General features: G+C 52.6%; 1 protein-coding gene and 1 long non-coding RNA gene across 8 annotated transcripts; one reads left to right on the forward strand and one right to left on the reverse strand.

The window, feature by feature from the left end:
• Positions 1-29,406: 29,406 nt before the first annotated feature.
• FADS2 (fatty acid desaturase 2) lies at positions 29,407-60,365 on the forward strand. Of its 3 annotated transcripts, XM_059144196.1 has the most exons (13): positions 29,407-29,770; positions 37,147-37,257; positions 38,888-39,085; positions 39,198-39,299; positions 44,147-44,272; positions 51,624-51,684; positions 52,053-52,129; positions 56,923-57,020; positions 57,228-57,324; positions 57,590-57,669; positions 58,148-58,273; positions 58,630-58,721; positions 60,108-60,365. In XM_059144196.1, exons 1-12 carry the CDS (start codon positions 29,564-29,566, stop codon positions 58,679-58,681), a joined length of 1,335 nt encoding a protein of 444 aa, XP_059000179.1. In that variant the 5' UTR covers positions 29,407-29,563; the 3' UTR covers positions 58,682-58,721; positions 60,108-60,365. The 3 variants fall into 3 exon arrangements, with proteins under 3 accessions (XP_059000179.1, XP_059000168.1, XP_059000186.1); XM_059144185.1 differs by having other exon boundaries at positions 58,630-60,365; XM_059144203.1 differs by lacking the exon at positions 29,407-29,770 and adding an exon at positions 30,136-30,195 and having other exon boundaries at positions 58,630-60,365.
• LOC131813776 (uncharacterized) lies at positions 36,640-38,380 on the reverse strand. Of its 5 annotated transcripts, none has more exons than XR_009346968.1 (4): positions 38,193-38,380; positions 37,374-37,556; positions 37,125-37,315; positions 36,640-36,792 (listed from the first exon to the last, which is right to left on the reverse strand). It is a non-coding gene; the product is annotated as an uncharacterized LOC131813776 (long non-coding RNA). The 5 variants fall into 5 exon arrangements; XR_009346970.1 differs by lacking the exon at positions 38,193-38,380 and adding an exon at positions 37,769-38,182; XR_009346971.1 differs by lacking the exon at positions 38,193-38,380 and adding an exon at positions 37,632-37,760 and having other exon boundaries at positions 37,374-37,551.
• Positions 60,366-60,948: the final 583 nt, after the last annotated feature.

Consider the following 60,948-nt stretch of genomic DNA (forward strand, 5'->3'; position numbering starts at 1 on the left):
TTTATTTGACAGACAGAGATCACAAGTAGGCAGAGAGGCAGGCAGAGAGAGAGGAGGAAGCAGGCTCCCCGCGGAGCAGAAAGCCCGATGCGGGACTTGATCCCAGGACCTTGGGACCATGACCTGAGCTGAAGGCAGAGGCTTTAACCCACTGAGCCACCCAGGCGCCCCTGTCTGAATGTTTATATATCCATTCATCTGCTGAAAGATACCCTATTGTTTCCAAGCTTGGACAATTATGAGATAAATTGCTTTAATATCTGTCTACCTGGTTTGTGTGTGTGTGGCATGTAGACATAAGTTTTTAACTGGGACGTTGATTCTTCGTAGGATTTATTTTCCATCCTTGGACACAAATATATCTTGTCAAGACTCTAATATACTTTTCACTTTTGTTCATTGATACAGTGGATCAATGAGGTATTCTGCAGAATATACAGATTTTCCAAATCCTGTTTTCATGACAGAGGAAAGAGCATTAACACAGCCCTGGGACAAGACCATAATGGATGCTGTTGCTCATCCCTTGTGAATGTGAACGGCTTTCTGTATTCCTTCCAGATAGGACTGAAAAGAACTTATTTGCCGTATCAATGACTATATACCATGTACCTGAATGGGAAAGACTCCCCAAAGTTGACTTAAATTGAAGCAAGAGGACTGAGACTTTGTCTTGCTACCAACCACCTGATTGGGTGAGTCAGCTCCCTTCAGGTGAGGACAGTTCTTAGGGAAGGATTCAGCTATGAACAGACAAGACTCCCTACAGCTCAGGGATGGGGGTTTTGGACCTGGAGAGGAAAATTCCAGAAAGCATCCCACATCATCCACTTTAGGTATTAGTTAAACAAGTGGGGGTGTTGAGTAGGCAGGGGAGTTGGGAGAGATAGCTAGGGTTGGAGATAGAAAGGTGGGAATCCTTGTCACACAGATGTCACCTGTAATCAGCTGTGAAATTAGATGAGCTCACCAAGAGCGTGGAAGTAGATTAAAACAAGAGAAGGGGAACCAAGGACTAAGCCCTGGGGCCCACCAACATTAAAAAAGGAGGGCAGGAATCTTTGTCCTTTTGTTCATTTATGTATCCTTAGAACACAGTAAGTGCCCAATAAATATTTGTTGATTATGCTAAATAAAGTTCAGGAAAAAAAATGTTAGAGATGGAAGAGAGATTCAAAATCATGTCATGTATCTGGGAGGAATTATTATGTGTGATAAACTTAATGTTTGTGTCCCCCCCCCCACCCAATTCATATGTTGAAAACTTAATCACAATGTAACAGTATTTATAATGAGATCTTTGGGAGATAATCAAGTCATGAGGGTGGGGACCTGGTCTGTTGGGATTAGTGCCCCCCCCTTTAAAGATTTTATTTATTTATTTGTCAGAGAGAGAGCGTAAGCAGGGGAGGCAGCAGACAGAGGGAGAAGCAGGCTCCCCACTGAACAAGGAGCCCTATGTGGGACTCAATCCCAGGACCCTGAGATCATGACCTGAGCTGAAGCCAGATGCTTAACTGACGAAGCCACCCAGCAGCCTGGGCTTAGTGCCCTTATAAGAAGAAATGCCAGAGAGTTTGAACTGCCTCCCCCTGCCCCCCATTCCGACACCCAGGAATTATCATGGAAGACACAGCAAGAAGGCGACCCTATCTGCAAACCAGGAAGAACGTCCTCTCCAGAATCCCACCACACTGGCACCCTGATCTCAGACTTCCAGTCTTCAGAACTTGAGAAAACAAATTTCTGCAGTCTGTGGTGTTCTGTTATGGTGCCCTGAGCTGTATTATGTATCCGGAAAGAAAATCTCAGTAGGGAGAACAAACAAAATTATCAACAACCAAGAACAATCAAGTTTAATTCTAGGCCAGGTCCCATAGTAAACAAGTTCCAAAGAGCAAGACACTGGTGATCAGAGGGCCTGACGACCAGCCCTGGTCTGCCACAGGTTTGTCATGTCATCTTGGGCAAAACACTGCCACATCTGCCCTGACCTTCACTCGTGCTCAAACCAAAATGGTTGAACTGCATGAGTTTTGTGAATGCATACTGTGAGAATTTTAAAATACAGAAGTAGTTCATGTTCATTTTAAAAACCTTAACCATCACAGAGAGACGTGGGGTAGAAGGTGAACATTCCCTGTGTCGTTCTGTCTGCAGAGTTAACCACAGTTCCCCGGGTAGCATACAGCCTCCCAGACTTTTTTTTTCTCCCGCCATGGCCCTGCTCAAAGTTTCACCCCTTCATGCAGGTCCCGTATTATCCTGCTAGTTTCCCCCTTGGCGCTCTGTGTGGGCAGACAGAGGCTAAGAGAAGCAGTTGCTTCTGTGGACCGGTCATGGAGGCAGCCATTCTGAGCATCACACGCTTCCAAGCAGGAAACCCCTGAACAGCCATTTCCAGAACTGCTCAACCCAGGACCTAGCTGACAAAGAGAGTAAGTGCAGGTGGGATCCTTCCATGGGTTGGGAAAGAGCCAGAACGAACACCTTCAAGGACAATTCTGAATGCATTTTGTCATTTAATTGTTTTAATTGAGGTACACCATACAGACAGTAAAACACACATATCTTAAGCATACAGTTTGAAGATTATTACACACACACACACACCTATGCAAGTACCACCCAGATAAGGAACATTTCTAATACCCTGGAATTTCCCTAGGTCCCTTAGTGGGCCGTCCCCGAGCCCCGGGTGATCACTCTTCTGACTTGTATCCCTGTCCTCATGCTGGCTGTTCTTGGATTCCATCTAAGCAGACTCTCACAGCACGTAGTATTTTATGCCTACCTGCTTTTGATCATCGTTGTGTCGGTGAAATTCCTCCAAGTGGCTATTCCTCTTACTGTTGAATAGTATCCCATTGGAGGACTATATCACAATCTGTTTATGCTTTCTACAACTGACCAACATTTGTTGTATTTCCCATTTGGGGCTATTACGAGTACAGCTACCCTGCCTGTACTTGTATGTGTTTGTTTTTTCAGATTCTATCTGTGTGTGTGTGTGTGTGTGTGTGTGTGTGTGTGTGCACTTAACGCATGAGGACGAGAGAGAACCAGAGAGAGAGAGGCATGCAAGCAAGTGGAGGGGGAGGTGCAGAGGGAGAAGCAGATGCCCCACTGAGTAGGGAGCCCGATGCAGGTCTCGATCCCAGGACCCTGAGGTGAAAGCAGACACTTAACAAGACTGAGCCACCCAGGTGCCCCTTGCAGGTGTTTTTGATGGGCCACATGCTCGTTTCTCTGGTGGATCTCCCTACCAGTGGAAGTGCTCCCCCGTGGTAGTTCCTTAAGGAAATGTTCAAGGGATCTGCGGGGCTCTGCGCTGGCCGTGGATGCTGAGGCCTCCGAAGGAGCTCTGGAAGGGTGAGATCCGTGCTCGACACGGTCATCCCCCTCTCGAAGGGGCAGCAGCCAGAGGCTAACCTGAAGAGCTCCAGGACGGCACAGAGGTTATCTTGCTCCAACCCTGCCGCCAGGAGCGAGAGTGAGTGGCCCATTCCAAGGCCAGCGGTTCTCTGACTTCCCTGGCTGTTTATTTGTTATGCCCCATGACTCAACCCCACGGCTCAGTGAGTGATTTGGGGGAGTGAGTTCACATCCTAGAGCTGCCGACTGGCTCACTAGGCTCAGGCCAGGGTCCATTCCCGCCTAGGGAAGGACTTTGAGTTTTCAGGAATGAGCCCTGATCAGCAGGAAGCCTGGGGACAAATCAGCAGCCCCAGCCCCAGCGGACCAGAACTCCTGAGCCGTTCACCTCGTGGTACCACCACGGCCGGCGAATCAGAGTCTGCAAACAAGGGAGGCAACAATCTCCCCAGGAAGCAGATGGATAGCCTTCCACACCCCCCTGCACCTCCCAGCCTGCCAGGTTCAGTCTGGGACACCTGAGGCCTCTAGCTGCAGCCCTTGAGAGCACTTTGCACAAGCAGACACATCATGATGTCATTGAAGTTGGCCTGGAAACAGATTTCAGGGACCATTCTGCTTACTGTCCTCGGATTGAGAGCAACCTGTGCAGCCCCTGGGCCCGCAGCACAGTCCCTGGGGTTCATACAAAGGAGGCAGGAGGAAGTGGGAGACAGGAATCACCATCAGCCAGACCCTGGAGCCTATGTCCCTGCCTGACCAGCAACTGCCCTCGGGAACCACAGTTCATTCAGGGCTAATGGGCTGACAGTTCCCATTCCTGTGTATGCCCAGAGTTATTTTGAGACCTCCCTAATCATTGTTGTTCACTGGAAAGAGTAGATATGACTCTATAATATATAAAATATGATATCAGCAATTGTTTATGGTCAGAGTGAAGGAATGATCATTGACCTGGCGTCCACCCAGGGCCTCAATGTCACCACCTCCCCACCCCCGACCTCCCCAACCCACACCATGGCCCTCACCTTCCCAGGCTGAGAGCCTATGGCTGTGGCATCTGTTTCAGCCCATTGGAGGAGGGAACGGTCCTGAGAGCAGGTGTGCTCAGAGTTGTGGCGAGCCAGACAGGAAAGCATGTCCCCTTCAGGGCCTTGAGTCAGAAGGTTACTAAATCCGCAATTATTATTATCTTTGTTTGTAGATGAGGAAACCGATGGTTAGAGGTCAAGCAATAAAATCAGGATTGCACGGTCTTGAGCAGAATGGAAGCCAGGGTCCTCCTCCCAAGTTCCGCCTCTTTCCGCGGTCTCTCCTGAGCAGCATCCATCCCGATCCCGATCCCGATGTGGGCTGACCTGGGCAGAGGGTCACATGAGGCCCTGAGAGCAGGTCTGAGATTCCTGAGCTGATGTGCACTGGAAGAGCTTCTCAGCCGGGTTCCCTGGTCCGGGCTGGGCCACCTCCCCAGCCTTCTGCTGATCTGTACCAGTCCCCCAAGCCAGCCAGCCTTCTCCACCTTCTAGGTCCTTTCCAAAGGCTGCCGCTTCCAAGAATCCATCTCTGATTGCCCCGGCAATTTGAATCACCCCTTTTCTGATCTCTTGGGGTTTTTGTCGTGTGTTGTGTTTAAAGAAAGAACAAGGGAAAAAAAAAAGAAAAAAGAAAAGAAAGAAAGAACAAGAAGTTATTGAGCTCATTCACGAGGGTACCAGGAAGACACTCAAGATGGCTCCCAGGAGAATTTAAAGAACAAATTTCTATAGGCATTGTTAGAATAAGTTTGGTGGGGGTGTTGGTATTGTCTTCCAGGGCGAAAATCCTTAACCTTTGGAATGATCTTTTCTACCTGAAATCATTTGCACTCTGTTCGACCAGAGGCAACACATATACATGGCACTTTATAGACCTAGAGCCGTCTAGCCGTCCTCAACAGAAAGTCAGATACTGGTGTGGACTCTTAGATCAGGAGTCAGCAACCAAAAGCCTGTGGCCCAAATTTGCCCCTCCCCGTGTGTTTATAAGTCAGGTTGTAACGGAACCCAGCCACACTCCTCTGTGTGTGTGTTACCCACCAGGGCCTCTGCACCAAATTGGCAGAACTGAGCGCTCTCATGGTTGTGACAGAGATCAGATGACCTACAAAGCAGAGACCATTTACCACCTGGCCCTTTACAGGAAGAGTTCACTGACCCCTAATCTCTCAGTGGATTTCTTTTATTCCTTTTCAGATTTTTTTCGTGGTGGTAAAACACACATAACATTTAATGTCGTGACTTTTTTTTTTTTTTTTTTTAAACAGACTGAGAGAGAACATGAGAGGAAAGGTCAGAGGGAGAAGCAGACTCCCCATGGAGCTGGAAGCCTGATGCAGGACTTGATCCCAGCACTCTGGGATTATGACCTGAGCTGAACATGGTTGCTTAACCAACTGAGCCACCCAGGTGTCCCAATGTCATGACCATTTTTAATTGTACAGTTCCATGGTATTAAATATGTATTGTTGTGTGTGACCATCGCACCGTCAATCACCAGAACATTTTCATCTTTCCAAACTGAAGCTCTGTCCCCATGAAACAGGGCTACGGCCCCCCAGGCCCCTCCTCCCCAGCCCCTGGCAGCCACCTTCCTACTCTCTGTCTCTATGAACCCGACTAGTCTACTAGCCTCACGTAAGTGGAACTGCACAATATTTACCTTCTTGTGACTAGCGCTTTTTTAAAAAAGATGAGAGAGGGGGCGCCTGGGTGGCTCAATGGGTTAAGCCTCTGCCTTCGGCTGGGGTCATGATCTCAGGGTCCTGGGATTGAGCCCCACATCGGGCTCTCTGCTCAGTGGGGAGCCTGCTTCCCTTCCTCTCTCTCTGCCTGTCTCTCTGCCTACTTGTGATCTCTGTCTGTCAAATACATAAATAAAATCTTAAAAAAAAATGAGAGAGAATGGGTGGGGGCGGGGTAGAGGGAGAAGCAGAGCCCGATGTGGGACTCAATCCTAGGACCCTGAGATCATGACCTGAGCTGAAGGCAGACGCTTAACTGATTGAGCCACCCAGGCGCCCCTGTGATGAGCTTGTTTCACTTAGCATAATGTCTTCAAGGTTCATCTACAATGCAGTGTGGGTTAGGCTTTCCTCCCTTTGTCAGGCTGAATAATAGTCTATCGTGTGAACAGACTATGTCTTGCTTATCTGTTCCTCTGTCAGTGCACGCGTGGGTTCCTTCCGTGTCTTAGCCACCATAAATAAGGCTGCTGTGAACAGGGCTATACAGTGTATCTCTGAGGCCCCGCTTTTGGATACTAAGCCGAAAGTAGACCTGCTGGGTTCTATAGGGTATTCTATCTTTAGCTTTTTGAGAAACTGCTGTATTATCTTCCATAGTAATGACACCTTTTCCTGTTTCCACCAAAAAGTATTTTGATTTCTCCACATCCTTGACAACACTTGTGATTTTCTGTTTTTTGTTTTTTTGCTTTTTGATAGCAGCAGTCCTCTGAGTCTCCTCGGTGTCTGGGCCTACCCCCGGCTTCTCCGACCCCTGACACCCTGTCCTTTGAGTCACTCGTGTCCTCAGGGCGAGATGGTCACATCCTCTGGGCAAAGACAATCATTTTGTAATCCCTACAGTGACCAGCACACTTGTCATCTGGAATGATCCCTGGTGGCCGGGAGCTTTCACTCTACGAGAGGAACTAAATCCCTCCTCAGAAAGCCGACCCCAAGGCTGTCTCCTCTGACTCCCATCTCACCCTCCCCTGCGAGCTGGCCTCCCATTGTGCCTCCGAGGCTCTGGGGCACTCTCTCACTGGGCCAGCATCGACAGCATTTTATCTTCTCCACCAGAATGTGGGTCCCGAGGAGCACAGTTACCTCTTCCTCATCATTGCTGACACCCCTGTGCACCTGCCAGCAGATAGGAGGAGAGGAAATGGGGGGGGGCAGGGAATGAACACAAAGGAAATATTGTGTCCAAGGACCGTTCCAGATGTTCTGCTTCCCCTCTGGCTGCAGAGTGTCTCAGGACATAGCCTCACAGAGCCCAGCCCTAGTGCCCATAGCAATGCGATGACCTTGACTCCTCTCTCCTGTGTCCCCTCTTCTTGTTCTCTTGGATGACGCTGTGGCCCTCCAGATGCTCCTTCGCACCCCTAGAGGTTCTGGACGAGTGTGGTGGCCACCTCAGCTGCTCCTGCTATCACTCTGCCCTTGGAAAGGGGTCACTCAGCAGATCTGGGAGGTGAGGGGAAGAGACCTGCCAGTGGAATCCAAGGAGTGAGCTCATCCCGGGATGAATCCCCCCACTCAAGAGGCTTTTCGACCCAGCATGGCCTCCTCTTTCCCCTTGGGGGCAGGAGAGGCCAGGACCCACAGCCTGAATGACCGTGCTGTGCCACCGGACATGGAGGAAAAGAGACAAAATGAAGCAGTCTTTCCCAGAAGGGTCCCAGGCTTCAGGAACAGGGGCACAGAGGGGACTGGGGCCGTGGTTCTCCAATAAAGGCAGGTTGGAGGGACCAAGTAAGTGACAGTCATGGTTGAGCCATGAGAGGGAAGCTGAGGGAGAACAGCTGACTTCAGCAGTTTTCCAAAACTGCCTGGGCATCAGAACCGTCTGGAAGCCATGTTTCTTCCCCTACCATGGTGGTTCTGCCCTGGAAAAGGCAGAAGCAAGAATGCCCCGGCGTGGGCACACCATTCCTTCTGGGTGTGGGTTGCTGTCTTACTTCCCAGGTCTATGAGCCTGGCAGAGGCCCCAGTGCTGACTTTTCCTGAAACACTGAGCTGTGGGATTCTGAAGGTAAGGAGGATCTTAGGGACCTCATTGCTTAGCTAGCACATGGTGGTTCTCAGAAGGAAAGACTTTCTTAAGGTCGCATAGCAAATTAATGTCAGAGCTCGGTTGCAGGGAACCACCCCCACACCAAACTCAAGTCTGGCTGAGGAGCAGCACAAGTTAGGGCTTGAGGAGATATGAACATTCTTCCTTGGAGGGCCCACAGCAGGGGGTAGATGGGTCCAATATACCAAGGGTCTGTGCCCTCTCACCCAATGAAACCATGGCCTCTCATCTCTGATCCCTTTCACACCATAACGTAGATTTAGGGAACATTTAGATAGGCAAACAGTGGAGGCGGGTGGCACTCTTCCCAGACTGGCATTCTCTGGGCCATAAGGGCAGGGAGGAATGCCCAACTGTAGGTTTTGCTCTAAGGGATCTGGGCTAAGCCTGGGGTATTTCAGGTCAAAGACTGTGTTTGCTTTATGGGCACCACTTTGCTGCCCTCTGTACTGCCTTCTGGAACCCCAGGGACCTTGGGAAAACCTCTTTCTTGCAGTCTTGCCATAGGAGCTGCATAGAATGGTTCAGGTCTCTGCAACAGCCCCTGGGGTCTTTCAGCAGAATCAAGCCCACTGGCCTTGTCAAGACCCTTGGTGGACATGTTGGTGGCAGGAGCATGTCAGTTGGGGGCTGGAGGCAGGTCCAGCCACTGCCTGGCTGATGACTCTGAAAGAGTAATTCTGGAAGCATCTGTGCACCGGGGACTTTGACATTGTCTTTCCAAAGATAGCCTTGGTCATCTAGGCAACTCCCAGAGCTGAAGATGGTCACTCCTCCTGCCTGTCCACCCCCAACTTAGCATTAATGGAAAACACTCTTTGAAAGAGAAGGGGTCTTCCCTTTAGGGGGTCACCAGGAGGCATTGGAGAACAGGCAATAAGAGAAAGATCTTGGAGCCAGGGAGTCTGGAGACCTGGGACCCAACCCTTGCCAGATGACCTTGAAACAAGTCAGTCTCGGGCTCATGTTGTAGAATGAGGAGGAAGCCCACTGGCCTGGTTCACTACAGATGCTTGTGAAGTCGGTGGAAATGCGTTACAAGGAGAAGCACCTTCCACATGGCAGGGAACACCTCTGCCCTCATCTCTGGCTTGTTTCCAGTCATGGTCTACCCACCTCAGCCCCTTTATCCGACGTGAACCTTAACAGTGAAGGCCTGCTTAAACCTTCAGGATTTGGTTTGGGGAGGACAAGGGGGCCAATATCTGCAGCTGGTAGAGAAATGGCCAATACACCCTTCCCAGGGTACTGATCACCCCGGGGGTAAGAGCCCCGCTGTTCCGCAGACTTTGTTTCCCAGCAGGATACACCTTGCCTGGTCCTCCCCTGCCTTGGCCGTGCCATCTGGAGTGGGCTGTGCCCCCCCTGCGGACTGGCTCGTCCAGCTGGTGCCTTTCTCCAGAGCACCCTGTTCCCTGCTGCTCCCATGGAGGCCCTTCCATCAAGTCTCGTTCACAGGACATGCTACTAACTACTGGAAAGTGTAGGAATTTGGGTTATTCAGTTCTTTTACAAGGTTGTGCCACCGTCACCTCTCTCCACTTCCAAAATATTTTCGTCTTCCCAGAAGGAAACCCTGTACCCAAATAAGCCGTCACCATCTCCATCCCTAACCCCTTTTAGCCCCTGGCAACCAGGAGTCTGCTTTCTGCCTCTTTGAATTTTCCTTTCTGGCTGAATAATATCCCATTGTGGGGACCTACTGCGCTCTGTCATCCGTTCCTGGACATTTGGGCTGCTTCAACCTCTCACTACTGTAAGCATTCCTGTTTGAGTATTTGCTTGAATGCCTATTTTCCGTCCATTTGGGTGGGTATCTAGGAGTGAATGGCTGGGCCATGGGGTCATTCAATGGCTAATTTTCTGAGGAATCATTAGTTTGTGTTTGATGTCTTCCTTACCCTCAGATGTCCATACCTGGCCGTCCAACATGGGAGCTGCTGTGCCTGTGCGGTTGTTTCCATTTAAATCAGTTAAAATTAAATGAAGTTCAAGATTTAGATCTTTGGGCAAATGAGATTGTGTTTGCTGGGAGCGTCGGCGCCGCTGCTGGGTTCCAGGTTCAGGTCTCTAATGTGTATGTGATAACTGGAATTACAGCAGCACAGCACCAAGAGCAAGAGGTCAAGGGAATTACAGGGATTATGGCCTTAGGACTGATGAGCTGCTGAACTCACACTAGTAATAACTATAGCTGGACTTCTCAGTCGGGATCGAGATGGCAGAGGAGTAGCAGACTGAGATGACATCACGTCCCAGGAGTTCAGCTAGATAGTTATCAAACCACTCCGAACACCTACAAACCCAACAGGAGACTGAAGAGAAGAAGAGCAGCAATTATAGAAACAGAAAATTGACCACTTTCTGAAAGGTAGGACGTGCGGAGAAGTGAATCCAAAGCGACAGGAAGATAGACCTCAGGGGGAGGGGCCGGCTCCCAGCAAGCGGTGGAGAGCCGGAGCACAAAATCCAAACTTTTAAAAGTCTGCTCCATGGGGAGACATTGCTCCAGAGGCTAAGCAGGGGTAGATCCCTCACAGGGACAGTGTGGTCCCAGGTCCCGCAGGGTCACAGAAGGATTGGGGGTGTCTGAGTGTAGCAGAGCTCCTGGGGTATCAGAGTGGGGAAGCCAGCTACAGAGACAGAGCCGAGGAGTGAGCTCTCAGCTCCGGGTTACCTTAAACTGTGATCTGTGGCACGGTCAGGCCACTCCTCTATAAGCAGGGACCCCACAAGTGGCACATCTGGGGAGACTCACCTTCCTTCTCTGGAGGCAGGAATCTGCTGGGTTTGGAGACTCCAAACAGGGCTGTGTGCCAAAGACAGAGACACTCAGTCACAAGCCAGGTGAACTCAGAGTACAGCCGGAGACCAGGGAGATGGGAGTGATTGAGTGATTTTCTCCAAGGGTACACTGAGGAGTGGGGCCCTGAGCTCTTGGCTCCTCTGGGCCTGAGATTGGGAGGCCACGATTTTCATTCCCGTTCTCCAGAGCTCCATGGACAGTGTTCAGGGAACAAAAACTTCCCAGAGCGAACTCGAGCAGATTACTCAGCCTGGCCCCTGGCAAGGCTGGTACAATTCTGCCTCAGGCAAAGACATTTGAGAATCAGGGCTACAGGCCCCTCTCCCAGAAGATCAGCAAGAAATCCAGCCAAAATCAAGTTCACTGATCAAAGAGAACTGCAGAATTCCAGAGGAGGCGAAAGGAAAGCATGGAATTCATGCCTCTCTCCCATGATTCTTTAGTCTTATGAAGTTAATTAAATTTTTTTAATTTTAGTTTTTTCTTATTCTAATTTTTTAAACATTTCCTTTTTCCTCTTTTAACATTTTTTAACTAGTTTATCTTAACAATACCTTTCTAAAAAAAAATCTTTTTAAAGCTTCATTATTATAGTCATATTTTATCCTTCATTGTATTTAACTTTATTTTTTGCATACATATAGGGTTTATTTTTTCTTTCTTAAAAATCTGGGGATACAATTTCTTAGATCAAAATATACCCTAAATCTAGCACAGGACTTTGTTCTAGTCTCCAGCTTGAGCACATTCTCTCCCCCTTTGTTTTTTCTTCTTTTTTTTTTTTCCCAACCAACTTATCTTGTCAATTCGTTTTTTAGAATTATTTTTAATTTTAATCTTTACAGGCATATTTCATCCCTTCATCATCCCTTCATCATGTTTACCCTTATTGTTGCATATATATAAGTTTTTCATTCTTTAAAATTTTGGTAGGTAGTTTCTTCTAAGAGACCAAAATACACCCAAAATCAAGTGGGTGCCTCTATTCTATTCACCAGTCTCATATATATATATATATATATATATATACACATATATGTATATATATATACATATTAAAATTAAAAAAATTAATTTAAAAAGTGTATATATGTATATATACACTTTTAAAATTAAAATTATATATGTATATATATGTGTATATATATACACTTTTTTTAATTAAAAATTTTTTTAATTAAAATTTTTTTTCTCTTCTGATTTGGTTAGCTTACATTTTTCTGGGCTCTTTGCTGCCCTTTTAGTATTTTATTCTCTTGTTCATATATTCTTATCTGGATAAAATGACAAGATGGAAAAACTCACCACAAAAAAAGAACGGGAGGCAGTACCAAAGGCCAGGGACCTAATCAATATGGACATTGGTAATATGTCAGATCTAGAGTTCAGAATTACGATTCTTAAGGTGCTAGCTGGGCTCCAAGAAAGTATGAAAGGTATTTGAGAAACCCTGTCTGGAGAAGTAAAAGCCCCTTCTGGAGAAATAAAAGAACTAAAATCTAGCCAAGCTGAAATTTAAAAAACTACTAATGAGGTGCAATAAAAAATGGAGGCTCTTACTGCTAGGATAAATGAGGCAAAAGAGAGAATTAGTGATATAGAAGATCAAATGATGGAAAATAAAGAAGCTGAGCAAAAGAGAGACAAACAACTACAGGCCACCAGGGGAGAATTTGAAAGATAAGTGATACCATAAGATGAAACAATATTAGAATAATTGGGATTCCAGAAGAAGAAGAAAGAGAGTGGGGAGCAGAAGGTATATTGGAGAGAATTATAGTAGAGAATTTTTCTAATATGGCAAAGGGAACAAGCATCGAAATCCAGAAGGCACAGAGAACCCCCCTCAAAATCAATCAAAATAGGTCCACACCCCATCATCTAATAATAAAACTTCCAAATTTTAGTGACAAAGAGAAAATCCTGAAAGTTGCTCAGGACAAGAAGTCTGTAACATACAATGGTAAAAATACTAGATTGGCAACAGAATTATCCACAGACACCTAGCAGGCCAAAAAGAACTGGCATGATATATTCATAGCACTAAACAAGAAAAATATTTAGCCAAGAATACTATATCCAGCTAGGTTATCATTGAAAACAGAAGGAGAGATAAAAAGCTTCCAGGACAAACAAAAACTAAAAATATTTGTAAACAGCAAACCAGCCCTACAGAAAATATTGAAAGGGGTCCTCTAAGCAAAGAGAGAGCCTAAAAGTAGTGGACCAGAAAGGAACAGAGAAAATATACAGTAACAGTCACCTTACAGGCAATACAATGGCACCAAATTCATATCTCTCAATAGTTACTCTGAATGTAAAGGGGCTAAATGCCCCAATTAAAAGACACAGGGTATCAGAATGGATAAAATAACAATACCTACCAATATGCTGTTCTACAAGCATTTTAGACCCAAAGACACCTCCGGATTTAAAGTGAGGGGGTGGAAAACAATTTACCATGATAATGGACATCAAAAGAAAGCTGGGGTGGCAATCCTTATATCAGATAAATTAGATTTTAAGCCAAAGACTATAAGAGATGAGGAAGGACACTGTATAATACTCAAAGGGTCTGTGCAACAAGAAGATCTAACAATTTTAAATATCTATGCCCCTAACATGGGAGCAGCCAACTACATAAACCAATTAATAACAAAATCAAAGAAACACATCAACAATAATACAATAATAGTAGGGGACTTTAACACCCCCATCACTGAAAAGGACAGATTATCCAAGCAAAAGATCAACAAGGAAATAAAGGCCTTAAATGACACACTGGACCAGATGGACATCACAGATATATTCAGAACATTCTATCCCAAAGCAACAGAATACACATTCTTCTCTAGTACACATGGAACATTCTTCAGAATAGATCACATCCTGGGTCACAAATCAGGTTTCAACTGATACCAAAAGATTGGGATCATTCCCTGAATATTTTCAGACCACAGTGCTCTGAAGCTAGAACTCAATCACAAGAGGAAATTTGGAAAGAACCCAAATACATGGAGACTAAACAGCATCCTACTAAAGAATGAATGGGTCAACCAGAAAATTAAAGAAGAATTGAAAAAATTCATGGAAACAAATGATAATGAAAACACAATTGTTCAAAATCTGTGGGACACAGCAAAGGCAGTCCTGAGAGGGAAGTATAGAGTGATACAAGCCTTTTGCAAGAAACAAGAAAGGTCTCAAATACACAACCTAACTTTATACCTAAAGGAGTTGGAGAAAGAACAGCATAGAAAGTCTAAACCCAGCAGGAGAAGAGAAACAATAAATATCAGAGCATAAATCAATGAAATAGAAACCAAAAAAATAGTAGAACAAATCAATAAAACTAGGAGCTGGTTCTCTGAAAGACTTAGTGAGATTGATCAATCTTATTAAGATTGCCTAGAAAGCCTAACTCCTGCTGGGTTTAGGGTTTCTATGCTGTTCTTTGATAAGTCTGACCCCTGGCCAGACTTATCAAAGAGACAAGAGAAAGGACCCAAATAAATAAAATCATGAATGAAAAAGGAGGGATCACAACCAACACCAAAGAAATACAAACAATTCTAAGAACATATTATGAGCAACAATGCGCCAGTAATTTGACAATCTGGAAGAAATGGATGCATTCTTAGCGATCTATAAACTACCACAACTGAACCAGGAAGAAATAGAAAACCTGAACAGACCCATAACCAGTAGGGAGATTGAAGCAGTCATCAAAAATCTCGCAACAAACAAGGGCCCAGTGCCAGATGACTTCCCAGGGGAATTCTACCAATCATTTAAAGAAGAGCTAATACCTAGTCTCCTGAAACTGTTCCAAAAAATAGAAATGGAAGGAAAACTTCCAAACTCATTTTATGAGGCCATCATTACCTTGATTGCAAAACCAAAGACCCCATCAAAAAAGAGAATTACAGACCAATATCCTTGATGAACACAGATGTGAAAAGTCTCACCAAAATACTAGCCAGTAGGATCCAACAGTACATTAAAAGGATTATTCACCACGACCAAGTGGGATTTATTCCTGGGCTGCAAGCCTGGTTCAACATCCACAAATCAATGTGGCACAATACATTAATAAAAGAAAGAACAAGAACTATCTGATACTCTCAGTAGATGCTAAAAAAGCATTTGACAAAGTACAGCATCCTTTTATGATCGAAACTCTTAAATACAGGGTACATACTTCACTATCATCAAAGCCATCAGTGAAAAACCCACCACCAATATCATTCTCAATGGAGAAATACTGAGAAATTTTCCGCTAAGGTCAGGCACACAGCAGGGATGTCCATTATCACCACTGCTATTCAACATAGTACTAGAAGTCCTAGCCTCAGCAATCAGACAACAAAAAGAAATTAAAGGGATCCAAATTGGCCAAGAAGTCAAACTATCACTCTTTGCTGATGGTATGATACTATATGTGGAAAACCCAAAAGACTCCACTTCAAATCGGCTAGAACTTGTAGAGGAATTCAGTAAATGTCAGGATATAAAATCAATGCACAGAAATCACTTGCTTTTCTTTACACTAACAAGACAGAAGAAAGAGAAATTAAAGAGTCAATCCCATTTACAGTTGCACCCCAAACCATAAGATACCTAGGAATAAACCTAACCAAAGAGGCAAAGAATCTATACTCAGAAAACTATAAAGAACTATAAAGAAATTGAGGAAGAAACAAGAAATGAGAAAATGTTTCATGCTTATGGTTTGGAAGAGCAAATATTGTGAAAAATGTCTATGCAATCTAAGGAAATCTACATGTTTAATGCAATTCTTATCAAAATACCATCAATCTTTTTCAAAGAAATGGAACAAATAATCCTAAGATTTATATGGAACCAGAAAAGACCTCGAATAGCCAGAGGAATGTTGAAAAAGAAAGCCAAAGTTGGAGACATCAGAATTCCAGACTTCAAGCTCTATTACAAAGCTGTCATCATCAAGACAGTATGGTACTGGCACAAAAACAGATGCATAGATCAATGGAAAAGAATAGAGAAACCCAGAAATAGACCCTCAACTCTATGGTCAACTAATCTTTGACAAAGCAGGAAAGAATGTCCAGTGGAATAAAGACAGTCTCTTCAACAAATGGTGTTAGGAAAATTGGACAGCCACATGCTGAAAAATGAAACTTGACCATTTCCTTATGCCACACATGAAAATAGACTCAAAATGGATGAAGGACCTCAGTGTAAGAAAGGAATCCATTAAAATCCTTGAGGAGAACTCAGGCAGCAACCTCTTTGACCTCATCTGTAGCAATTTCTTCCTAGAAACATTGCCAAAGGCAAGGGGAACAAGGGTAAAAATGAACTACTGGGACTTCATCAAGATCAAAAGTTTTTGCACAGCAAAGGAAATAGTCAACAAAACCAAAAGACAACTGACAGAATGGGAGAAGATATTTGCAAATGACATATCAGATAAAGGTCTAGTATCCAAAATATATAAAGAGCTTATCAAACTCAACACCCAAAGAACAAATAATCTAATTAAGAAATGGGCAGAGGACATGAACAGACATTTTTGCAAAAAAGACATCCAGATGGCCAATAGACACATGAAAAAGTGCTCCACATCACTCGGCATCAGGGAAATACAAATCAAAACCACAATAAGATACCACCTCACACCAGTTAGAATGGCTAAAATTAACAAGTCAGGAAACAACAGATGTTGGCAAGGATGAGGAGAAAGGGGAACCCTCCTACACTGTTGGTGGGAATGCGAGCTGGTGCAACCACTCTGGAAAACAACATGGATGTTCCTCAAAAAGTTGAAAATAGAGCTACCCTATGACCCAGCAATCACAGTACTGGGCATTTACCCTAAAGATACAAATGTAGTGACCCAAAGAGCCACGTGCCACCAATTGTTTATAGCAGCAATGTCCACAATAGCCAAAGAACCTAGATGTCCATCAACAGATGAATGGATAAAGAAGAGGTGGTATATATACACACAATGGAATACTATGCAGTCATCAAAAGAAATGAAATCTTGCCATTTGTTATGACGTGGATGGAACTAGAGGGTATTATGCTGAGCGAAATAAGTCAATCAGAGAAAAGAGAATTATAATATGATCTCCCTGATATGAGGAATATGAGAGGTGAAGTGGGGGTTTTGGGTGGTAGGGAAGGATAAAATGAAACAAGATGGGATTGGGAAGGAGACAAACCATAAGAAACTTAATCTTACAACATCTTGCAAAACTCAATCTTACAAAACAGAGGGTTGCCCAGGGAGTGGAGAGGGTGCTGGGGTTATGGACATTGGGGAGGGTATGTGCTGTGGTGAGTGCTCTGAAATGTGTAGGCATGACGATTCACAGATCTGTACCCCTTGGGCAAATGATACATAATATGTTTTTTAAAAGTTTTGTTTTGTTTTTTTTTAAAGAATTTAGATCTTTGCTCACACTGGGCTGGTTTCAAGAGCTCAGTAGCCTCCATGTGATCAGCAGTGACTAAAGTTCCGTTATTCCAAAAAGTGCCACGGGACATTGCAGCTGTACACGTAAGATCCCTCTGTGGGAAGGACCAAATCCATCTGGTTTACCACAGCATACCCAAAGCCTGGGGAAGTGCCCAGCTGGTAAGATTGTTATCTGAGGGACGGAAGGACGGAGGGAGGAAGGGAGGTTTGTTGTCAGAATCTTTTTATTTTTTTTAACCAAAGAGGAACGTGTTTATTTTTATTTAAATAAAATATATCATAAACATATCATAAACACAAACATATCATAAAGTAAACATAAAATATATTTATTTTATGTTTAAGAATTAAATTCTTAAAAATACTTTTTTGACAAAAGTCATTTCTTTATTTCATCTTGTCAGGAAAGCCATAAGGGAGGCAAGAAAAGAAGGACTTTTCTGTTTGTGCAGCTGAACAGGCTCGGGGAGTGAAATGACATGTCGAGTGTCACGGAACTGCGACAGATCACAGCCCTGCCCCCTCCTCCCTCCACTTGTCAGACCTTCAGTGATTACGAGGCATCTGGACAGATGTGAGCAGTGGTGGGCAGCCCCGGGGGCTGGAAAACCCCAAAAGGCCACTGGCTCTAGAGGAATGAGGGCATTTTTTATCTGAAAAGGACTTCGAGCAGGACCTTATCCAACCTTTGTGTTTTATAGAAGAGAGAGGCCAGAAGAAGTTCTGTGTCTGCAGGATTAAGAGGCAAAAAGGCTAGGTTGGGACCAACCTTTAGAGGGCTTGGAGGGCAGGGTCCTGGCTTTGAGAGAGTCACTGAAGGGCTGAGACCAGAGCGGTGGCCTCCTGAGACCCATCTGATCTGGTGCTATCTGCAGGCTGGACCAGACAGACGGAGGCTGAGGGAGAGACCAGTTGGAAAGCCACCGTAGCCAGCGACAGAATGGGGGTGGCAGGGGCGGGACTCAGGGAAATCTTAATGGATGAGTAAAAGAATATTGGAGCATGGCTGGGGGGGTAAAGGGGTCAATGGGGACCTTGAGTCAGGAAGTAGGGGAACACGGGTCAGAAAAGAATTCAGGAAAGGCGCTGGTGTGTCCAAGAAAGTTAAGGTGAGTCTTAGACACAATGGGTGATCTGCTCGTAGGATAGCCAAGCTGGAGTGGGTTTGGTAATAGAGTTCTCCCCGTCTTTGTTTCATGGAGGCCCAGAATGGGGCACATGGTGTGTGGAAAACGAGGCTGGAGTTGCCATTGGGTCCAGTGAGGTTTTCATTCCATGCGCCTGAAGCCACACTCAGCAAGGAATTACTGAAGCCCCCTTGGGCCCGAGTCTCTGCTGGGAGTTGAGCATACAGCAGCAGGCAAATGGCCCCGGGCCCTGCCCTCAGGAAGTTTCCAGTCCAGCAGGAAGACGCTAAACCAGTCAACACCGTGTGACAAGGGCTCTGAAGAAAGGAAAACTGAGTGCTGGATAATAGTGCGGGAGGGAGTGGTCACAGCAAACTTCTCTGAACTATGACCTTGGATGCCGATGAAGGCAGGGGGAGACGAGAAACACCCCCACCCCAAATATTTAATTTATTTATTTGACAGAGAGATCACAACAGGGCAGAGAGGCAGGCAAGGGAGCGGGGAAGCAGGCTCCCTGCTGAGCAGAGAGCCCGATGTGGGGCTCAACCCCAGGACCCTGAGATCATGACCTGAGTCAAAGGCAGAGGCTTAACCCACTGAGCCACCCAGGCATCCCAGGAGGAACATCTTTAGGCAAAGCCAGAAGTTTGGGCCAAGGCCATGACACGGGAAAGAATTTGGCTTTTCAAAACCAGAAAGCAATCATGGAGTGAGACCTTTGGGCCATTCTAAGTACCATGGAAAATGTTTTAAACAGGCGAGTGCTGGGACCCGAAGGATATTTTAGGATCGCTCTGGCTGAATGTGTCGGGAGAGTCAGGAGGTTCTGTGCCAGGAGGGAGAGGAAGTCTGAAAATAGCGCTGTGCAGAGGAGCTCCTTGTGTGGCGGGACACTGGGTGAGGAGGGCATTTAGCTGGTGGCTTGTGTGCCATTCCAGAAACTGGTATGGGAGCAGGCAGTTGGCTCATGAGAGCTAACCAGTCTGTACCACGCCTCTGAAACTGGCAGCTTCTCAAGACGGCCGAGGAGTGACGTGTGGACAGATCAGGGCTTTGGAGGAGAGCAGTCTGATGCTGAAGAATGGCGGGCATTAGAAGGACCCCAGGCGCCCGTGAGGTCCCCATCTGCAGGGTGCTCAGGAGTTTGGGGTTTGTACCTGGGTATAAGTGGATTTCACTGTCCCATTGCATCTTTCTATAGAACCGCAGCATGTTGGGCCCAAACCCTTTCTTCGTTATTGTACCCTCAGTAGCCCGTTTAGACATCGCCCTTCCCCCAGTCCTAATCCCACTTAAAAGCTGAATGCTGCAGATAGCTGATTACCTACTATCTCTGTATTCGTGTTTATATATAGAAAGAGCAAGATTCTGGGGGCGTCTGGATGGCTCAGTCAGTTAAGCCTCTGCCGTGGGCTCAGGTCATGATCTCAGGGTCCTGGGGTTGAGTCCCACATCGGGTTCCCTGCTCAGCAGGGAGCCTGCTTCCACCCCTCTCTCTGCCTGCCTCTCTGCCTACTTGTGATCTCTTTCTCTCTGTGCCAAATAAATAAAACCTTTTAAAAAATTAAAAAAAAAATTCTCTTTCTCTCTGTCCCTCCCCCACCATAAAAAAAAAAAAAAAAAAAAGAGCAAGATCCTTTTGGTCCCTCCCCCAAGAAGCAATTTTTGCCCCTTTGGCTGTGCTCCTGCCCCATTGAGCATGTATGCTGGAAATCAGAGTCTCCCGAGTCCTTACAGGGCCCACAGAGGGTATCTCCTGTGACTTAACCCACATGTCCACTTTTTTCTTTTTTAAGATTTCATTTACTTATTTGAGAGAGCGAGCGAGTGAGCAAGAGAGCACACGAGCAGGGGCAAAGGGAGAGGGAGAAGCAGACTCCTTTGCCGAGCAGGGATCCTGACTCAGAATTCGAACCCAGGACCCCGGGGGACTACGGCCTGGGCTGAAGGCAGATGCTTCACGGACTGAGTCATCCAGACGCCCCATCCACACGTCCACTTTTGCTTCACCTCAGCTCAGCCAGTGCTTCGGGAAACCCTGTGTTTCCCAAGGTCACAACCTTCCCAGACTCTCAGAGTAGCAGAAGCCTTGAGAGCTAAACCCACAGGGTACCATAAACCTCACCATCGTCGCAAACCCCGATGGTGTCTCAGGAAGGCGGTTCAAGCCCTTCTCCTCTCTGTATCTTGCTGGGTTTCTGGGCCCCGAGGCCCATGTGCCCTTAGTTTCAGACAGAGCTCCTAAAAACCATTCTTTAACCAGGCTAAGCAAGACGCCACTCTCTCCAGCCCTCTGTCTGCCCCAGGACTCCCAAAGTGTGTTCCTTCAAGAGCCCTTTGCCCAGCTACTGATGCCGCTGAATCCAGCTCAGACTCTGCAGGTCTCCCCACATGGGCGGAGGGTTTACAAGCTGCCCCCCTCAACAAGGGTCACCTTATGTCCCTGACAGCACCTCATTTTACAGATAAGAAACCGGGAGCCAGAGAGGGTCGGGCTAGAAGGAAGTTCACAGAGCGAGGCTCTGAGGTCTGTTTTCTTCTTCCTGCACCAAAAGGGGCCTCAGCCGCTGTGTGGATGCATTGGGGCACAGGGCCTGTGCCCCTGGTTCCTCGGGCGCCACAGACCCCCTCTAAGGGGCCTCCCCACGTCAGCACCTGTCCTCAAATCATTACCTGGTGGAGCTAAAGTCAATACGGGAAGTGAAAGCAAACTTTTGGAAATGTTTATAGGAACTCTATGGAGAAGTTTTATGCCTACTAACTCTGATAATAAAAAAGTCCGGCCTTAGATATTGGGTTTTTTTTGTTTTTTGTTTTTTGTTTTAAGTGCTTTTTTTTTTTTTCCCTAATGATTCTCTTTTATCGTATTTTACTGAAGTGTCCGTCTGCAATGGATGGGAATTTTTTTTTTTTTTTTAAAGCTGGTCCTTGGGCACCTGGGTGCCTCAGTTGGTTAAGCAATTATCTTCAGCTCCGGTCATGCTTCTGGAGTCCCGGGATTGAGTCCCGCATCGGGCTCCCAGCTCCACGGGGAGTCTGCTTCTCTCTCGGATCTTCTCCCCTCTCATGCTCTCTCTCACTCTCTCTCAAATAAATAAATAAATAATATATATAAAAAGGTGGTCCTTCACCACCAATCACTTGAGAAGTGCAGGGTAGAGGCTGCGTGCCTCCCACCTCCCACACAAGGCACGGAAAGTCTTCTACCTCAGGATTAAAGAAAGATGACTCACATGGGGCTGTTGGTCTGGACTCACTGGTGGACGGAGCCCAAAGGTCTCTCTTTTTAGCCCTGAGCACTCGTACCTCAAGGTCAGTGAAACCTAGCTTCCGGGGGCTCCTGGTCTCCCCGAGTCCCCCCAGGGGAGTGCCCCCCTACAGCGACAGTGGGCGCTTTCTTGTGCCTTTCACTGGGGGCTCGTCCACTCCGACATTTGATAGAGCAGATGGCAGTCTTATTTCATGGACTCATCCCTCCTCCCCCATCCAGCAGACGGGGAATCCAAGAGCCAGAAGGAGGAGAATTTGTTTATTTTCCTGTCTCCAGTGCCTCGGAGGTGGCGCCTGTCACAGAGTAAGCCGCCAGGCTTGATCAGAGAGCTCCTGAGTGGCGGAGCCCGCCCTTCCTCCCTTCAGAGTATAGCAAACCCGCCCTCCCAATCTTTCACCCTGTTTCTCCTGTAGCCAGCACCCACGTGACCAAGACCCTGGAGGGAAGGAAGGTCTGAGAAATGTAGTGCAGCTTGGCTCAGGGGACACACGATGAAGCCATCACTACCCCTCTAAATGCTGAATGAATGAACGAAGTGACTTGCCCACAGGCACACGGCAAGCACAAGAGAGGCAAAGGTGGGATGGGGGGGTGGTCTTCTGGCCCAAAGACGTGGCTCTGTGCTTCCTTGAGGAGGGGACCTGGCCGCTGGGCTCCGTGATGGGGTCACCAGACATGACACCGCACTGCTCTGACATCCTTCCCTGAAGCTCCCCCTGGAGTGGGCCCACACGTGTGGTGAACATGTGCAATGTGTGCCCCACGCCTGGGCTTCCACTTGGAGCCAGAGTCTGCCACCTCCCTCCCCCAGAGTCAACAGGTCTCAGATATATGACGGACGATGCTGGTTGTGGGAGCACAGAGCAGAGATCTTCCCACTTGGCCACAGTGACAGTGACTCAAAAGCCGGATCCTGAGGTCCTGCAGGAGCTGCAGGCAGGCAAGGTGGGGGAGGGCGAGCCCAGGAGAGGGAGGCGGGCGCTGGATCTCAGAGGACCTGATGTGCCATCTGTGGAACTCTGGCAGAGAGACCCATCTGGCTAGCCTCGGATGGTACCTGCTGGAGGGCAGAGGAAACACACTGCAGATACACTCGGAGGTGGCGCTCAGCTGGCAGGTGTTGGATCTTTTAGAGGAGGAGAGGGTGTAGGCTTGAACTTGAGTTGCCTTGAAGCAATGCTGGGTTGGAGAGTTTGTACTTTGGAATTAGACCTGAAAGTCAAATCCGAATTATGCCAGTTTCTTAACGTCACTGGGCTTTGATTTCCTCAACCATAAAATGGGGATGGTACGATCACACCCATTTGTGCATTTCCTCCTTTAAATCATCTGATGTTAGTGCACCAACCAGGTGTGTGCAGTGAGCCAGAGGCTGGGGCTGGGGACCGGGGAGTCGGCTAAGGCCCCCGCAAGTCCTCACTCCAAGTGGTGTGATGCCTCCAACCCTGGGTCGCGGCAAGGTGAGGGGACAGAGCCCAGATGCAGCAAAGGGTGAGGGCAGGAGGAGCCTTCAGAGCCCTGGCTCTGACACTTCAGAGCTCCTGGACTCCATAAGCATCACATACACATGCATGTGTAGGATCTGTGGTGGTGAATTGAGTCCCGCCATGTTTTTTGTCTTGGTTGTTGCTGTTATTGAGATCATACATGAAAGGCACTGATGGTTGAGTCAGAAAACCTGAATTTCGAGTCCTCGGTTGGCTACTAATCTGCTCCGTGCCCTTGGTCAAGCCCCTTGTCCTTTCTGGGCCTTAGCCATTTTGTTGGTATAATGAGGTCCTTCCGGCTCTAAAGACCATGATATGATGGAACAAGCAAATGTACTTGAACTTACGAACTTGAAAGTAGAACCTAAGGTCTCGAGGGCTGCTTTTCCACCTGGCAGAGAACCACTCAGCCCTAAGACACTGCTGGCTGGTTCACTCTGAGCCTGGCAGGAGTGGGCTCTCAACGAGTAGCTGTTGCATAAATGAATCAATGGTTTTAGGTTTCATTGTTTGGGATGATTGTTTTGGATGCTCCTCTCATCAAGGCAGTGTAATTTGGTGCAAAGAGCAAGAGCCATGGAATCAAACAAATCCTATCTCTGCTTAGAAGCAATGGGATCTTGGGCAAGTTCCTTAAGCCCTCTGAGCCTTTGTGTCTTTGGGGTTCTTGCAGACTTGTTAAGAGGGTTAAAACAGGTAATGGGTTCAAGAGATTTAACACAGGGTTTAGCGCATAGTAAAACTCAGGAAACATCAGTTATCAGCACTGGTAGCCAGAGAAACAGGTATTGACTGCCACTTCTGATTGAATAACAACAGCAATAAAATAATCCCTGGGGTACGTGGTGGCTCAGTTAAGCATCTGCCTGCCGGTCAGGTTGTGATCCCGGGGTCCTGGGATCGAGTCCTGCATCAGGATCCCTGCTCCACGGGAAATGTACTACTACTCCCTGTCCCTCTGTGTGCTCTCTGTCAAATAAATAAATATAATCTTATTTTTTTTAAAGAATAAGTCCCTTATATTGGGTATATTACTTCATAAACTGTCAAGTGTTTTTAGTTTTTATTGTATTTATCTGATTTTTATTTTTATAATCTTGTGAAGTAGGTATTACCTCCATTTGACAGATGGGGAAACTGAGGCTCAAAGAAAGAGTGACTTGGTCAAGGAAGGTCACACAGCTAGTAGGGGCCAGAGCTTGGACTAGAATCCAGGCTTCCTTTTTAAAAAATTATGAAGTCATCTCTATCCCCAGTGTGGGACTTGAACTCATGATCTCGAGATCAAAAGTCGCATGCTTCACTGACTGAGCCAGCCGCGTGCCCTGAATCCAGACCTTCTAATACCTATATTCTCTGGGGTCTGGCTTGTGGTCCATCAGGCCACTGATGAGAGACACATTGTAAAAGTGCACACGATGATCTTGTCTCCTGTGAGAATCAGAGATTAGACACACCCCACCCAGCCCGGGTTCCCCAAGTACGTATTCCACAGAGGGCATCGCCTGTTCATTCTCTCCCTGCTTTCCCGCTCTGTAAAGTAAGCCTTCTTTTTATACGTATCATTGGGTTCGTTCTTCTGCGGTCTCAAGGAGGTATCTCTTATTTTGGTATTCTAGGACTTACTGAACAAGTCTGACTCCCCCCAATTTATCCTTCCTTATTCCTTCTTTCAATCTGCAGACCAGGGAGGACACCTTTTGCACGAACAACATCCATCTTCCTCGTCATCAGCTGGTTTCATGATCAGAAATACGTGGGACATTCCTACAATGACTTTGCACAAAAATAAGGCAATATCCCCCTAGCGTCCTCGCCTTTGCTTTTTTAGCCATTTGGGTTGCAGCTGCAGACAAGACCAACGCCTTGGGGAAGATTATTAATACTAACATACGTTCCTTCCTCACCCCACCCCTGCTTAAGTCACCTGGCAACAAGAACCCACGGGTGGGAGTCTCACTCAGCAAAATGACATTGCCATGGTGCGAGCGGTGGCAAGTGTCTCCACCCGGACAGCGGCAGTGGCAACAGAATAAAAGGGACAGATGGGAAGCGCTGTCGGAGGTAGAATCTGCTGAACACAATGGCTTTTCTCTGCAAAGGTGGGAAGCAAGAGAAGAGAAGTAAAAGACATTCTGAGATCTGAGCCCAAGTGACAGGAAGCAAAGTGGTGTAATTAATAGAAATGATTAATTAATGGAAATTAAAGTTAATTGATAGAAATTAAGAGAAATTAATAGGAATTAATGGAACTTATAATTTCTATTAATATAAAATTCTGCTTATATACATTTCTATTAATAGAAGAGGAATTAATAGAAATTAAAAGGAAGGGCTGACCTTCAGAAGGGAAGATGACAAACTCACTTTTCTATCAAAAACAGTGAAGGTGAGACCTGACTATGTCCAAAGGACACATCTGCTGAGACATTAATTCTTGTTTTTATTTTTTTCTTTTTCTCTTTATTTATTTATTTATTTATTAATATTTTATTTATTTATTTGACAGAGAGAGATCACAACTAGGCAGAGAGGCAGGCAGAGAGAGAGGAAGGGAAGCAGGCTCCCTGCTGAGCAGAGAGCCCGATGCGGGGCTTGATCCCAGGACCCTGGGATCATGACCTGAGATGAAGGCAGAGGCTTTAGCCCACTGAGCCACCCAGGCGCCCCGAGACATTAATTCTTGACTTGGGGAGTTTATGTTGAGTCTGTGGTGCTAGTGGGACATTCAGATTTGCCTGTATAGGAAGTCAGTGGATGTAGATTTGAGAGCAATAGTCATCCCTGATGTGGTCACATCCTGAATGGGGCCCCCGAAGGAGAAACTATTCAGTGAGCTAAGGGCCAAGAACATTTAGAGGGGAGGAGGAGAAGGAAGGTGAGAAAATGGAGACAAAAAACGGTGTGGTCCAACAGTAGAATTGGGTGTGTGTTGCCAAAGAACCCAGAGTGGCTGGCACGGCAAGAGGAAAGGATGTCAGCTTGCCAGAAGTCTCTGTGAGGTCTGAGAAAATGTGATTGGACTTGCTGGACACCCTTCAGAGAGGGCTCTAGAAGGTTTGATGGGAGCAGGACCTAGACTCAGTCTGCTATCTGCTGGCTGAGGGGGCCAGTGTCTGTGTCCACATCGGCAAAGATGGAATAAAAATAACCACTTTTGACCTTGCTGTGGAATGAGATCCAGAAGAAGAAAGCTCAGAACTCCTTTGAACGGCTCCTTTGTTCTGGGGATCGTGCCAAGTGCCGTTGTCCACCGTATGAGAGTCCTTTGGACACCCTCACGTGACAGGCTGACAGCGAGAGATCGTTACCACCACCCTGAAAACTAAAGATTATAATGATCACAGAAATGAATGGGAGACAGGAAGGAGACCCAGAGAGGGTTGAGTATTCATTCACAAAACCTGAAAACGCGTGGACTGTGAAAAATAAGAACCACGGCTTGGGCGCCTGGGTGGCCCAGTAGGTTCAGTGTTTGCCTTTAGCTCAGGTCGTGATCCCAGGGTTCTGGGATTGAGTCTCACCATTGTGCTACTTGCTCAGCAGGGAGTCTGCTTCTCCCTCTCCCTGTGCCTGCCACTCTGCCTACTTGTGCGATCTCTCTCTCTCTCTCTCTGTCAAGTAAATAAATAAAATCTTTTTTAAAAATCTTAAAAAAAAAAAAAAAAAAAAGATGAGTGGTGCCTTGGCCATCTTTATCAACCAGGGAAAGGAAGAGCTGGGAGGCGTCAGAGGGAGCGTGTGCTTCTGCCACTGGCCCTCCGCCTGTGCGGGGCTCTGTGTCAGAACCCTGTCCCCGTGCTCGCTTCGGCAGCACATATACTAAAATTAGAACCCTGTCCCCTCTCCTCACCACCCCCCACCCCAGCGTGTCTGCTCCTCCACACTGCAGTCATTCACTCTCCCTGTGATGAACCAGTCTCTTCACTCCCGTGAGCCTGCCCTACCACCAGCAGAGAGAGCCCCTGTGAGCACAGACCCAAAGCAGCCTCCCACCCCCTCCCAGTCGTTCCTTGGGGACTGGCGGCAACTGGTTGCATGGGCATCGCCCTCAGGCCCTTTCTCCTAAGTCACCACCCCCTCACTCTGCCCAGCCTTTCACCCACTTGGCTGGCAGGGAGGACCTGGGCGCCCAGCCACCCTGGCTCTTCTCTTTTGTTCCTGAAAAAGAACAATGATCACAGTGAGGTCCTGGCAGAATCCCCAGGAAGCTGCTGTCCTGGGGAGGAGGGATTCTTTGGGGGCAGGGGAAAACCATGGGAACCTCAACCCTCTCTGAGATCACCCCTTTTCCTAAGTGGCTCCGGGATCAGCCAGGTACTGGGGGGGTTTTCTCTTGGGGAACAGTCTCATCAGCCCCTCCAAGTAGTGACAGCAATCAATGACAGAGCAAGAGAAGGGCAGATGAGGGCGAGGTGGTGTCTGCCATGGGCTCCCTCTGGCTTCAGGTGTTCCTCCAGTCTCTTCTGGACTGCCACAGGGTCCCCCCACCCTGGCCTCCCACACCCTATCCCAGCCTGAGCTTGCCTCCCGAGGTCTCTTCTGGATCTGGGCATAACCAACATTTCTGCCTAATGAATCTCCCCGCCTCCCCCATGATAAAGTTCTCCGTCCTTTGCAAAGCATGCAAGGCTTTTCCTAATTTGAACCCAGCTCGTGGCAGGTCTTCCGAGAACTGTGGCTGACCCCATTCCCCTCTGTTCTTCCTCATGCATCCATCCATCTACCCACTCAATCATTCACACACTCATTCATGTTTTCAGCAAATGCCTTTCTGCCCCTACTCTGGGAGGCGTTATGATAGGATCTGCTGGGCACCCCACACTCTGGCTGGTCCCCACTTCATGCCCAGCCTCAGCTGGACTCACTGCCTTTTAGATCTTGGCACCTTCTCATGGTCTGCTCCTAGCCTGCAAGTCTCCTCCATGAGAGAGTCCCCAATTCTCCCGCTTGGATTATCACTCCCGAGTTCCCTGACCTTTTACATTTTTTCACTAAAGTTATCTATATATTTGTGACAATCCCACTTTTGGGAAAAAAAAATCAGGATCAGGGATCCGGCACCAACTCCCCAGCCAGCTCCGTCCAACTGGAGTCTGGGGGCCTGCCTCTCCAACCTAGCCATTCGATGCCTCCATCTTTATTTCCTGGAGTCTGTCGGGTACTACTGTCCACTGAGTCGTGTGGGGTCGGTCCTGTATGGCTTCCCTGTCCGGTCGCCCAACTAGCCTGTGTACAGGGACCTAGAAAGGACCGTGTCCCGCCCGTCGCCGCGCCCCCTCCCCTCTCCCCCCACCACCATGGCGCCTAGCACAAAGAAGCAGAGCCGAGGTCCTGCAATTCTTTCTTTGGAGAGCGCCTGAGCACAGGGTTCAGAGCCCTGGACGAGTCCGAGGCCGTCTCGTTTGTCCAGGGAGGCTGCAGGACGGCGCCAATGGGCAGAGCCCGGACAATGCGGAGATTCCCGCGTCCCGATTCCGGCGGGCCGGGGAAGGGCGTCACCCGGGTGGCCCGTGAACCTGCCTGTGTCAGGTGCATGCCCCGGAGCGCGCGGCGCTCCTCTGGGATCTCCTACGGCGCCCCGGGGCTCGAGCGGGGCGGTTGCGGGGGGGGGGGGGGCGGGTAGGGCGGGGAAGGGAGGAGGTCGGACTCGTAGCGGCCTCGCGGCTGGGCTAGACTCCGCGCGGGCGCGCGGGCGGGGGAGCCGGGGACCGCCGCTCCAGCCCGCTGGCCTTCGAAAGATCCTCCTGGGCCAATGGCAGGCGGGGCGACGCGCCCGGATTGGTGCAGGCGCTCTGCTGATCACTGTGGAAACCCGGGCGGCGGGGAACGCGGGAGGATGCGGAGCCGTGGGCGGGGGGAGCCGGAGGGGCCAACAGAGGAGGCGTCCAGGTCCTGAGCGACCCGGGAGTTTTTCCAGGGGGAAAAGTCCACGGGGGGCTGGTGGGAGGAGGGAGGGGCGGAGGGAGGGGCGGAGGAAAGGGACCGCTTGGGGGCACTGGGAAGCCGGGAAGAGTCGGAGGGAAGGCAGGGGAAACTGCCTAGCTCGGGCGAGGAGGCTGGGGGAGGGGGCGCCGGGGGAGGGGGAGTAGGAGAAGACAAAAGCCGAAAGCAAGGAGGGCCCGGGCCGCACACTCGAGCTGCGGGCGTGGAGGCCACAGTGCACGCGGCATCCCGACCAGCAGGCAGCATGGGGAAAGGGGGGAACCAGGGCGAGGGGGCCACAGAGCGCGGGGCGCCCATGCCCACCTTCAGCTGGGAGGAGATTCAGAAGCACAACCTGCGCACGGACAAGTGGCTCGTCATCGACCGCAAGGTCTACAACATCACCAAATGGTCCAGCCGGCACCCAGGGGGCCAGCGGGTCATCGGGCACTACGCGGGGGAAGATGCTACGGTAAGGGCGTGGGGGCTCTGCGGCCACCTTTCTGTGCCGCAGGCCGGAGTCAGAAGCCACGGATCCCGGGGCTCCAAACCAGACCTCCAACGCTGAATGGAGCGCGGGGCGTCCAGGAGGCAAGGAAAGCGCGTCTCCTGCGTTCGTCCCCCGCCCCAAATCCTCATCCTTTAGGACGGCGGGGGGCAACCTGGCTAGCGGGGTCGGGTTTTGGAGCCCGGGAGGCAGGAGCGCGGCGGAGATCCAAGCGGTGGCGAGCCGGGTTTGCCGCGCGCGCTAAGGAAACACACCTCCCATCCTTCCGCCCGGTTCGCGCGGAGCCGGGTACTCCCCAAAGGGGGCGCTTGGGCCCCAGGAGTCTGGCAGCCCCAGCGTGGAAGATGGCCGCTCCTGGGCGCCGTGGACCGGAGCGGGAGACGGGCCAGGTGTGGGACTCCGCGCGCGTCCCTCACTTTCCAGCCAGAGTAGGGGGCGGGGAAGATAGAGGCCTGTCGCTGCGGCCCTGAGAAGGGCTGCAATGGCTGCCGCGCACAGACCGCCCGGGAGCTGCTGTTCTCAAGCTCTCAGGGACTACCAGCACCCACCCCAAGGCTCAGTTCTTGGGCTTTGGGGTGGGGAATTGGAAGGAGGGTTTGCAAAGCCCGGGCGAGGGCGGGGGGCAGCAGCGTGTTTTTAGCAGCACTAGGCTGGCTTGGCAACAGGTCCCGCCTGGCCGGGGTTACTCTCGGACCTTGCAACTACTCAATGGTCCTCTGTTTCAAAATCCTGCCAGGAATGTCCCTCCCTCATCTGCACTCCTGAAGGTACTGGGTGCAGAGAAGCCCAGGGTTCCCACACCAGAAGGCCCCTTCGGCCCCTCCTGATCCCCAAGTCTGCAATCCTGGCATCTCTTGAAGATGCTTCTGGAGCTCTGAGCGTGGGAACTGGAGAGAGGGAACCCAAGGGAGTCCTGGAGGGAAGAAAGGGGCCTCTTGGAGGCAGCAAGTTGGAAGCCACTGGGGAGGGGTGAGTAGGGGAGAGGTCATGGCACAGGACGCCTAGTGTGCTGACCAGTAGGGGGCTTTTGCAGTCCTAGCTGTATGGGCCCCTGCCCTACCGGCGGAACTTTGGATCTCCCTACCTCTTCCAAGTCTTCTTGGGACAGGCCTACACAGGCAGGCCAGACCAGGCAGTTACAGTCTTGGCTGGGAATGGCTTACGGCTTTGGTGAGCGGGGTCCAGCCGTGTGCAAGCTTGAGAAAGTGGTCATCATGAGATGGTGCCTACAGCTTCTGGGCTCATCTGGTTTTACCTGCTTGCTCGGGAACACTGCCTCAGCCTTGGGGGCTTGACGGCCCACCACAACTTCTCAGGCATACGGTTTTCAGACCATCCGTGTTATGTCCCGTGGCCCTTCCCGCGACAGTCTGTGGAAGCTGGGTAAGGGCAATTCTCAGATAAGAGACCTGCCTCCTGGTCGAGGTCTTCCTACTGTGAAATACATTCTCTGATGTGGAGAAAATGACAGAGTGCTTCCTAAGCCGTGAGGAAGCACTAGAAACATTGCTTCTTGTCCCTCGTCCATCTGGCAAGTGAGGGAAGAAGGTGAGGACTATGGAAAGTGAGCAACAAGGAATCAGGTGGGAAAAAGTCGAGATTTATGTCGATTTTATGTGTTCTGGCGACGCATTGCACAGCCCTTATCCCCGAAGCTCACCACTTTCTAAGATGAGGCTTTTAGGGCCTGGCATGGGCTAACTGGGGATACGGTGCTCTAACATAGATTCTCTTCTCTTTGCTGTCTGGGACCAGGGCAGGGAAAGGCCATGGGCAGCACAAGGTTGTATGGGAAGACGGCTCCAAGAGCAGGGATAGGCGAGGAATCAGGAGACCCTTGTCACAGGCCGTGGGGCAGGTGGCTTTGCCCCTCTGAGCACGGACTTCTTCCTTAAAGCTTGGGGACAGAGTATTCAGGCCATGCAAGTCGGGGAGGGGTGGGTCAGCAGATAAGAGTTCAGATCCCCAGGAGCTCCCAGTGCCCTGTTTTGAGCCAATCCCTGTGCAGTAACAGCCTCCTAAGAGGCGAGAAGTCAAGGAAGCCATTCTTGGGACAATTCAGGACCTCAGTAAGGGGTTTTCCTGATTCTGAGAAAAAGGCCTCGAAAGTCAAGACCACCTCTTCCCAAAAGGGTGACCTAGCCAAGGGTAGTTGTCATTTGGTGCTTCTGCAGAAGTAAGAACTTGGCCTTGCCTGTAAGAATACAGGTGCTTAATGTTTTCAACTCACAAAACGCATTCATGCCCGTAAGTGCAGCCCGCCCTCGATCAGACCCGCAGGGATCTCTCCTTGCTCTTAGGTTTAAAAACCTTGCTCGAGTTTGAAAAACTTGCTCCAGTGGCTGCGCTCAGCCCTAAGCTCAGGATCTACCAAGCCCTCCGGCTCACCTTCCCTTTCCCCGTCTTCCTCTCTCTCTCCCCCGCTCCCTTCCTTTTCCAGCTCTCCTGCCCTCTGGCACTTCTCTGCCCTCCCGATTGGCAGAGGGAACCCTCCGAGTCCCAGGATGTCTGCTTTTCAAGGCAGATGCAGAACTTTCCCCACTTGGGGCTTTTCATCTTCAGCTATGATTCATGACACATTTATTTAGTGTCTCCGCGTCTCTGAGCCTGGCCCTGGGCGTTAAATTGAACAGTTCAGACCATGACTGCATCTGGTGGGTTTGCTTCCCTGCTTCCTCTCACGCTGGGGCTTGACGCTAGACCCTCTCCTTCTAGGTCTATTCTCCAGCTTTTCCTGCCCCGTCCGCGTCAGTCGCCTCTCGGAACCCAGGGAAGGCCAGGCGAGGTCAAGGTTCTGTCTATCTGCGGACCTGCTCCCATGTTGTTCTTAGGAAAAGGCGACCGATTGAAAAGAGAACAAACCTCCTTCCTTTAGACAGGGTGGGGGGAGGGGGTTGTGGTGTTTGGAGGCAGAGGACTTAGGTTTTTATCCCAGCTTTACGAATTCATAGGCAAGGCGTTGCCACCAGGCTCCAGGGGGCTGTCTCCAACTTTAGGACACGGGGGTGAGGGATCTTAATGGGGGGTGCCTTAGCCTCCTGTGTGTGTATGTGAATGTTCCCGGCACACAGGTTCGGGACTTCAGGAAATCAGAGACAAGAGTGTGATGACAAGTTGAGTGACCCCATTTTCGCCAAAGGAAAAGGCATTGACTGTGCCTCTGTTTGTGCCTGGAGGCTGTACCTTCTGAGCGGGATTAAGGCAGGGCAGTCCCATTCTCCTGGGCTACATCCTTAGGAGAGCACCCGTTCACCCTCCTCCCACTACTTAACACGTGTGAGGGTCCCTTCAGTCTCCGTGGGACCCATGCAGGTGCTTACGTTCTGTGCAGTCAGGCCCTTCCCATCCTGGGGCCTCGCATGTGCCAGACGTCAGCTGAGATGCTCTGCCGCGGCCTCTGTTGCTTCTTTCCCTGGGATGGCGCACAGTCCAGCTGCTCGGCCGTGGAGAGGACGTCGGGGACTCTGTCTCTAGCTGAGAACTCAAGGAACTTCTTCAGCTTCTCCCTCTTTAATCCCTTGTTCTGCAGAGTCCCGGTTCCTAGGACCGTTCCCTGCAGCCTGGAGAGCCCTCGGGGTGCTCCTCCCATGTTCCCCAGGTCCCAAGGTCTCAGCTGGTCTCCACTCTAAGCCGTGGGGCTGGGGCTGGGGAAGGGGTCCTTCAGGCAGAAGTTGGCTGGCGTTGGCGCTGGGTGGGGCAGAAGCAGGGAGTGCGGCACACGGTATCTTCCATTCTGGAATCTTTGGCCGTTCCTCCCGCAGCCTGCCCTCTGCACCCGCAGCACACGCACCTGCCCGCCTGAGGACTGTTCCAGTCTGCTCTCAAGCCGCTGCTGCTCCTTTCTCTTCACCCTTGGCCCAGGGCTTCCAGAAAGCCTTTGGCCTCTCTTCCTCTCAAGTGAGGACAGATGCAGGTCCAATTCTTGCTCCAAAGTCAACATTTGGATTGGCCCCATCTTACTTTGCATGGTGACCTCCTGACCCAGCCAGACACTTTAACAACCCAGCAGTTCCTGGGAACCTTCTGTAGGAGTGGGAGGTTCTTTTGTGACACTTTGAAGGGGGAGATGCCAAAAGTGCTCAACTCTCAGCGGGAAGGAAGCTCGTTTTGATTGAGACGTGTGTATCAGCATTGGAAAACTCTAGAAGTAGGCACACGGGCAGTGAGATGGTGGGCTGGCAGCTTTACCTCCCTCCGTCTCTTTCTGTCTCTAGAATAGGACCTGCCTTGGAGTTCGGTAAGGATTAGTGGCTTATGCACCCAAAGCCCGTGGCTCGGTGGCAAGCCCTATGTGTCTCAGGATGTGGCAACTCTGCCACCACCGCAGTGGGGCCTGGAGAGGTTGAAGAGTTCTATTGTCTCAGGAGTGTAAGCCAGGTTGCCCAAAGGAGTGCAACAGGGTATGAACATGATTGCAGAGTGGGTGTTTCTTGGGGCTAGAGGGAGCAGACCGGACCCTCACGTTCACTTGTGAGCTCTCCTTGGGCTTCCTCGTAGGCCCGGGAGTTGCCGTGAGTGAGACGGCTGTGGCCCTTCCCTTGTGGAGCTCATTGAAGTCTAGAGGGGAGAGAATGACATATACGGAAGTAAGTCCTACAGCTTGTGAATTGGTAACTGTTATGAAGAAGGCAAAACCGGGCAATGTCCAAGAAAGAACGTAAACGAGGCTCCTGACTCGTTCCCTGTCACGTGGGGAGGTGAGAGGCCACCTGAGAGCCCTCCAGAAATGGCCTACGAATGGTGTGGGCTGGGACAGGAGTCTGTCTGTCTGTCTGTCCATCGGCTCCACCAAGCTCCCCAGTCTAGGCGGGGGCTTGAGGGCATGACCTGGACCTGGGGGTGGGGTGGTGGGGGCTGGAGTGGGCAGTGGGTGCTGGCTGAGAAATGAGTCGCTTGCAGACTTGAATTTTACCTCCCAGTGAGGAGTAGAGAGTGGTGGTTTAGTTATCAGACACAGCAGCTGGCTCTCAAGAAACTGCCTTACCGAAGGCTTCCCGTCGTTTCTGGAAAGCCGTGGTCTGATCGGGGGGAGGACCAATGAAGGAGCTTCTGTAGGCTCTGCCTCTGGAAGGCAGTCCGGCTCACCACCACACCGCTGACACCAGGCCCTGCCTTGGATACTGCTGGAGGGCCTTTCCCCAGGGCCTCTGGGCTCAGTGGGGCGGGGAAGGGCCTCACTTAGCAGAGGTCGCTGAGGCCGGGGTGGGGTCAGCTGGCCCAGAGGACAGAGCTGGTTTGCGCCAGCCAGTGCCTGCCCTGGGCCCCGGAAGGGCCTCACGTCTCTTCTCTGAAAATATACTTGATCTGACCCTTTGCCTCCCTCCCGTAGGGGGGCACAGACATGTTTTTAAAACTGTATAAATTGTTTTGTTGGTCTGTTTTAGACACAAATAGAATAAAGACCAGGTAAAAAGACGCAATGCCAGGCATGCAGTAAGGAATTGGGAGAGGCCTGGCGATCACAGTCAGGAGATACTTTAGTGGGGAGTTTAAACATGCTTACGAGTTGTGGGTACTTTCCTGGTTCATCCCTCATTTTAAAAAAATTTGAAGATTTCCAAACATGCAGAACTGTTGAAAGAGTAAGGGAACACCTGCATTTCTTCATCCAAGATGCACTAATCTCAACATCCTGCCATATTTGCATCCCTCTTCTTTGTATATTTCTTTTTTTTTTTTTGTATATGATTTTCTTTTGCCAAATCCCATGAAAATAAATCGTCTCAGTTATGCCATCTCGTCCCTAAGTTCTTCACCACCTGCTCCTAAGAATGGGGACATTCTCTAACATCATCACAATACCTTTGTTGTGATGAAGAAAATGAACAGTAAGTCCTTCCTATGACCAGATACCTGGTCCGTATTCAAATTTTCCAAGTCAGCCCCCAAAAGGTCTTGTGGAACAGCTGGGTCTTTATTTTTCCCCCCCTCCAAATAGGAGCCTCTCAAATCAAGCATTACATTTCTTTTTTTTTTTTTTTTTTAAGATTTTATTTATTTATCTGACAGACAGAGATCACAAGTAGGCAGAGGGGCAGGCAGAGAGAGAGAAGGGGGAACAGGCTCTCCACTGAGCAGGGAGCCTGATGCGGGATTGGATCCCAGGACCCTGAGATCATGACCCGAGCCAAAGGCAGAGGCTTAACTCACTGAGCCACCCAGGCGCTCCAAGTATTGCATGTCTTATAATCTTCTTGTTTTATCTTTTTCAGTTTTTTAAAAGCCAGATATCTCCTCCCAACACACACACACACACACAGCCAAAGGCAGAGGCTTAACTCACTGAGCCACCCAGGCGCTCCAAGTATTGCATGTCTTATAATCTTCTTGTTTTATCTTTTTCAGTTTTTTAAAAGCCAAATATCTCCTCCCAACACACACACACACACGCGCGCGCGCGCGCGCGCTTGCGCGCACACACACACTTTTTCCCCCACGATGTTGATATTTCTCCTGGTTTCTCATGGTATCATTTGACTTTGTTCTCTATCTTGCAGTGTGTCAACATTTGGCTCACTGCACGCTAAGTGTTTGCCGCTAGGACATCATACCCATGATGCCAGCTCATCCCCAATGAAAATGCCATGTTTGTTAAGGAGATAACTTATGTAATAATATAGATTTAATATAGAATATAAAATAATGATTTTAGTAACGCAAATAGAAAAAAACCCCGGAAGGAAACCAGCTAAAATATTAGCCAGTGTTACTTGCTCTCTGGGTGGTATCTATTTTCCTCTTGGTTCTTGTGTACATTCTCTAAACTTGCCCAAATCATGCACATTATAACTTTATCATTGGACTTATAATAATAATATTATTAGTATACCATATTTTTAAAAATTTTTTAAAGATTTTATTTATTTGAGAGAGAGCAAGAGAATGAGATTAAGCATGGTGGGGGGAGGGGCAGAGGGAGAAGGAGACTCTCCGATGAGCGGGGATCCCGGACACGGGGCTTGATCCCAGCACCCCAGGATTATGACCTGAGTTGAAGGCAGATGTTTAACAGATTGAGCCACCCAGGCACCCCTATTTTTTTTTTTTTTTTTATTTTCAAAGCAACAGTTGGGTCCCAGCCCGTGCATCTCCCTTCAGGGGTACATTTTTCTGATTCCCCTGGAGGCGCCCCGAATGTCTGCACACACCCCTTTGGTGTGCTCAGGGTGGAGACCGGGCACCGAGGGATCTGCCGAGATGAGGCCAGAGAGAGCATCTGGGCCAGGTTCTGGAAGGCCTTGATCAGGGTCCAAGTGGGGACACGGAGAGCTGCTGCTGGTTAGCCCTGCCCTCCCCGGGTCTGAGGTCTCCCACTCACTGCCTGCTCTCCGCCTCCCCAGGACGCCTTCCTCGCCTTCCACCGTGACCTCGACTTTGTGCGCAAGTTCATGAAGCCTCTGCTGATTGGAGAGCTGGCCCCGGAGGAGCCCAGCCAGGACCATGGCAAGAACGTGAGTGTGCCCAGACCAAGCAAGGAGGGGAGGGCTTGCGGGGAGAGGGGGTGCCTGCCTAAAGACAGAGAGTGCCAGTTATAGGCCACGGGACCCCCCCCCCCCCCGCCCAATACCTGGGGTCAGGCAGGACTCCAAGACTCCTCCTCGGTGAGCCCCTTCCCTTGCCGCCAGCCAGCCTGGGCTGGCCCCTCGCTTGGGGTGATTCGTTCCCAGCCTCCTCACCTCCCAGGTCTCTAGTTAGGCTGGGTCCAGGGTCTTCAGTTCTGGTCCAGTCCTGCTGTTTTCTCTCTCCTTCCCTGGGAAATAGAGCCCATTCTGTGTGCCAGAGGCCAGCTCCCCCTCCCCCGGCTCTCCCTGCCCCTGGAGCTGACCTGGGGTTCCATCCTGCTCCCTCCACCCGTGGCTCCATCCTCCGCCCTCCCCAGCTCCCCCGCAGGCAGGCAGCTTCTCTCCTCTCTTCTGGGTCCTGTGGGCTCCCTCCTTCCTGACCTTGCTTCTCTGGCCCTACCTGCTTTCCCCACTTTCCCTACTTACATGGGTGTCAGCCACTCTTCTGATCCTTTGCTACTTGCCACCCAGCTTCCCAAACCTGGCTCCCTCCACCCATACGGCACTCCACCCCTTTCAAAGCACCTCTTCCCCCCACCTGCCTGACCCTGGCCTCCCAGTGGCTTCCTTTCTCCTAGCCATGCTCGTGTCTCTGGAGTCGCCCCTGGCTCCACCTGGGCCTCCCCGGCCCCCCATCCCCAGGACCCACTGAGCTGTCCTGCCTCCCTGAGCTCTGTAGGGGCAGGGATGTTGTCCTATGGTGGGTCCCCCTGACCACGACCCCTGAGACTCCACAGAGTGCCAGAGCAAGTAGGGGCAGAGTCGGGTGGTGCAAAAGTGCGAGCTTGTATGTGTTTGTGTGTGTGTGTGTTATACATACTTACCCTGAGCACACATTTTACCATTTTAGCCCGTTTTAGATGCACACTTCAGTGGCTTTGGGACACATCACATTGTTCTGCAAACTTTTACCACCATCCATTTCCAGGACTTACTCACCACCCCAAATTATAACTGTCCCTGTGAAACATTAACTCCCCATTGGACATCTACCCGTGCCCTGCAGCCCCGTCTGGCACTTGCCTACTCCCGGTGGCTCCATGGTGTGGAATCATACATATTTGTCCCGTTATGTCCGGCTTAATGTCACGGAGCGCGAGGTCTGTGAGGTCCATCCCTGCGGCAGCGGCCGTCGGGCTCTCCTGCGTCTCAGAGGCCGAATCGGACTCGGTCGTGCAGAGAGACTACGTCCAGGCTCGCCAGGCGTCCACTGATGCATATGTGGTTTGCTTGTGCCGTGTGCCGTGGGAGTAACGCCGCTGTGCACATGGTGTGCAAAATACCAGCTTTCGAGTCGGAGCCTTTCTCTGCCACCGACCTGGCTGGGGCCGAACTCGTGATGTGCAGCGCTGGGGAGGCCCAGGCAGAGGGCTCGGGCGTGGTGCACCGTGGCCGGGCTTCCTCGGGTCACAGGCCTGTGGGGGGCCCCTCTCGGCCACCATTTCCCCCAGCAAGAAGACGTTGGTCCCCTCCAGCGCAGCCGGGTGGCTGACACCTCCCCTGTGCTCTTGTTCCCTAGTCCCAGATCACCGAGGACTTCCGGGCCCTGAGGAAGGTGGCCGAGGACATGAACCTGTTCAAGAGCAACCACCTGTTCTTCCTCGTCCTGCTGGCCCACATCATCGTCATGGAGAGCATTGCCTGGTTCATCCTCTTTTACTTTGGCAATGGCTGGATTCCAACCATCATCACGGCCTTTGTCCTTGCTACCTCTCAGGTGAGGCGTGGCGTCCGGGGAGGGACCGGTGAGGTCCCCCCACTGCCCCCACCCGCTCGCAGAGGCCGAGGACGTGGGAAAGCTGGTGTCCTGAAAGCGCCTCTCTCCGCAGGCCCAAGCTGGATGGCTGCAACACGATTACGGCCACCTGTCTGTTTACAAGAAGTCCACCTGGAACCACTTTGTCCACAAGTTCATCATCGGCCACTTAAAGGTAAATACCAGCAGCCCTGGGCGTCTGCCCATCAGTTAGCGGCTGGCACGGCCTCAGCTCACTCTGCCTGGGGCCAGGTGTCCTCTCGGGTCAGCGTCTGTGGCCGCAGAGTACCGCGGCGTGCCCGGGAGCCAGGCCTTCCTGCTGGGCTGCGCTGGGCTCTGGGACTCGGCGAGCCCTCCCCACCTCCGCCCTTCCCGGCCCGGCTCCGATCCTATTAGGCGGAGAAGCAGGGTACTGGTTATGAGGACAGGCCTGTGCCGCTCTTGTGTGTTGACTGCGTTGATGATGTTATTTATAGTGTTTACTCTTTATCTAAAAACGTATCTTAAAAATCCCTATTAGCCTGAAAGGGAGATGCTGTCAGGGAAGTCTCTAGATAAGAGACAACGATCCGCTGAGCCACAGGACCAGAGTTGTTTAAGCTCATGGGGAAGTAGTTCCTCTCACACCCCCTCCCTGGCCCCCCGCCGATGAGGAGGTCACCCCACAACGCATTACAGCAAGGCAAGTCCGTAAGAAGACAGGTTGGCCTTGCCAGCGACCTTGTGCTCACCCGATTGGCCCATTTCCTTGATTTTGGAAAGAAGTCCTTGCCAGCTCATTCTGAAACATCTCGTTCCCCAACTCGGCCCTTTCCCAGCAGCACCCAGCTACTGTCCTAAGAAAGGCTGTGTCCTAAAGAATCTCATCCCGCCTCACCCCGGCTTGGGAAGAGCTCACTTGTCTGGGTTAAGCGGGTCCCCCCCAACCTGCCCCATGACCCAGATCCCAGGGAGCCCGTGGCCGGCCGGCTGTGGATCTGGAGGGGGCCAAACTCCAGCCGAGCTAATAACCAGCCGCCTGCAGCTTGCCTGGCCCTGAGCCTGCGAAGTCCTGAGAACCTGGTTTCTTTCCACAAGTACAGGGGTGAAGGCAGAGGGCGTGCACAGTGGAACGCTTTGTTTCATTTCATCCTCTTGTCTGCTGGATGAAATCCTCCTCAGTGTTGGAAAGTAACATTTCACTCCCGACCCGACCCACGGTATCTCCACCCGCTTAACAAAGATGGGCTGTGGCCTGTTTCCAGATTCTGGATGGCAGCTGAGAGGGCCTTTCCCGCCTGACGGTCCGTCAGTTTTTGCAGGGCCCAGCTCTCGTGTTGGATGGAGGATGAGGCCAGGACAGAGGACTGGCCTCCCTGGAGAATGTGGGCTCATGATGTCAGAGCTCTGGAGTGGGCGAAGGACGGGGTCCTTGGGCTCGGAGGTTCTGCACTCACGGCTGGCTGGTCCTCCCCCTGGCTATGTCCTCCTTGCTGTGTGTAAGCTGGGGCCCAGCCATGCACCTCAGCCTGGGGTGCCCCAGAGCCAGGAGCCTCACAGCCGGCAGAAACCGCTCCGGCACCCCACAGTTACACGGCTGCAGACAAGTCTTGTAGATCTGTCTGCTCTCCTGGTTCCCTTTGTTGGGAAGAAAGGGGGCCGGCTTCAGGGAGGTCCCCAGAGGCCCTGCTCTGCTCCCTTGAGTGGTTTAGCACAAGCTGGTAGGGAGCAGAGAACAGGGTGCCGGGTACCTTGAGGGGCTGGGACCTGCTTCCTACCGGCAGCCTAAGCCACTGCGGGATTCCAGCATGGGCTGTCCCCATCCCGACTTCTGGTCTCTTCTGGCGGACATTTCTTCCAGAGGATGACCCTGTACAAAGAGTTCTGAACCATCATACCTCTTTCATTGTTGGGCATTGCACGCCAGATAAGATGCATAACACAAGGCTAGCACCGTCCAGACTCCACTCTGGATTCAGAAACCAGGAGACCGCCAGCCTTTCCATGCATCATCTCGGGCCACCAAGGGCCGGGGACTAGGGAGGGGCAAGTGAGGCACTCGCCCCGGCACAAAATTTAGGGGGAGACCAAAAAGACTCGGCAATCAAGATGAAGACCATTCTGATGTGTTATTTATTTATTTATTTATTTATTTAAACGATTTTTATTTATTTAATTTGACAAACAGAGATCGGAGAGGCAGGCAGAGAGAGAGAGTGGAGGAAGCAGGCTCCCCGCTGAGCAGAGAGCCTGATGCGGGGCTCGATCCCAGGACCCTGAGATCATGACCCGAGCCGAAAGCAGAGGCTTAACCTGCTGAGCCACCCAGGCACCCCTCTAATGTGTTAATGCCAAAGAAAAAATTAACGCCAAAGTTAAAGTTAAAGTTAATGCCAAAGAAAATCTACAGAGAACAAAATAGTGACATTTTGAATAAAGATCAGGGCTGGGCTGGGCCATATGGGAACCTGAGGCAGAAGGAAGAATCTGTGGCCCTGTATTTGCGTTTGTGTGTATTCTTTTTTTAACGGTGAGTTAGTCTTTTTCCTCAGAACATGAAAGTTACTTGAGAAGTATTTAAGAGTTGGGAAGCCAGATGGATAAAAAGTCCCAACATTAAAAGAAAGTATATTATTTGTACCGAGACAAAGTTCATTATTATTTTACTTTGGTTTAAGTTAGTTAAAGATTATTTAAGGGGCGCCCGGGTGGCCGAGTCAGGCATCCGACTCTTGGTTTCAGCTCAGATCATGATCTAAGGGTCGGGAGATTGAGCCCCATGCTGGGCTCTATGCTGGGCACGGAGCCTGCTTAAAATTCTCCTCCCTCTCCCTCTGCCCTTCCCCCACTAAATTTTTTTTCTTTTTTTTTTTTAGTTTTTAAATTAAGATTGACAGTTGGTGGGGAGAAGTCATCCAACTTGGCAATTCTCTCATTTGAAAATGAGACAAACCGTAAAGTCGGGTAGAAAGCGTTGCTGATGTCTTTGGGACCATTCGGGCCAGGAGTACCCATGTTTCTGCTTTCCCTTGAGCTCTGACAGGGTGCAGCCCAGGAGTTTGGGGCTTGATCCTGGGTCTCCGGCTCCACCAAGGGGACTTTGGCTTCTGGAGCAGTCCACACAACCCCTGCCCGGGCCCCCAAGCCCTCGCCCAGCCTCTTCCCTCTGTCAGGAGAATAACCCTCACTCTCACTCTGCCTGGCCCCATCTTCCAGGTTTTCTTGTCTTTCCTGGCCCCATCTCAGTGTGCCCAGGGCCCCTACTCTGCCTGGACAGGCAAGGGCTTGCCTCGGGACCCCTGCTTCATCCCCAGGGCTGCTCCTTATCCCAGGCCCAGCAGGACTTCTGGGTGGGAAGTCTAAGTAGGGCTCTGCCGAGTGAAGGAAGGGAGAAAATCCCAGCAGAGGACTAGCTCTGTCCGGAAAGAGCCCGACAGCCTCCCCTCGCTGAGCGTTCACAGCTCACCTCTCTTTCCTTCTTTCATTCCACGAACATCCCTGGGTCGGTGTATTTTAAACATCGCCGTACTCCTAACATGGCTGGCCCCTCAATTTCTCTGTGCTGGAGACTTTCCATGTGACCTTTCCCAGGAGTCGGGCTCCTTCTGGCTGGAAAGGTCAAGGTGTCGGCTGTTCTTCAGTCCTCTGAGCCCTCGCTCACTGACATTTTTGTTTTGTTGCTGTTTTTCTGCTGTGATGGGTTTTGAGACGCACGTGCTTACTGGCAGAGGCCACAGCAGTGCCTGTCCATGCATCTCTGAGTCCAAAGACCGTGTTTGGGCCAAAAGTATCTTCCATGTAAGATGTTTGTTTTAGCAGTTAGTTCTCCCTGTGGATGGCCAGACCCTTGGCCTAAGCGTTGATTGATCAAGATGTAGTTCACCAGTAGAGTGAAGTCAGAAGGGTTCCATTTCCTTCTATGGCCACAGGACAACCTGGGGGACAGGCATGCTTCCCACGTGTGCCAAGAGCTTGCGTTGGTGAGACAGAACTTTATGACCTTGAAATAAATACCCAGGCAGTGATTCTCGTCTCCTGGGCTCATGGTTTTATATTTTCATGTTAGAACCTGGGAGCTCTTCCCTGTTCCTGCCCGTGATGGGATATTAAGCCTTCCTGTGGCCTCCCGGGGGCGGCGGGGGGGGGGGGGGGGGACCTCCCTGAGTCCTCACGGGGGGGGGGGGGCGGGGAACCTCCCTGAGTCCTCACCGCTCAGGGCAGCAAGACCCATCTGGCTATTGGGGTGTCTCCTGCCAACTGCTTATAGAATATTCACAGATTCATGCGACCGTTGTCCTAATCGATGTGGGAACACCTTTGTCACCCCCAAAAGAAGCTTCAGCCCTCTTAGCTGCTGCCTCCCCATGTTCTCATCCCTCCCACGCGTCCCCAACCCCAGGCCGAGGCAACCACAGACCTCACTATCTCTAGATTCTCTAGTCTGGACATTTCCTCTAAATGGAGTCACGTCCGTGTTCTTTGTGTCTGGCTTCCGTTCCCTCAGCATGAAGCTTTCGAGGCTCATCTACCGTGTGGGGGTGCCTCCTACCTTTCTTCTACCTCCTACCTTGCTGCGGTCCAACCGTTTCCACCTGTTGGTCACTTTGAACAATGGGAACGTGCGCGTACAATTTTGCGTGGCCACGTTTTCATTTCTCTTGGGTACACACCTAGGAACACAATCCTGGGCCCCGGAGCAGAGACCACTTCTTAGCGTTCCTGAAACAGAAGTGTTTCTGCTCGTAGAACACGGCCCTCGGGGGTTGTGTGGAGGCAGAGGTGGGGGTTGGGGCTCACACCGGCGCGCTGTGGCTCCAGCTGGCCTCAACCGTTGCTGTGGGGTGGGGGGGACAGGCCCGGAGGGACGGCCTGGCTTGGCCTCAGGGCGGGCAGGGCGGCATTCGGAGGCTCAGGGGGCGGGGATGGGGGGCCGAGGCCCTGTGTATGACGGTGGGTGGAGTCGGTTCTGAGTCTTGGCGGTGCTGGGGACGGGTCCCCCAGAGAACTGTGCCACTCATCCTGTGTCCCCCACCCCCACCCCAGGGTGCCTCCGCCAACTGGTGGAACCATCGTCACTTCCAGCACCACGCCAAGCCCAACATCTTCCACAAGGACCCCGATGTGAACATGCTGCATGTGTTCGTCCTGGGCGAGTCGCAGCCCATTGAGGTAGGCCAAAGGGTCAGTGTTGATGTGGAGATGGGGAAAGTGTGCCCCCTGGGCAGGAACCCGGGAAGGAATCCTGTGGGCTGCAGAGTCATCCGAACACGTCTGTACCTGGTGTCTACCTGGAAATCCTTCTCGGGCGCCCTGGATGATTCAAGCTGGAATTTCTGGATGATTCAAGCTGGAATTTCGATGGAATGACCTTATGCATAAATAATGAGCCTTAGGTGCCTTTCTTCTTCCCGTGGGCTGGGGAAGAACACTTCCTAGCTGGTTTCTTCCTGGGGGCCAGGGAGCTCTCGTCCCGGGTCAGCAGGCAGGCAGGCACAGGTCCAAGCCTTGAACGTGGTCCCCAAAACCAGCTCAAGGAAACCTTGCTGAAAGAGTCACAGTCCTCGATGGCAAGAGGGACCTAGCTTGGACTGGTCCAACCTGCTTCCCTGGACGTGACAAAGGGAGTCTCTGCGGAAGGGGGGGGATGGTTCAGAATCCTATGGTTCAGTAGCCAGCCTAGGGCGAGGCCCCGATCTGACAGTGAGGTCGTTTACTTCCCCTGTAGGACACGGTCTTATTTTTATGTTAGCTCAATTTTTTTTTATAAATTTTTTAAAGATTTTTTTATTTATTTGACAGAGAGAGAGAGAGATCACAAGTAGGCAGAGAGATGGGGGAAAACAGGCTCCCCGCTGAACAGAGAGCCCGATGCGGAGCTCAATCCAGGACACTGAGCCACCCAGGCGCTCCCAATTTTTATTATAAATAGAGAACTTACCTGTGACACACATTTAAATATCAGAGAAGTATACACAATTACGAAGTGAATCTGCTATTCCCTCCATCCTCCCCCTTGGCCCCAAATCCCATTCCCCTGAGGATAGCCCGCAGGACATAAATCCTTCAAGGTTGCTTTTATGTACACATTCATTTTGTTTTTATTTATTTTTTAAAGATTTTATTTATTTGAGAGGGAGAGTGCGTGTGCGTGTGCAATCAAGGGGTCGGTCAGAGGGAGAGGGAGAGACAGACTCCCTGCCAAGCAGGGAGCCAGACACGGGGCTCGATCCCAGGACACTGGGATCATGACCTGAGCCGAAGACAGACGCTTAACCACATGAGCCACCCAGGAACCCCAGCACATATGCATTTTAAAAACTAAAATTCAGGGCACCTGGATGGCTCAGTGGGTTAAAGCCTCTGCCTTTGGCTCAGGTTATGATCTCAGGATCCTGGGATCGAGCCCTGTGTCAGGCCCTCTGCTCAGCAAGGAGCCTGTCTCTCTGCCTGCCTCTCTGCCTACTTGTGATCTCTTGCTCTCTGTCAAATAAATAAATAACATTTTTAAAAAAAGAAAAAAATTAAAACTTAGACATTCTGTTCTGTAACTTGCCACCTTACCAGACCCGGACCTCTTTTGGGAGTCCAACTGCGTTGGTCTTTGCCTGGGTCTGTCTGGTGGTCCAGTGTATTTCTAAACCATGATCTAACCCATGTTATTTTGTAAGATAGGAAACCTGTTGCTAATTCTGTTTCTTTTTAATCAAAGCACCCCACAATTCATTTAAAGAATGCCCTCATTTAAACGCATTTCTTTTTTTCTTTTTCTTTTTTTTTTGAAAATAGAGCCCCTTTGGAACAGCCCCTATGTTAGGGTTTAATTTACCAAAAAATCTACCTGTACTTTGCTTTTGGGAAGTCTGGTGATGAAGTAAGCCCAAGTTTAGAAGATCCTGCTGCTTTTATGCAGCTCTTAGTCATCCTAGTGCCGGGAACAGAGGAGGGGCTCCGGAGGGGCTCAGTAAGCCCCTGTCAGACGAGGCCCATTGAGGCAGGAGCAGGGCCTCGGATTCCCACCTGTGCTGTATTCCCGACACTGTTGGCATCCGAGGCTTGGAACGAGGCTAGGGGAGGGCCTGTTCTTCCAGTTCTGGCTTGCATCTTGCCTTTCCCATCTCAGTTCCATCCAAGAGAATATCTGAGTCAAAATGTGGGTTTTCTGCGACATTGTCGATCGTAGAGGAAATTAGCCAACACGCCGTGCTTGGGAAGCCGGCAGTCTCGCTGACCAGGCAGGGATTATATTCTCTTCCAAAGTACGTGCTGTTTGCCTCCTCCTTCTAGCAAGCGGCTCGCTAGCCTGGGTTAGTGGTGTCCAGATAATGCAGCTAATTAACTGGGGGCCTTCTGATGAGCGAAGACAAGGCTTCCCTTTCTGTGTGAGGCTCCAAGTTGGAGAGCTGGTGGCTGTCCTCTGCCAGATGTCGTCTGCGTCCCTAGCAACAGAAACCTAGTCTCACAAGCTCTGCTGGCAGGAGGGCTCTCCTCTTTTCGATACGGGCTGTGAAGCCTTCTTCCAACACCTCCCCCCCAGACACCTCTTGAACGTTAGCTTTGAGGCTGGTGCTGGGTGCGAGATTTCGGAAATCTGGTCATCCCATTGTTAGTAGCATTTGAAAGACCACAGCTAGGACCACAGTACCCCATGGACATCCTCTCCTCTTACACACGTGTGAGGGAAAAGGCCAGATTATTTGCTTTGTTTCTGGTCGAGCAGTGTCCCCAAGGGCGTGCTCCCGCCTTGCCAGCAGTGGGTCCAATGGCCTTGTCTTTTGCCAGGCCCATTTGGAACACCACAGCAGGGCCACCCACCCGGCCCCACATCACCAGACTTTGGGCCTGTTGAGCAAGCCTCTGGCCTCCAGAGCAAGGAGGTCAGGCCTCTTATCTCCAAGCCCAGGTAAACAAACCAGCTCCAAAGGGCTAGGGAGAAATTAAGTAGCGCAATCTCAGCACTGAAGCCCCTTTCCTTGTGAGTTCTCTGCCTTTTGGTCTCATTTATGACTTCTGGGAGGATTTTGTTTGTTTTATGTAACAAGAGGTATTCACTTTGTTTTTTTGTTTTTTGATTTTTTTTTTTGCCACCTGCTGATTCCTTTCATTTCTTTCATGCTTAGAAAGTTTTTGGTTTTTTTTTTTTTAGATTTTATTTTTAAGTAGTTTCTCCACCCACTGTGGGGCTCGAACTCACAACCTCGAGATCAAGAGTTCCACGCTCTACCGACGGAGCCAGACAGGGGCCCCAAGAAAGTTGTTCATATGTATTATTTTCAGTGTTTTGCAGCTTTGCTTTTGAACTAACTTTGGCCAGAAGGGCCCTGGGTAGGTTGGTGTCCGCCTCTCACGTTTCTGGAGTCAGCCAAGTTCCCCAGCACCCCTGTCAGGGTGCACGGCCCCACCCATGCTGGGGGCACCCCCTGAGCCTCGTGCCTAGGCTGGGCGGTCAGCCTCACACAGGGGTGCCGTCTGCGAGCCTCGGGCAGCCCTCCATCCACCCCGGCCGGCAGCCCTCCTAGCAAGAGTCGCCGTCCTCACGCTCTGTCAGTAAGGCCTGTTCCTTAAGCCTCTTTTTCCTTCTCTTAGAAGAGTTTTATACTTTTCTTTATGCATCTCGTGGGTGTTTCTTTCCAGTTCAGTCCTGGGTCGATCCTGCTTTGGTTATGGGGATCGGTGTGTCTCCAGTGTTTCGGGAAGCTGTTGATTCTGGATGGTTCTCTTCTGCCCAGCTGGTGTCCACTCGGGCCTCTCTGGGACTCTAGTTGTCTTTCAGTTGATTCTTTGGGGTTTCCTGGGTAGACAGTTACATCCTTGAAAATAACGAGAAGGTGCTCTTTCTCATAGCTCCATCCTTTTATTTCTGGAGCTTCCAGAACAGTCTTAAACAGAGGTGAAGTCAGTGGCAGGCTTCGCCCCTCCTTTTATCTACCTGTCACAGCCCAGAGGAAAACAGAGATGCCATTATCCTTGTGGCACTGAGGCCGGCTTTCGGAACCTAAGTGTCTGTGCCTCCCCACCCCAGATCCTACCTTTCCACCCATGTGGGACGCTCTCTCTGCCCCACCGCCTGTCTGCAGCCAACCCTCCCAGCTGCCTGCTTCAGGCAGACCTTTGTGAGCTGGCCAAGGGGACCAGTCCTCCCTTAGAACAACCAGGGTCCCCCTCCCATGGGCCGGGGGCCTTGTCATTCTGTGCATGCCCAGCCTGGCCACGTAGCTCATTTCTCTCTGTGAGTTTGCAGGTTCCCAGAGGCAGGGACTGGGCTTGGTGACAGCTCCCCTCCCCCAACCTTGAAGGGACAAGGAAGGCCCTTGTCACTCCTCAGACATTTTGTTCCAAAGCTGGAAAGTCCCCGGCACATGCCCTTGGCGTGCACTCCAGCTGCGATCCCAGCCCAGACCGGGGTCTGTGGAGAGGCAGGGCCCAAGAGGGCCAGCCCAGCCTGGGCAGGGGGGGGGGGACCTCTGGGAAACCGGGGCCACCAGGGCTGGCAGGGTGCCCCCTCCCGTGGCCCCGGTTTGCCTCCCCTGTGAGCCTCTGCCTGAGAATGCGTCAAAGGGAGCCGTCGGTCTCGACCACGACGAGCCACCCTGTCTGAGTGAAAGCACGCTCTGTCTTCCCCGAGTCTCGCCTAGGACAGCCCTGCCACCTGACCTGCCACCCGAGCTTTCTCGGGAGACAGAGGAGGTGCGGAGAGGAGGGCAGACTCTGACTCAAAGTCCGCACACCCAGGACTGTGCCAGGCCTGGCACGTGGGATGTCACGTCACCTTTGCTTAACCATGGACGAGGGGCTACCAACACGCCCATTTTAGAGATGGAAGACCCAAGGCCGAGAGATGTGAGCTAACTTGCTGGAGGTTCCAGTGGGAAAAGGCAGCACCACCACCCAAGCTCCAAGCCGGGGCTTCTGGGTCCTGCAGGAACCTGCCCGGGGCCACCACCTGCTGGACCCTAGGGAATGGGCTTGTTGGGTCACTCTGGCTTTCCAATGACTTGAGATGCCGGGAACCCTACCCCCAGCTCAGTACGTTCTAGACCCCTCTTCCACCCCTCCCTGCACCCGTGACTTACGTGGCTAGATGTTGGCAGAGAACCAAGCCAGCAAGTTAGCCACAAACTGGTGCTGTGGGCCAGCCAGACCCCGACAGGTGGCCTTGCAGTCTGCAGCCCCACCTGAAGTCACTGAGAAGGGAACAGACATGCAGTGATGGTCTAGTGTGTCACCACACACGGCCTGTGTGTGGTGTGTCTCTGTGTGTGTGTCTCTGTGTGTGTCTCTGTGACCGCGGCTCACCGTTCTGTCCTCGAAGGACTGTGACGTCCACCTCATCGGCTGATCCCCCAGTGGCCCTGGGAAGTGCCCATCAGACCCCTTAGGACCCACAGCTCATGGCGGGGCAGAGGAGGGCGGCATGTGTGTGAAGCCTTTTGCCCAAGTACTGAACTGTGTCTGAGGCCCGAGGCCCTGCCTCCCGGAGCCTGGGAACGGCCAGGGTCCAACAGAGAGGCCTGAGGACCCGGTAGCTCCTGCAGGACCATCTGCAACACAGAGGGGCCACATGGGTGTGCCCACAGGCCAGGGGCAGCCAGGCAAGCATCAGCGTATGTGATCTGTCGCTCTCCAGGGGTCACCATAAATCAGTGGGGGCGGTGTACCTACTACGGAAACAACTTCAGATGAATTCCCTGGTACCCCCCGCCCAACCCCAGCAGCCTAGGCACCTCCGAGTCCTTCTACGGGGACTCTCTGGTCTGCCCACCTGCCTGGGCCGCCCTTAGTGTTCTCTTCCCAAGAGTCTAACCAACCCGAGAGGGTCCTTGGGGCCTCGGGCCACCTCCTGGGGTGACCCGTGGGCAGAGCTGGGGCAGGGAGGGCTCCTGTTTGGGCCGAGAAGCCTGCAGACAGAGGCTGGGCCTGCGGGTCTGTTTCCTGGCTTCTGAGAGGAGGTTAGGGCAGGATCCAGGGGCCTGGTCTGTAGACCGCGTGCTCCCTGGAACCCCAGACCACAGTGTTCCCCACCTGACGGGCCACTGGGGGTGGAGGGATGCCCCTCCACTCCCTCTTCTGAGAAATCTTCCAAGGCCAGCCTCGGGCCCGGCCTTAGTGATCGTCCTTGTGCCAATGGCCACACTTTCCAGGGATGAGTGAGACCCCTGCCAAGGCACAGGAGACCGCACGGGACAAAGGGGTCAGTTCTAGTGGCACTTCAGCCTGACGGGCCATCACTGTGGCCGCTGGTGCTAAGAGGTCCCTCCCCGCCAGGGCTCCTCCTGTCAGGTGTCGGGGGCACCCCCTGTGATTTTAACAGTCATTTCCCTCTTTGCTCTCACCTGCAGACAGGGGCATCGTCTTAGCCAACATCCGGGGTCTCTCCATCCATGCTTCCATCTCCCTGAGTACAATACGTAGGAATGAGCCCCCGCAAACGGCTGGATCTGGGGAATAGCAAGGGAGGGGCCGTGTCCCAGGGGCCAGCCCCTGGTGCTCATGCATGTGTTCTCATCGGCTCCTCTAAACCACCAGTGATTTGGGTGCCAGATGGGGTGGGGGTGCGGGGGCTCCGTGATCTTACAGCTGATCTTGGCAGATCTTGGCACCAAAAGCAAGAACAGGGGCCACTCTTTGAGCAACATCTTATGGTCTCAGTCCCTAAGGAGCGAGGTGGGCTGGTCTGCAGAGGGCTGGACCCTAGCACTCAAGGGCTCCAGGGACCCCGTGGGGCAGGGGATCCCCTACAAGCCTGTGCTCAGCATGGCCTGAGCGGCTTTGGGCAGTGAGGACCCCCAGCCCCCAGCGTGGCCCTCCTTGCTCTGACCGTCTGGGCATCAGGGTCCCCAGGGTGGGTCCCCAGCCTGTCAGCACCCTCGACTGAGAGTCCCCTGCCTGAGAGAAGTGATTAGCTTTGGAAAATTGCTGGAGGCCCTATGGGGAAAAATGCTCCCAGCCCGGTGACTGATAACAACTCCCGGGGCCCTTATCTGCGTTCTCCCGGGCTGCTGCCGTCCCCGGGGGGCTCCCCAGCGTGCTCCGGGGGCTTCTCTCACTCTCAAAGGGCTGGAGACTAGAGCCAAGGAGTTCCCTCGGTGGGGCCTGGTGGGGCCCCGTATGAGCTGTTCATTTGTGCCTTCGCCGCCCAAACATTTATTTATTAGCGCCTGTCATGGGGGCTCTGAGTCAGCTTTCTTGGGCTCAGATCCCAGCTGGGTGCATTTCTCATGTGGCTTTGAGCCGTGATTTGACCCTGAGCCCCAGCCTTGTGGGCTGGCGGAGGAGGCCGGGAGCTGGGGCCGAGGAAAGGGTGGCCACTGCTGGCCGGAGCAGCCGGGAGCCAGAGGGCCGGAGCGGCCCAGCCTGGGGGCCCAGGGTGCAGACTGACGGGACAGGAGCTGAGACGGCAGAGCAGGTTGGGGCGGGCAGGGGGGCCGGTGGCTGGGGCCTGACGGGGGTTGGGGCGGGCAGGGGGGCCGGTGCCCGGGGCCTGACGGGGGCTGGGTGCTCACCATCTCTTCTCTTTCCTCAGTATGGCAAGAAGAAACTCAAATACCTGCCTTACAATCACCAGCATGAGTACTTCTTCCTGAGTGAGTGCTGGGGGCCCCCTCGAACCGCACTCCACAACGGCCATCTGCCTTCCCGACAACCACCTGCTGCCCCTTCAGACCCAGGAATCGCCCCTAAGCCTGTTCGAGCACGAAGGGCCGCCCCTCCCCGAGAACTGCTCCTGGCCTGTGGTGTAGATGGGACCCAGAGGCACAGGGTCCCACACTCAAGCCCCCCCCCCACCCCCCGCCGTTGCGGAGAGGGGTGGGGGAGGGGCGCTGGTTGGGGGAGGGGTGTGTGTGCTCCCAGCCCCCGTTCCGTGCTCACCGGGCTCCCCCTGACTGACTGGTCCGGCGTGGCGGGGCAGGACAGATCAGGGCATGTGTAAGCGCCTCTGCTCTCCCCACAGTCGGGCCGCCGCTGCTCATCCCCGTGTACTTCCAGTACCAGATCATGATGACCATGATCGTACGCCACGACTGGGTGGTGAGTCAGGGGGTACGGCTGGGCCGGGCTGTGGGGGGACAGGGGCAGGTGGGCCTGGGGATCGGCTCGGTTCCCCCTGGGCCCTGCATCACTCTCAGTAAGGGAACATGCTCTGGGCCACGTGGCCAGGAGCCAGGGAGGCCACAGCCCTCCATGTTCCCCCGCTACCCACACACCGTGGGGCCAGTGGGGCCGTGGGGCCGAGCTCCCTCAGAGAGCTGGGCCCATCTGTCCGCCACTCCAGCCATTGTCTCCCACGAACCCGTGTCCTGTGCGGCCCCGAGAGCCCATGGGCCGGGACCACCACGCTCCACATGCTCAAGGGAGGGCAGCTGAGCAGTCACTGGGCTGATAGGGGGGTTTGTTTGCTCAAGCTGCCCACCAAGGCCTCCCTGTCCCACCGCAGTGCTCACAACTATGGAGGCCAGAAGTCCCAGACGAGGTGCTGTCGGCGCGGGTCCTTCTGAGGGTGGTTAAGGAGGACCAGGGCCAGGCTAGAGTTCTCGGCTGCTGGGCGGCTGGGTCTTCTGCCTGTGTCTCGGCGTCACTGTCCCCATGAGCATCTGTGTCTGCGTCCGGGGTCCCTTTTCTTAAGAACGCCGGTCGCAGTAGACTAGGGCTGCAGCTTAGTGAATTACATCGGCCATGACCCTGTCTCCAAATAAGGTCACTCGAGGCCTTGGGATTAGGGCTTCAACATGTGCATTTTAGGGGACACAATCCAACCTGTAACACCAGGCTTGGAGTCACCAGATTCTGTGTCCAGAGAGCGAGTGCAAAGGGGCACGTCCCCGTCCTTGGCATCACGTGTGCACGAGCGGGATTCGGCATAAAAGGTGGACGGAATGACCTGGATGGAGCAGTCAGCCATGGGCGGAGCCTGCTTGTGGGAGAATGGGTTTTGTGGGGACACTCAGTGGAGGGTCCCTTAGGTATTGCGGGTTGTTTTTTTTTTTAATCCAGTTTCATCAATGAAAATATTGAGACTCTGAGAGCTTGGGACTTACCCAGGGTGACACCAGGGTCGAGTGCTAGGACCTAGGCCGTGTCCCATATTGTCCCCCCACTTCAGCTACCAACCTCTCTCGAATAACACCAACCTCCCTCGTGTTTCTGGAGCGTCTGCAGGGCTTCCAAGTACTTTGCTTTGTCCTGTCTCGTTGGAACTGTGGGCAAAGGGGCCACACCTGGTGATTCCGCTGGTGTTCTAGAAGTCTCCACCAGCCCTGTATTGGTAGAACCTGTACCACCCACTGCTAGGACACGATATTTTTCCAGAAGTGAGCGTTTCTTCTGTACTTCCTGTGTCCCAGCATGGCCCCCCACGTTATGACTTTTGACCCTGGCTTAAGAGCACAATGACATGGGCCGCAGAGATGGAGTTTCTGTGTCAGCTGTGCCATGGGAATTTGAACCCAGATCTCTCACCTATGGTAACTGCTGTTCCCATGGGGCTCCCCGGGCCCTGGAAGGAGCCACACAGCTGAAGAGGAGCTTGACCCTGGCCGGGTGGGGTTTCGTGGAAATCCACTGCTGGGCGGATTTCCATCAGCTTTTGTGGCAGGTGACTCCTGCCTGAATATATACCTTTTTTTTTTTTTTTCTTTTTTAAAGCTGTGCTTATTCCCCAAGGGACAAAGCACTCACTAAGGACAGCGCAGGGAAGGAGAGAAGACTGCGTGCCTGCCTGGGATCGGGTGGCCGACTCAGGGAGATTTGATAGGGCCCCAACTCGGTGGTGGGGAGACAGGGCAGCCCTGCTTTTGCCCCTGCTGGGGAGCAGGTCTCTGGCCGGGTGGGAGGGACGAGCCTCCAGCCTTGTGCTCCTTCTCCAAAATAGCGGACTGCAGTCCGTGCGCGGGACTGGGGATTCAGAGCAGATAAGTTCCGGTGCCACCACCCCAGGCGTCCAAGACTGCGTGGGGCAGAGTTGGGTCCGGCGGTGGGCTCTTCTTTCGTTTTTGTTTGTTTGTTTGTTTTTAAGATTTTATTTATTTGACAGAGAGAGAGACAGCGAGAGAGGGAACATAAGCAGGGAGAGTGGGAGAGGGAGAAGCAGGCTCCCCGCTGAGCAGGGAGCCCGATGTGGGGGCTCCATCCCAAGATCCTGAGATCCTGACCTGAGCTGAAGGCTTAATGACTGAGCCACCCAGGCGCCCCCCGGCTTTTCTGATTTAAGGTAACAGAGAGCTTAGGTGCCAAGTGCAGCCCTGGCTTGGGGCCATAGTCCTCAACGGGAACAACTCTCTTGGGCCAGCCGGCAACACCTAGAGACCTGTTTGATGGTCACAACACAGGGGAGATGGAGCGCTCCTGGCAATCGGGCATCTAGGGGGCACCTAGCCGGGGATCCTGCCGAGTATCGGGTCAGGCACGGCACAACCCCCAACGGTGAGGGCTGTTCCAGGCCCAGATGCTAGGTATGGGGAGTACAGGGGCTGATGCACTCTGAGAACCTCAAGGACAGTGGTGTTTACCATCCTGGCAGTGCTGGGTGGTGGCCACATCCTGGATATACTACCCAGCCTCCCTCCCTGGAGGGTCTCTGTGTCTGACACCACGACCTCTCTCTCCTGAAACTCTCCCTGTCAGCCTCCAGATCCTATCTCTGCTGGTTCTCCTCCACCTCTCTGTTCCCCCATATTGCTTCACACCCTACCCCTGCAGCCCGTGGTCCCGTGGTCATGGGTCCTGCACGAGAAGAAATAAGCATCTTCCCCCGTGGATATACAGTTCCTTCTGCCGCACTAGTTGCACACACAAATGAAACGAAGGGGAATGTGGTGGACAGTAGGAGCAAACCTGTCACACTTGCTTCTCCTGCCCCCTTAGAGAGCCCTCGCTGGATCCCAGGTCATGCCCCGGGGCCTACTGCCAAACCTCCAGACTCTCCCTTCCCCTGGACCGCCTTCTCAGCTGATAGCACCCATGAGGGGACGAGCATGGATTCCTCATGACTAAGCTGTCCCCAAATGCAACTGCCCCGGCCTCCTAGATTGTTCTGGAATCTCTATCACCTCCTCAGAGCTGTGGGCCCTGCTCTCAGTCTCCATCATTTCGTGTCTGGGCTACCGGAATAACCTAATCCCTCCATCTCCAGTTGGCAGAGCTCTATTTTAAGATTTGAATGTGACTGCTTGCGGCGGTTTTCCGTTGGCTGAGAGGTAGCGGTCAGCATCCTGAGGCAGACACGGCCTGGCCGAATCCCCCTGCCCCTGGCGAGCACATGGGACACAGGATCTGCACGTATGCCCAGCCCCCTGCCCGTGCGCCTCTGCTCATCGCACCGCAGTCTTGCCTATCTGGGCTTTTTGTCCATACCGTCATTCTGCAAATGTGTCACACGGTCTTGACCTCTGACGTAGCCCAGCCCAGCTCAGGCACCACCTCCCAACGAGGGCCTTTCCTAAATCCGAACATCACATCAGGACCACTCACGTGCTCCCCTTGCTGCTGTCCCCTTCCGTATGATATTGAAGGGATCTCTGTATAAGCCTGTCCTTCCACACACCAGGCTTCCGAAGGAGCTGCTTTGGCTCCTAGCACCCAGCTCTGCCCGCGGGTAGAGAGGAGGCATGCACGGGATTCGTGGAGCTTGACTGCACATAGACTTGAGGATAAGTTTGTCAAGCAGAAGGGGGGCTGGGGGGGGGGGGGACAGGAAGCCCAGGTGGAAGTGAGGCCGGGTGCACGTGGGTCCAGAGGCTGTCCGCATAGGGTGTGTGGGTTGGCATTTGAGGGTGGGATTTCATCCAGTATCCTCTAGTGGGGAAGGAGGTGGGTGGGGGCTTTGAGGATGGCGGTGTCACGGTCCACGTTAGGCACAGAGGCCCAGCTGAGTACTCACACCGGCAGCCTGACCCGGGGCCTGTGCTCGGATCACTACCCTGCTGGGACTCTGGGGAGGAAAAGTCATGGGGGAGAGGAAACCATGCAAAGGCCCTGAGGCAGAAATAAGCTGGGTCAGGGTGGCTCAAGAGAGAGCCGTTCCGGATCCCACCGAGCTCTGTGGGAAAGGCGGGTTCTGCTTGGGGCTAAGGAGGCGGCTCTGGTTGCCATGGTAGCCGAGGGCGAGCGGGAGACCCATGGGGACTCTGGCTATGGCCCCGTGGAGGCACTCAGACTTGGGATGCAGAGAGGAGATAGGGACCCCCTCCTCAGGGCGCCTGCCCGTGGGGTTGCTGTGGAGGGGCGGGCGGCAGGGCATCTGAGGGAAGCGCTCACCCAGGTGAGGGAAGACCTGTAAGTTCAGGATCCCATGGCCACCCCAGAGAGGGGCAGGAAGGGAGACGGGACAGGAGGAGAACTGGGCATGGGAGGGGGACCAGCATGTCAGAGATGGCTGGGGGGCCCTTATGGAGAGGCTGGGCAGTGGCGCTGGCCTTTGCCCTGCTAAGAAGGAGATTCCCAGGTGTTGATGGGTTAGAAGACAGCGAAGGGCAGGGGCTAAGTGGTGGGGGTGGGGCAGTCTATGTACCTTCAGAATCCCTGGGACCACGAAAGGGCTGCTCCTGGCTGACAACCTGGTCCCTGCCGTTTCCCTGAAGCAAAGTCCCAGTGCCCTCCTGCTGCTCAGACACTCAGCATTTCCCCAGAAGCAAAGACAGTCACCAGCCCTGTGCAAGCAAGCGTCACATGCTCCGTGGACCTGGTGCCCAGCTTCCTCGAGGCCCACTGGGGGTTCTTGGACACTTTCGCCTTGAGGGGCTTGTGAGGGGCTGTGTGCACATGGGTGGTCAGGACGCGGAGCCAGGTGGGTAGCGGCCCCGGATCAAATTCCATTCTCTCTGCAGGACTTGGCCTGGGCCTTAAGCTACTATGCTCGGTTCTTCATCACCTACATCCCTTTCTATGGTATCCTGGGGACTGTCATCTTCCTCAACTTCATCAGGTACCTGCTGCTTGGCCTTGACAGGGCTTTGACACAGGGACCCCTGGGGAAGGGCTCCGAGCTCCCTGCTTCCTGCCCTGGGCCTCCCGGCCTGGCCTCTTGGTGCACCTGCCGGGCTGCTGGGGCTAGGGGAGAAGGTCTGTTCCCACCTGGCCGGACTCCGTGGCCACTCCCGTGGCTCCCGTGCTGAGCTGTGTTGTCTTCCAGGTTCCTGGAAAGCCACTGGTTTGTGTGGGTCACGCAGATGAACCACATCGTCATGGAGATTGACCACGAGCCCTACCGTGACTGGTTCAGCAACCAGGTGAGGGCAGCCGGAGCTCACACTGGGGCCCCGTGGAGCCTGTGGGTCCGTCTCCACACCTCCAGCCCTTGGCTGCTCAGTGGGCCCTGGACCACGCTGGGCTTCCCTGCCTGTAACCTTCCACAGGGAGGGACCAGCGGGGAATCTGGATGGGCCAAGGTCTCCCGGCCAGGCAGCTTGACAGGGAGGGGTTGGGCCTCTCGGGAAAGAGATGGAGCGCTCATTCTCCCATCTGCTCCTGGGCTCTCACCCCTCCCCTCCGCAGCTGGCAGCCACCTGCAACGTGGAGCAGTCCTTTTTCAATGACTGGTTCAGCGGACACCTCAACTTCCAGATCGAGCACCAGTGAGCACGGGCGGGCGGGCAGGCTGGGAAGGTGGGTGGCTCTGGAGGAGGGAGGAGGTCACCAGCCCTGTCTGGGCGTGGGCAGCACATGGGGGCTACCTCCCTCCCCACCCTGGCCAGGCCTCCCGAGCGCATCAGGCCTGGAGCCTGGTTCTGCAGCCCACCCACTGAGGTCGGGGGGAGGGGCTCACCAACCCGAGGGACAGCCACCCTTCCCATGTGGCCCCAGCTTTGTAACCATAGAGAGCTCACCACTGGTCTCTTGAACCTTCGAGCCTAGCAGGGCAGGGGGACCGATCCCTTCATTGACAAGGAAACTGAGGCACGGCTCTTCCCCACCTCCTGTGCACCAGCCTCAGTGGGGGGGACACACACAAGGAGAGCCGCAGATGGGGTCTCCCCCACCCTGACTGCTGCTGTCTGTGCGGGCTGTGAGTAGGGGGCGGGAACGTCCTCACTCTGTCCCCGCTGTCCCCAGCCTCTTCCCCACCATGCCCCGGCACAACTTCCACAAGGTCGCGCCGCTGGTGAAGTCTCTGTGCGCCAAGCATGGCATCAAGTACCAGGAGAAGCCGCTGCTGAGGGCCCTTCAGGACATCATTAGGTAAGGGGGGGAGGCGTCTGCGGCTGCTGGAGCCCCTGGAGGTCCCTGGGGCTCAGCAAAGAGACAGAGAGGTGCGCAGCTGGGACTGGCCATGGTGAGACTAATGGCCACCAGAGGACGCAAGCCCCTGGGGCCCAAGTGTCCCCACCAGGGCTCCTCCCTTACTAGGAAGGACCCGGCTTCAGCTCTGGGCTGGAGGGGGACCCTCCCTTGGTCCTCCCTCAGGCTGTCCCCCCGGGAGCCCTGAGCAGACAACCCTATAGTCCCTCTGAGAGCCAAGAAGCACCGCCCACCCCCCAGCGTGGCCTCCCCAGCGCCCCCCTTCCTGGGTCCTGACGGTCCCCTCCTCTTCCCAGGTCCCTGAAGAAGTCCGGGGAGCTGTGGCTGGACGCCTACCTCCACAAATGAAGCAGCAGCCCTGGGGCTGCCCACGGGGAAGGGGGAGCAGGTGGGAGTGCTGGCCACAGGGAGGGGGGCTTTTGTTCTGAGGGGTTCCACAAGGCTGGGGTACATGCTGGTTCGGGAATCCCATCTTGGTCTATCTCCTGTTTTCCTCCGCTTTCCCTGCACTTCTGTCTCCGACACCCTCCATGGGGCTGTCCTCTCTCTGATGGCCCTTCACCTGCTCCCTCCCACCCCCAGGAGCCAAGAGAGGTGCTCTGTCCCGGCCCCCAACTTCTGTCCCCAAACTTTTGCCAGGCCAGAGGTCCACAGAGACGGCCTATAACACCCCTGTCCTGCTGCCTGGTCTCTAGGCCTCACACCTCCTTGTCTCCCTCAGATACTTCTGAGGACCGTGGCGGGTGGGGGTCCTCGTTGGGCGCCACGGCTCCCTGGCCTGTAGGCCTGGCCCCACTGTCAGCGTCCCCGTCACTGGTGTTAGGGGGTGTGTGCGCCTGGTGCCCCCGGCTCCCTCGCGGCCTGCACTGGGACCCGGGCCTCCCTGCTGCCGCCCCTTCTCTTCAGATACCCAGGGTCCTGACCCTGATCCCGGCTCCCTTTGCCCGCAGCGCAGCCAGCTCAGACCTCGGGGCCCAGGCAAGTGTCCTTGCCCTGCAGGAGCCCTCTGACCCGGGGCTTGTGCTGTTCCATCTCACCACCTGCCACGTCTCCCCAGCTCCACAGCTTGGGACCCGGGGGCCAAGGGGGCCATCCTGAAAGTGGGCTTGGCCAGATCAGAGGATCAGCTGGCCTGTCGGCTCAGCCCTGTCTCCTCGTCCCCCAACATCCCCTTCAGCTGTTTGTCCGGGCTGGGCGATCGGACCTTTCTCCAAGGTGCTCTGTTACCTGCCAGGCAGTGCCCACCAGTTTCTAGCTGCTTGGCCAAGTGGCCTTGAGCCCTTCAAGCTGCCGGAGGGCGCCTCACACAGCCCAGCTCCATGCGGGGGCTGCTAGTGGGGACGTGCTCACACTGTCTTCTGCTCTCGCCTGTCCTCTGGTTTTTTAATCTTTTGTTGCAGAGACATTCTGACGGGGTTGGGGGGAGCTGCGACAACAGGGCTGGGCCTTGTCACAACCTTCTACCAGCTGCCTCTTTAGGCCCCTGTGGTGGGCTGAGCCCGGCTCACTCATGGAGGCCACAGGGACCCCAACTGTGGGAGCTGCTGAGGCCGCTGCTGTCGAGAAGGCAGTAGGGGCCCAGGGGGAGGCAGTCCCAGAGGACGTGACCCTAAAGATCTGGGGGTTTGGGAGGGAGACGTGATGAAGGTCAAGTGAAAACTGCAACAAGGAGTTTGGGGCCGGAAGCCAGGCAGCCAAGGGGGTGGGGAGTGAGCGGGAGGGAGGGGCTCCGGGCTGCTGCGTTCGGAAATCTAACCCACTAACCAATATTTAGCTTCAGGAGAGGGGAGCAGAACAAGCTCAGCGGGGGCGCCTATGGGAGAGAGCTGTAGTCCCCCAGCTCCCCCGCCAGGGGGAGATGCATCTTGTGCGACGGACCTGCAGGTTGCCATGGCGACCCAGTGGCGAACACAGGCCCCAGGGGCTGTCCTTCCAGGGACACAGAATGGATCTATAGGGAACTGATGTTAATTTTTACCATATCGCTCCCCCACCCCTACATTTTTTGGAAATAAAAGTAATTTTATTCTCACTTTCTGCACGTTAATGCTAAGCGGATGAAGGAAGGGGCTTTGTAGCCAGGGGACCAGGGAGAAGACTCATGCTGGTAGAGACAGGCTTTTTGCTGTCCCTTCCCCAACTGCGGTGGCCCTACCCCCATCCCCTGCTGCCTCCCTTCAGGAGAGAACTTCTCTCCCCTTCCACTGAAGTGCGTACACACAAACCCAACTCCAGATGTGGCCACTGGAGCCAAAGGAGGTTTCCTGGAAGGTCTCTGGAGGGCAGCAAGGAGAAGCTGGCCCAGGCCACCTTTCTGACCTCCCCATTCCGCATCTCTGTCCCCAGTTCCTCCTGGGAGCAGCTGTCTGCTCACAACCTCGCCAACTGACTGGCCTGTTGCCAGACTCCCGTTCCCCCATTTTCTGGTCAGTGGACAGAGCGCTGGGGAGCAAAGAGAATCTCGGAAGGGAGTTTAGAAAGCCCTGGAGACCTACGCTTCCGTCTTGGGGTCCCCACACCCTGGGGAGACGCGCATGCCATCTCAGTTCAGCCCACCAGCTCACAGGCAGCGGCAGACAGAGTCCTGGGTCTGTCCTACCACCAAGCCTGGGAAG

This window comes from Mustela lutreola, chromosome 1, assembly GCF_030435805.1.
Source record: "Mustela lutreola isolate mMusLut2 chromosome 1, mMusLut2.pri, whole genome shotgun sequence".
Taxonomy (NCBI): domain Eukaryota; kingdom Metazoa; phylum Chordata; class Mammalia; order Carnivora; family Mustelidae; genus Mustela; species Mustela lutreola.

Excerpts from the sequence above, each read along its gene's own strand:
- FADS2 (XM_059144185.1), top strand. The coding sequence starts at position 29,564 with ATGGGGAAAGGGGGGAACCAGGGCGAGGGGGCCACAGAGCGCGGGGCG. Across the intron at positions 39,300-44,146 it reads TCATCATCGGCCACTTAAAG|GGTGCCTCCGCCAACTGGTG; the intron begins GTAAATACCAGC and ends CCCCCACCCCAG. Across the intron at positions 57,021-57,227 it reads ATCTTCCTCAACTTCATCAG|GTTCCTGGAAAGCCACTGGT; the intron begins GTACCTGCTGCT and ends GTTGTCTTCCAG.